Here is a 72089-nt window from a genome sequence, read left to right on the forward strand (position 1 = left end):
GTCAAGGCTTACCAAAATTAAAAAGGCTAATTGCATCGATTCAATCAGCAAGATACAATTAAAACAGCGATTAACAACATAGACTAAAACAACAACGAGAGATCTGTAACCTAATTAGCAATTAGCATTCATTCATCGAATCCCCTAATCCTAGCAGGAAAAATTAGCTAGACATGGTAAAGGGAAGAACAAAAACAAAGGAAAGAGAAATAATAAGCATTAAGTAAAAGGAGAGAAAAAGGAAAGAGAGAATTACAGTAGATCCGGAAAATAGAGAAGACAGAGAACATTAGCAAGGTAACGTAAAGAGTAATGTGTGATAGATGATAGATCAGAGAGAGAAGAGCGTTACAAATGACGTCTCTCTTTCCTATTTATAAGAAAATAGGATTTTATTTAACCTAATGACGAAATAAAACTAAAAAGCCCGAGCCCAATAGCAAACCACTCGATCGAGTGATTTAAAACCACTCGATCGAGCAGAATCAAGCCCAAACCACTCGATCGACCAGAAATTATACACGATCGAGTAAACCTCTAAATGCAACTATTCGATCGACCACAACTTATACTTGATCGAGGTCTTCTACCATATAAAAGCATTCGATCGACCAGAAAACCACTCGATCGAATGACTTTGACTTCAGCAGCTCATAACTTCGTTAGTTTCAGCTTTGACTTGTCTTTTTAGCTCCCGAAGTGGCTTTACGCATCCCAAAACAGCTACATTTCCGCGCCAAATTCACTCTTCCTCTAAATGCATGCAAAACGGACGGTAAAAGGCTTGATTTCACTACTTTCTGGTCCATTCCTGCAAATAAGGCAAAGCAAACCAAAGTAGCATATTCGGGGCATTTCGTAGCATAAAACTACGATAATAGCATAGAAATACGTGCATAAAAAGGCCTAAAAAGACTATATAAAATGCACGTTTCACAGACTTTGCGAGACAACCAGCTGTATGCAAAGTTGTCTAAGTGTGAGTTCTGGTTAGAGGAGGTTGCTTTTCTGGGGCATGTGATTTCAAAGAAGGGTGTTGCTGTGGATTCTGCAAAGATAGAGGCAGTTACTCGGTGGGAAGCACCGAAGAATGTGGCTGAGATCAGGATTTTCTTGGGTTTGGCAGGGTACTATCGACGGTCCGTGAAGGACTTTTCCAAGACAGCCAGATCGATGACAGCTTTGATGAGGAAAGAGAACAGGTTCCATTGGGAGAAAGTTGTAAGACGGCGTTCCAAACATTAAAGGAGCGCTTGACCACAGCTCCAATCTTAGCATTACCTGAAGGGAGTGAGAACTTTGAAGTGTACACAGATGCTTCAAAGAATGGATTGGGATGTGTGTTGATGCAGAACGGGAAAGTGATTGCCTATGCTTCTAGGCAATTGAAGCCTTATGAGGAGAACTTTCCGACACATGATCTAGAGTTGGGTGCGGTTGTGTTTGCTCTCAAGATTTGGAGGCACTATCTTTATGGGGCGACCTTTAAGGTGATTTCAGATCACAAGAGTCTCAAGTACATCTTCACTCAAAAGGAGTTGAACATGAGACAGAGGAGGTGGATGGAGTTGATTGAGGATTATGACACGGATATTATATACCATGAAGGGAAGGCTAATGTGGTTGTAGATGCCTCGAGCAGGAAGAGTGTGCATTCTCTTTGCACAGCCATGTCTTTGATGAGGTTGAGAGATGAGGTGGGGAAGATGGGGATACATATGATACAGAAAGGGGATGCTATAGGGGATTTGACAGTGGAGCCAGATCTTTATGATGATATTCGCAGGAAACAGGCTTTGGATCCTAAGATTGAGGAGTGGAGAGCTGGAGTAGAAAAAAGGACGGTGTCTAGATTCTCTATTCATACAGATGGTAGTGTGAGACTTGATGGGAGATGGTGTGTTCCTAGTGATGAGGAGTTGAAAAAGATAATCATGAAGAGGCTCATTGCACACCATATTCGGTATATCCAGGCGGTGACAAGCTATATAAAGATTTGAAAAAGACTTTTTGGTGGCCTAGGATGAAGAAGGAAATAGCTGAGTTTGTGGCTCGTTGTTTAACATGTCAGAGAGTTAAAGGAGAGCAGCGACGACCACAAGGTAAGATTCAGTCTCTTGAGGTACCTGAGTGGAAGTGGGAGTCCATTTCTATGGATTTTATCGTGGATTTGCCGAGGAGTCAACAGGGTAATAACATGACATGGCTTATAGTTGATCGTCTGACCAAGTCAGCTCATTTTGTGCCGATGAAATATAATTGGACCAAGATACAGTTAGCTTTGGCTTATAGGAAGCATGTGGTTCGTTTGCATGGGGTGTCTAAGGATATAGTGTCCGATAGAGATGCGAGGTTCATATCACGGTTTTGGAAATAGTTGCAGGAGTTGATGGGAACTACTTTGAAGATGAGTACTGCATTTCATCCTGCGACAGATGGCCAAACAAAGAGGACCATCAAGACTTTAGAGGATATGTTGCGAGCTTGTGTTATGGATTTTGGTGGTAGCTAGGAGCAACGTTTGGACCTAATTGAGTTTTCTTATAACAACAGCTATCACATGAGTATAGGCATGGTACCGTTTGAGGCTTTGTATGGGAGGAGATGTAGGAGTCCGATTTGCTGGGATGATAGAGCTGAGGCAGTGGTTTTGGGACCAGAGATGGTACAAGAGATGGTTGAACAGGTTAGGCTGATTAGACAAAAGATGAAAGCGGCCCAGGATCGACAAAAGAGTTATGCAGATTTACATCATCGTGACATAGAGTTTCAGGTTGGGGACAAGGTTCTTTTGAAAGTGTCTCCTATGCGTGGGGTCATGAGATTTGGTAAGAAAGGGAAGCTGAGCCAGAAGTTTATAGGACCATATGAGATTTTGGATCGTGTGGGTGAGGTTGCTTACCGGTTAGCTTTACCAACTACTTTGGATAGGGTGCATAATGTGTTTCATGTGTCTCAGCTGTGGAAGTATGTGAGTGATCCTTCACATGTATTAGATGTAGAGAACATCGAGTTGGATGAGTCTTTGTCTTACCTTGAGATGCCGAAACAGATTCTTGATCGCAAGGTTAGAAAAACTAGACATGGGGAAACAGTATTGCTTAAGGTTCTTTGGTCTAACCATGAGGTTGAGGAGGCTACTTGGGAGGCGGAGGAGGCTATGAGGGAGCGGTATCCGTCTCTTTTTGATCAGATATGTGTGGTTACGGGAACGTAACCATGTTTCTTTTAGAAGGGGTCGGAGATGGTCGCATAGAGTTTTTGTATGTTTTATGTTGGTTTTAGTACAGTTAGTAGTTGCTTTAAGTCGGTTTGGGTATTGGTTAGGAGTTTTGTTTTGAGTTTTGTTTTGAGTTTTGGTGATGTCGGAATGGAGGTAGTATGTTTTGTTTTTGTGTATGGGTTGAACTTCGGGGACAAAGTTCTTTTTAAGGAGGGAAGACTGTAATACTACGGTTTTATGTGTCTATGGGTACTCTATCGAGTGGGGATTACTCTGTCGAGTAAGTAGTTTTTGACGCAAAACAGTAGACTGCCTGTAGGGTACTCGATCGAGTAAGGGCCACTTACGGGCTGAGTTTGACGGGTTTTGTTAATAATGCGAGATTAATATAAAAGGGCTCGTCATTAGTTCTTAAACATATTTTCAACATCCTAAACTTTTCAAGAGACGATTAGAAGTTACGTGCTTTGCTTCTCTCGCATTATTGGCAAATACCTAAGCTAAGTTCGTCGAATCATCTTGTTCTTTACACCGTTGTGATCATCGTGTCGAGGGTAAGTTCCTTGTATAATTTATGTTGGGTTTCGTTGAGTTTCTTTAAAACCCTAATTGGGTATTGTTGGGGGTTTTGGGTGATTTGTATGGTTGTGGTGGTAATTGTATGTGTGCATGTTATAGGAGGAGGATTCGTAGAGGAGACTTTCTGATTAGCTGTTAGATCGTCTGTTGGTGATTGCTATTTCAGGTAGGATTTCCCTACTCAGTATTGGTTATATATTGTTGGTGTTGTTGTTGTTGTATCTCTTATCGATATTGGATTGGTTTTGGTGATTGTTGATAGTATATTGTTGATTGGTTGTATAACTGTCTGTGATCTTCTGGGTGCGTCCCTAGCTGAGTGGAGTCACTTGCGGGAGTGGCTTCATGCCCTTGATTATCCTTTTGTGGAACCCGCCACAGAAGGGATGTGCACATTAATGAACATGGGTTTATCGCTCGGGGGAGATGAGCGGGGCTTAGGTGGGAACGGCTGCGGTCCCCCACTGGCGGCGAGGAGTACCTGTTGCGATGGGTATTCTGGCAGGGCTACACACTTTAGTGTGTAGTCAGGTGTGTGGTGATGTGACGGAGTTTGGGGATTGTTTGATTGTATTATCGTTTTGTTGCAGTTGTGTATTTTATATAATCAGTACTGACCCCGTTTAAATGTTTTAAAAAACTGTGGTGATCCATTCGGGGATGGTGAGCAGTTATGATGGCTTATGCGAGGGATAGCTGGGATGGCGTCATCACATGTCGTAGAGTCTTCCGCTGTGTCTTGAACTAGTTGTTTAGTCGTTTGGATTTTGAGAACCTTGTATTTCTTTTTAGCAGTTTTGGGTTGTGGTTGTATCGCCTAAACTTTATTATTATTTAAGTACGTTTCGCTATTGTCCATTTGATTATCATTGCCTCGGGTAACCGCGATGGTAGCGTTCTCATACCTTAAGTGGTCCTGGTAAGGCACTTAGAGTATGGGGGTGTTACAATACCGTAGCCAATCATATATACAAATGCACAACGAGTAACACATCGTCACCTACAACAACGATAATCAACAATCAACAACATATACGATGACCAAACACCCTAAACCCCCAAATTAACCCAATGTTGGATTTGCATAAACCTATAATAAAAACCATAAACTGATTAAGAAAACGCTAGAGACTTACCAACGAAATCGACACGGAAAACGAGATATAAGAACTCACGTTCGATCAACCCTTACTTGGAGATGGTGAAGATGATTAGAGAATGTGTACCTCGTTTAGGTTTAAGTGAAAAAGTGATTTAGAAAACTGGCGAAAGCCTTTTATACTCTCCAATCATTTTAATCAAAACCGCGGAAAATTAACCCATCAGACCGGGTACTCGGACGAGTACGACCAACTCGACTGAGTTCCTCACAACTCGGCCGAATGCACTCAAAAGAGTAGCCTGTTTAAAAGCACTCGACAACTTACTCGACTGAGTATGCTAGAACCAGAAACTGTAGTATTATAGTGCCTACCCAACATTGTTATCTCATATTTCGCAGTATATTACATTGAAATTGTACCTTTATTATTTTCATTAGTGTAATACCTAGGTATGACTCATAAAGCTACTAATATGTAGACATTATCTGTACAACTTCAAAAGAAAAAAAACACATGGAAAAAAAACAAGTTTAGAAAAGACACCTCAAAGGGATTGTACTTGTTAACCAAACCCACCTCAAGTATAGTCTCTTATCAAGTATCAAGAGAGAGAAAGATGAGAGATAAACTTCTCTCCAAAAATCACAGAAAATAGAATGAGATCCGAAATTCATTTTCTTATCTCATTCCCCAAAGCTCTTTTCCCTTATATTTTCTTCATCATTCATATTCATCAATCATCTTCTCCCTTCTTTCTTTATGATGGAGTAGATGAGTAAGTTTCTAGTCTCTTATCAAGTATTTTAATGGAAAAATTTTCAGCCTTTTTTCTTGATTTTCTCCTTCTTAAGACTAGACTTTAATTTGCTTTCCATTTTAGCCTAGGGGAGCTTTTTTCAGTAGTATGTCGAAGTTAATGAAGGTTTAAATCAAGAATTTAATAGCAATATTTCAACAACTAACTTTAAAATTGACCAAATCATTGTTGAATTCTTCTATTAGAACTGTGGAGTATCTTGAATTCTTGATGGAGTATGTTTATGGAAATTTTTCAATTCAGATCTGAATTTTTTTTCTCGGTTGTTGAGTCCCCTGGTTACCCTTTTAGTGTTTTTTATTACTGAGTTTAGTTTTATTTTGTTTATGGGTTACTAAAGCGTTGTACTTTTTCGAGGAGAGTCTTTCTTTGTACCCTTTTATCTTATGGTTACTTTGTGGTAAATAAAAATTCTCTGAATTTCGTTTACCGTTTTCATCCGCAAGAATGCTATAGGGTGATTTCTAATCATCCTAGTTTCCTTACCTTATAAAAAAAAAACAAAAAAAAGATTGTACTTGAAAGTGTCTTCTCAATAACAACTTCAACCTGATGTGATATATTTACTCTAATAAATACTCTGTTTATTCCAATTATTTGTTTACTTTACTTTTACCCAAAGATTAAAGAAATGGAATAAACACTGGTTGTGGTAGTTGTTATTATATGACAAGTTAATAGTGATAGATATGTAAGATCAAATCACTGCTCTGCCACCTTCGCGGTTATCGTTCCCATCACCTTCTTCCCGCCCTTTCTAATCTATACCTCCCCCAATCAATTAAAACTCTAAGGTTAAGAATTAAGATCCCGACAATCCATGCCGACGGCTCCTCGACAACTTGGTTTGGTATATGATTTTCAAATTTCCAGTTTTTAAGTTCAATACTTGTGTTTTTAAATTAAAAACTTTGAGTTATAAGTTGAAAATTATGGGTTGTGAATCTATGCTTAATTTAGGGAATACATATTTTAATTATCTTATATTTTTAATTTCAAAACTCAGTATTTTAATTTGGAAACTCAGATCAAATCTCAAGGTTTTTAATTGATTGATTTATTTTCTTTATTTACTTAATTACCCCAAATAAGGTTTTAGTTTAATAATAACTACATTTAATTTGAAAGCTTGAAGTTGTACGGATAAAATTATGGCTTTGAATTAAATGTAAAGAGTTTGCGCATCGTCAAGCCGAACTGGAGGTCGTCGTTGGTGGCATGGTGATGGCGGCGGGTAAGGCTGAGCAAAATTATACGATACGGTTTTATTATACATATCTGATACGCTATACGAAATTAATTATACGGATTCCCGGATATCCTATACGGTTCTTCAAAAACTGTATCGGATAAGGATCGTCAAAATATGAAACCGGATATACGGTATCCGATACGGTTGCCTTTTTTCTAGAATAAAATATTAAAATATATACATAAATCACAAAATATCGAATATGTTGGTGATTAAACCTTATTAGTATTAAACATTATAAATTATTACTCTTATAACTTTTTAAAATACTTTTAAGTTACTAAAAAAACTAACAATCAAACATATAAAAGAAAAAAAAATCTATTAAACCACATTGGTGAGGTTGAAAATCGGATACCAGATATACGGTTTCCGTATATACGGAAAAACAGTATCGGATAAGGATACTAAAAAAAGAGATTTGCAAAACCGGATATCCGATACGGTTTCCTAAACCGTATCGGATATCCGGTTTTGCTCACCCCTAATGGCGGGGACTGAATGTTGTTTCCTACGAAGTATTTTTTGGAAGATGACGGTCATCAATCATCATTTAAAGATTAGTGTTAAAGAAATTGATTTATTTTGGGTTTTAATTAATGGGCTGGTCCTATACTATAAGACCGTCTTATTAAACAATTTGTGTTTTTAATATATATATATATATATATATATATATATATATATATAGAGGAAGGATCAACTAAAGCCAAATATATATTTGAGTCCATAAGTTCTATTATGAGCCATTGGATGGAGGGAGATGGAGGGATGAGATGAACCCACCCAAAGTCATTATAGAAGCTAATTAACACACTTTACTAATCCACCCTAATTAACCACTAATTTACTATATATTTGTTTTCTACCCACCCATTTCTCTCTCATCTCACACATTTCATTCTTCTCTTCTCTCAAAACCTCAAAAAAAAAACCCAAAAAATCCAAATAAATAAAAAAAAAACCCAAAAAATCCAAAAAAATAAAAAAATCCAAATAAATCAAAAAACCCAAATAAATCACCCACTCCTCTCATCTTCATTCACCACCACCCACCACCACCCCACCCGACACCAACTAACCACCCACCACCCCCCCCTGCCGCCTCACCCCCGCTGCCTTTTTTTTTTTTTTTTTTTCAACTCGTTTTTTTTTTTTTTTCGTTTTGTGTTAATTTGTGTGTTGAGTTGTTTTTTCCATTCATTATTTTTTTTGTCTTTTATTTTATTTTAGTTGTCTTTTATTTTGTTAGTTCTCATTTTTTATTTATTTTCTTAAATCTCTTCTTGTTATACGTTTTTTTTAAGATTTCGTGTTTTAAATCTCGTTTTTTTTTTTTGTGAGATACTTTTTTTCATCTAAGACAAAAATGGACTAAAGTTATACAAAAATGAACCAAAGTTATACAAAAATAGACCAAAGTTATACAAAAAAAGACTAAAGTTATACAAAAATTGGACTAAAGTTATACAAAAAATTGGACTAAAGTTATACAAAAATGAACCAAAGTTATACAAAAATGAACCAAAGTTATACAAATATGGACTAAAGTTATACAAATATGGATTAAAGTTATACAAATATGGGCTAAAGTTATACAAATAAAGACTAAAGTTATACAAAAATGGACCAAAGTTATACAAAAATGAACCAAATTTATACAAAAATGGACTAAAGTTATACAAACATGAACCAAAGTTATACAAAAATAGACCAAAATTATACAAAAAAAGACTAAAGTTATACAAAAATTGGACTAAAGTTATACAAAAAATTGGACTAAAGTTATACAAAAATGAACCAAAGTTATACAAAAATGAACCAAAGTTATACAAAAATGGACTAAAGTTATACAAAAATGAACCATATTTGTATAACTTTAGTCCATTTTTGTATAACTTTGGTTCATTTTTGTATAACTTTGGTTCATTTTTGTATAACTTTAGTCCATTTTTTGTATAACTTTGGTGCATTTTTGTATAACTCTGGTCGATTTTTGTATAACTTTGGTTCATTTTTGTATAACTTTGGTTCATTTTTGTATAACTTTAGTCCAATTTTTTGTATAACTTTAGTCCATTTTTGTATAACTTTGGTTCATTTTTGTATAACTTTGGTTCATTTTTGTATAACTTTAGTCCATTGTTGTATGACTTTAGTCCAATTTTTGTATAACTTTAGTCTTTTTTTGTATAACTTTGGTCTATTTTTGTATAACTTCAGTCCTTTTTTGTATAACTTTAGTCCATTTTTGTATAACTTTAGTCCTTATTTGTATAACTTCAATCATTTTTTGTATAATTGTAGTCCGAATTTGTATAACTTTAGTCCAAAATTGTATAACTTTAGTCCTTATTTGTATAACTTTAGTCCTTATTTGTATAACTTCAGTCCAAATTTGTGTAATTTTAATCCAAAATTGTATAACTTTATTCCATAAGAGTATAACTTCAGTCATAAAATGTATAACTTTAGTCATAAAATGTATAACTTTAGTCATAAAATGTATAACTTTAGTCGTAAATAGTAAAAAAATCAAACAATAAAAAAAATAAAATCAAAACATAACACAAATCATAAAATCAAACAAATAAAAAAACTTGAATAACAATAATAAAAACCAAATAACAATAATAACAATAACAAATCAAAAAACCAAATAACAATCACAAAAAACCAAATCTAAAATTTAAAAAAAAAACCAAATAACAAAACCAAATTTAAATATCGTGTGTATAACTCTAATGCACGCAGTGTATAACTTTAATAGACAAGATGTATAACTTTAGTCCAAAAAATCAAATAACAATAACAACCAAATAAAAAATAAAAACAAAAAACCAAAACAAAAAACAAAAACAAAACAAAAAACAAAGAACAAAAACAAAAATAAAACAAAAAACAAAGAACAACAAAAAACAAAAACGCAGTACACAAACAAAAAAACAAAGAACAAAACCAAAAAAAAATGGAAGGAGGAGGAAGGAAGGAAGGACGGTGGAGCAGGGGAGGTTTGCGGGTTGGTGGTCGGATCGAAAAAAAAAAAAAAAGAAAGGAGAAAGAGAGGCGGAGAGAAGTGCGGCGGCGTCGGGTTGGCCGAGGGCGGCAAGAAGGCTGGGTTGGGGTAATGGAGAAAGGAAGGAGGGAGGGTGATTTGTGGTGGGTGGCGTCGGTTGTGGGTGGTTGTGTGTGTGGTGGGGGGGGGGGGGGCGCGAGAGAGAGAGGGAGGGAGGGAGGGAGGGAGGTGTTTGAATATGGTGAATGGTGGTGGAGTAAAGGTGGTGGCGTCGGGTTTTGGTTTGTGGAGGGCGAGAGTGAATGAGGCTGGTCGTGGGGTTGTCGGCAGGAGGAAGGACGAAGGATCTGGTGGTGTTGGGTGGTGTTGGTTCTCGGTGGTGGTGGTGGGTCTGGTGAGGTGGAGGTGGCGGCATGGTGGTGTACGGCGGTAGAGAAGGAAGTTGTTCTTGTTTTTCTTTTTTTTTTTTGGTTTTTTTTGTTGTTTTTTTTTTTTTTTTTTTTTTTTTTTTTGAGAGAATGAGAGAAAGATGAGAGAGAATGAGTGTATGAGAGAAGTGTGAATGAATGAATAATGAGGAAGTGAGTTGGGAGATTAGAATGTTGATAGAGTTGTACAAAATTAGGTGGAGTTATACACAATTAGGGAAGGAGATTAGGGAGGGAGAATTGTGACCCTTCAATGAGATGTAATCTCATCCCTCCATCTCTTCCATCCAAGAGCTCTTATAAGGACTTAGGGCCTTATATGGTATGAAGGCCTTATAAGAACCTCTCTCTCTCTCTCTCTCTCTCTCTCTCTCTCTCTCTCTCTCTCTCTCTCTCTCTCTCTCTCTCTCTCTCCCTCTCTATTTATATATATATATATATATATATATATATATATATATATATATATATATATAAACAAATGAATGAAAAACCTAAAATTGAAAGATGAGCAAATCACTGACAATAGGCCTTCCTTAAGGCTGATATATCTGTCTTAAAAATAAAAAGACTCAAATAACACCTCATTTGCATAAATAAGACTAAGCAATGTGCACCGTACAAGATTGGACCGGAATCGAAACGACAAAAATTTTAGACCGGACCAAATAGTTCTGGTCCAAGACTGGAGCGGACCGAAATTTGTCTTACCGTTTTTTCAAAATCCCGTCTAAATTCGGTACGTTGCGTTGAACCGGATTGAATACGGTTACAAGGATACAATGTTTTTTTTTTAACATTTTAAGGAAAAAAAAAAGATATTCTACATGGTACCCCTCAATTTTTTGACTTTCTACATGGTACCCTACATTTTTTAAAACATACATGGTACCCCTAATTGTTGTCATTATCACTAAGTGTACTCCTAAACTTTATTTTCCGTCAATTAAACTCAGTTTTAGGCGTTAAGTTATTTGGACGCGTAACCAAGCTTGTCATTTATCATCTCATGACATAAGGACTTTATTAGGCTCGATATCCATCTTTGGACGTGATAATTTGGCTAGGAATCAATAAATTTTCCGTCGCCTAAAACTGCGTTTAATTGACGGAAAATAAAGTTTAGGGGCACAGTTAGTGATAATGACAACAATTAGGGGTACCATATATGTTTTAAAAAGTGTAGGGGTACCATGTAGAAAGTTGAAAAATTAAGGGGTACCATGTAAAATATCCAAAAAAAAAAAAAAATAATAATCCTAGTCTTTCCGGTCCAGAAGAAACCAGATTCGAACCGGAATTTTTAATCCCGTTTCTAGTTCAGTAGATTCGGTCCGGAGCGGATTTGCACACCAATGGGACAACCCTTTTGCTAATCTCAATACATTCATCGTTTTGTTTATACGTAATAATTGACAAATACAAGTATTAAGGTTAAAAGTTAAAACGGATATGCCTATAATTTATGAGTTATGACCACCTGACGATGTATTTGGGATCCTTCCCAAATTTATTTTATTTTATTTTTTAAAATTTAAAAAGCTCTTAAACAATAGCGTGCGAGGGAGGAGCGGATCTAGATACCAAAATACGGACTAACAATTCAAAAAAAACTCACCATTAATTTCCCCAAACTTAACCCTAATTTTAATTCCAATTCTTCCTTGTAGATTTTCATACAATCATTAGGTACATTGATCCACAACACTTATACCCTACTCTTTCTAATTTCACCAGATCACACTTTTTCTTTCTAATTTTGACACAATTTTCTGTATTTTCCGTTATAATCGATTTTTTGAACTGATTTTCGCTAATAAACCTTGATAATTTCCTAATTTTATCTTAATTTAGTATATCACACTCACATTGAGCTAATTTCCGTTTTCAAATTCAAATAAAGTTGAAATCTTTCTGATTTATCTGTATAATTGCAAATAATGAAGCTCACTGCCATTGATTTCCAGCAATTAAGCTGATTAATCAAACAATCCCCTTTCTAATTATAGCCATTTCATCACCAAACCCTAAAGTAAATCCAAAATCCAATCTTATTTTTCGCTCTAATTGTCCTAATTTAGTGATGGGAGCAGCGGCGTCGACGGTGGCGGCCAAATTTGCGTTTTTTCCGCCGAGTCCAGCGTCGTATAGGGTGGTGGTGGAGGAGGGGACAGGGAAGTTGAGGATGGGTGGCGTGGCGGAGAGAGAAAATGCTGAAGTATTGAAGTTGAATACTAAGAAAGGAAACGAGGTTGTAGCAGTATTTTTTAGGAATCCTTTGGCTAAGCTTACTGTTCTTTATTCTCATGGTAATGCTGCTGATGTGGGTCAGATGTATGAGCTTTTCGGGGAGCTTAGTGCTCGTTTGAAGGTTAATTTGATGGGGTTAGTTTGTTTATTACGTTATTATACTTTTAGTTTTGATTGTTTTTTTTTTTTCGGATTCCTCGAAGATTTTGATGAATTGTTTGATATTGGAGTTGGATATTGTTAGCTTTGATTGTTATATCATTAGTTGTTTCATAGTTGAATTGGAATTCGGACTTTTATTTTTGCTGTGTTGTTAGCTTATAGTGATCTTTGCGGTTGCGATGTTAGGTAGGGGCGAGGCTGAATATATCTTGACCCCATCTCGTGGCGGTGCGAATGGAGGGATTCTATTGTGATGAAAAATATATCTTGACCCCATCTAGTTCCTTTATTGCATTACTAATTTGTCTCCGTAAGATTGTTAATCTATGTTTATTCTATTAACTTCTATCAGGGATCATGCCAATTGTGTAACATGGTGTGTTGTTATTGGTGGTGGCGATGTTGAAAGGGGGTGTCCAATTGTTTAGCTACTGGTTTGGAACTAAGTGTATGCTTGATAAGAACATTGGCAAAAGCATGAAATTGCCTCCCTTCAAATCCAAACATCGCAGGCCCACTTTTTTTTGTGAGGGAGATATTAAATGTGGGGTGTTTGGATTTGTAGAGAGATAATATTTTTCAGTGTGATATATATTGCATATGCAAATACCCTGACTTTTGGGACCGTCATTGATAGGTGATAGCTACTTGGTGGATTTGTTATGAGTTATCATAATTGTTTATGATACATCAGTTTTCAGTGTATTTGGTTAAAGTTGAAACATAGAAAGTGGACACGTTCAGGGAAAAAGACCGCTCTTTTTTGCATTCCGTTGTTTGAGCCACATACTAAGAGTGGGGGGAAAAGATGTTTGGTCCTATAATTCGTTGAATTGCGTGTGTATGATTTCCTTGGTGATATTAATTTGATTTTGACTTGGCCAGATATTAGGTTATCTAATAGTTTTCTAAGCTTAGGTTTCAATTCTCTTTATGTCAGTTTTGGATGGAAAGTCTCTGTATTGAGTTGTGTGTTAACTTGCCATTCTATAGGTATGACTATTCTGGGTATGGGCAGTCTACAGGCAAGGTATGTAGGACAACCATCTGTGTTACAGTTAATGTTTGTTTCCTGCTTAATTTAACATGTAGTGGCTGTAGTCTTATCGATAGTCTTATTTTTTTTTTGTAGCCCAGTGAGCAGAATACTTATGCAGACATAGAGGCAGTGTATAGATGTCTTGTGGAGAAATATGGGGTGAAGGAGGAAGATGTTATTTTATATGGGCAATCTGTTGGAAGTGGACCTACTTTAGATTTAGCTATACGGCTACCAAAATTGAGAGCGGTAGTTCTTCATAGTCCAATTATGTCTGGCTTACGTGTCATTTATTCGGTGAAGAAGACATATTGGTTCGACATATATAAGGTTAGTGTGAACATTGTTGATGAATATTTGTATAAAGTTTGAATGTTTGTTGTTTATGGATGCTTTGAAGTACATCTCCAATTAAACTCATTTCTATCTCATGCAGAATATTGACAAAATACCATCAGTCAGTTGCCCTGTTCTAGTGATACATGTAAGCATTCTCCTACGTATATGATTTTAACATTATAAATCATAATGTTGATTTGGTATCTATTTTGAGTTACGTTCTACATCTCTAGAAGCCTTGAATGATCCCCCTTTTGAGCTTTTGTAATATGTGTGTAGTGAATTCATAACCTTCCTTTGACATGTAATATGTGTAAATAGTAATTTATTTAGATGGTCTCGTGTGGAATAAAAGATTCTTGATTAGAACTCTACTTCAGTTGATAACATCCCTTGGTGTATGATGTTTGATGATGATATTATGTTGATCCATGAGACAAAGGAAGGAGTTGAAAGGAAGTTGGCTCAGTGGAGGCATACTTTGGAGGTTGTGAGCTTAGGCTGAGTAGGAGTAAAACCGAGTATTTGGGGTGTAAGTTCAGTGAAGTGGGAACAAGAGAACTTGAGACGGCGAATTAGACGGGGATGTGACTGAGAGACTTATAGAGGGTTGGTTGAAATGCACAAGTGGCACGGAGGTTTTATGTGATGACAACATGCCTCATAGACTAAAGGGTTAATCCTATCTCAAAACAATTAAACATGCACTATTATACATGGAATGTGGCAGAGATGCAGATGCCCTTATCACCACCACCACCATCATCATCATCATTATTATTACGGAGCTATGGTGCTCGGACTCGGGTACGGCGTACGGATACGGATACGAATCCTTGTGTCGGACACTTGATATCATAAAATCACGGATACGAGGACACGGTTAATTAGCGGGTACGGCAACTTTTGGACACGGTCAACGTATCCGATTTTCATATTTGGACACGGTCAACATACTGAAATTTTATACTTGTCGACACTTTAATTAAAATTTTTTAACATCCCAAACAATAAATTTTGAATATGTATCTTCCTCCTCTTAAAATAATAAAATGATAAAAACCTCACCAACCCACTTACTCTCTCTCATCAGTCTCTATTAAATGCCTTGTGAGTCCCACCCAAATAAAAAATAGTTTCTTCCCCTTTCCCATAAAACATTTCGTTTCCCCCAAAATAAAAAAAGATTTCCCTTCCCCATAGAACCAAACCACCCACTGTATCATCTTCTCCACTCGCACTTCTGAAAAACACAACACAAAACTTCATCTTCTATAGTCATCTACCATTGTTTTTGCAGTCGAAGTGTCCAATTTTCATGTTGCCGACCAGACACGAATTTCGTGTCCGTATCCGTGTCGGGTCGTACGGACCCGGGTACTCCGGGCAAAAGGGCGAGTCCGAGTACCATAGTTACGGAGTATTTGATACGAATTCTACTCAAAGAATAGAACTCGTGAGTTTGCAGCGGAATTAACGAAACTGGACAGTGCTGAAGACTGTCTGATTGTCGAATTTAATCTGATTTGAACAGTTTTGAGAACTGTCTGATTAAGAATTCGGAAATCTGGTAATTTTTATGTGTTTTTATAATTTAAACGAGACAATAAAATAAAAGGATATTTGTTTCGAAATATGTGAATAAATCGAACCAATGGGATATTTGCTTGAGCTAGACCTATAACTCAACCAATGGTGAACTATAATCAAGACCTATTGATTATAACTCGGGTTAATGCTTGAAAACGCGTCAAACAATAACAATTTGGAACGAAACGCGTCGAACCTAGGGTTTACAAAACTTGCAAACACAATAAAGCAACAGCTTCAATTTTCTTAATTCAATATATCATATCATGCTGAAAATAAGAATACAATGACTCCTATTTATACTAACTAAAATGACTCCTAAACCGATTAAGGAAACAAGCTTCCTTAAATCGATCTCCTAGATCTACTCGTGTAGATTAAGACTTCTATGGCAATTCTAATTGCCTTATTACACACTCCTTCAAGATATAAAAATACTTCTCTAAAACATAATAGGAAAACTGAATTTAGGAAACTAGTAAACTTTCCTAAAACCGAATAAGCTACTAATTAGGAAAGTAGAACTTCTAACACAACTAGTAAATAAATAACTTATTCTTCTAGGAAATAATAAAACTAATTCAATTAGGATATGACTTCTTTTAGGAAAGAAGTCTCGACACCTCTTCCTTGGGCGTCAAGTAACCGAGTAAACAGCTACAAAGATTGCTTCTTCTGCGCATATAATCTGAACGATCACGGAGACTGTTCATTTCGATTTCGATTCGGCATCATTTTCGTATCATCCCCTCCCCCTTCGAAAGGAATTGTCCTCAATTCATGATGCTTCAATCCTCCGGGATCAAATATGAACCTCACCAATCCGGATGAATAGTTGATAAGTAATAGCAATGAACTTGAATCATCCTTGAGTTCATCATCTACAATATAAACTTTAAGCTCGTTCATCTTTTTTGTTTCCAAGCTCTCATTCTTCTTGTGCTCTTCATGTTCGTGCCATCCATGTTCACACTTTTGACCTTCCAATCTTCTTTTCTCGTGCTTTCCTCCCCACCACCCTCCATGCGCAAGATTATTAAACACAAATTTCATTCTGCACACTTTATTGTTGTCTTCAAATTTCCCCATTAATACCCAAGTAAAGAAAGTAGCATCATTAAGAACATCACCGTATAAGAACTTATCTATATAGGAATCCAATGGAGATTTGTAAGCACTTGTAAATTTATTGTTGGCAAACTTATGTTCATGGAAATAATCAGGATTTTGGTTCGCCTCTTCTCTTGATGGAATTGCCCTACCCTCCACAACATCTTCATTCTCTTCTTGTTGATAATCATCCTCATTAACAGAGTTTGTAACTTCACCATCAAGAGCATCAATCGTTTCCTCATCATCATAATCATCGAAGATAGGCGGCTGACTGAAATCTACAGAAGAGTTGATGTCGAGAATTATAAACTCCCTCCCTAGCTCCTGTTCAAACTTGTCAAATATAGGTGGTGAATCAAAAGTTAAGGCAGAATCGATCTCCACCAAATTTTCTTCAGAAGAGCAAGAATTCTCCTCCACAAATTTCACATCCTTCTCCGGCTTAGACTGTAAGGATTTTTCATATAGAGTGCGCAAAGCCTCACGGAGGCTATTCAGAAAAATTGGATCGTCAAACCAATCCATATCAAACAAGGATCTCAAACCTGGCTCTGATACCAAATGATACGAATTCTACTCAAAGAATAGAACTCGTGAGTTTGCAAATGAATTAACTAAATCGGACATCTTCAAGATGTCGATTGTCGAATTTCTCGATTTGAACAGTTTTGAGAACTGTCTGATTAAGAATTCGGAAATCTGGTAATTTTTATGTGTTTTTATAATTTAAACGAGACAATAAAATAAAAGGATATTTGTTTCGAAATATGTGAATAAATCGAACCAATGGGATATTTGCTTGAGCTAGACCTATAACTCAACCAATGGTGAACTATAATCAAGACCTATTGATTATAACTCGGGTTAATGCTTGAAAACGCGTCAAACAATAACAATTTGGAACGAAACGCGTCGAACCTAGGGTTTACAAAACTTGCAAACACAATAAAGCAACAGCTTCAATTTTCTTAATTCAATATATCATATCATGCTGAAAATAAGAATACAATGACTCCTATTTATACTAACTAAAATGACTCCTAAACCGATTAAGGAAACAAGCTTCCTTAAATCGATCTCCTAGATCTACTCGTGTAGATTAAGACTTCTATGGCAATTCTAATTGCCTTATTACACACTCCTTCAAGATATAAAAATACTTCTCTAAAACATAATAGGAAAACTGAATTTAGGAAACTAGTAAACTTTCCTAAAACCGAATAAGCTACTAATTAGGAAAGTAGAACTTCTAACACAACTAGTAAATAAATAACTTATTCTTCTAGGAAATAATAAAACTAATTCAATTAGGATATGACTTCTTTTAGGAAAGAAGTCTCGACACCTCTTCCTTGGGCGTCAAGTAACCGAGTAAACAGCTACAAAGATTGCTTCTTCTGCGCATATAACTGAACAGTCACGGAGACTGTTCATTTCGACCAGTTCTGGCATCATTTTCGTATCAGTATTATTATTATTATTATTATTATCATCCTCATCATCATAAATTCATAATCACCAAAACCCCAAAACAAAAAAAAACAAAAAAAACAAAAAAAAAAAAAAATTGAGGCAGTGATGATATTTCATGTAAAGTAGTCAATATCAGTTTGGTTATGGGGACAGTGTTTTGTGTGGAGGTTGCTAATTTTGTCTCATAGGCTTGGCAGTAAATGATGATGGCCATTTTATTATGAGTTATGACTAAGTCCTTGTTCTTTTGGACTTAATTTCAGTTCCGTTCAGTTCCATTCAGTTCAGCTCCACACATTTTTGGGTTGTTGTATCAGATTTGCCATCATCACTTTGCTATGCCGCCATGGTCAATTCTTGCTTTCCTCCCTTAGATGTTGTCCCCCTGCCAAATTTGGTGGGTTGATGAATTGTAAATCTGAGCCTCTAACTCCATCAATTGTTTTGCGAAAATTAGATTTTATAATTTTGTGAAATCATTTATTTTTGCAGTTTTAAGTTTATTTATATATGTATAATTTTTTTGATTAATTTGGATTCATTTATCGTGACAATAGGTCACGAGTTCGAATCCCTTTCCCCCTTATAAGCGTAGGAACACCGAAAACAACTTGGATAAAGGTGATTGAAAATGCTATGAGGTTCCTTGATATTGAAGAATGTATTGTGATGGAGAGAGAGAGAGTACTATGGAGGGAAATGATATGTGTGGATGATGGACTTGATTCTTTACTTGTTTTCTGGTGTTTTCAAACTACTTACTTATTTTTAAGTATTACTCGTATTTGTTTACATTTGAAATTTTTCACACATTTTTATTTAAAACTCCTTGTATCATCATGCTTGTAAGATTTTTCAAACATTAATTTTTAGATTTTTATCTTCAAAGTTATTGTTATTGATGTTTATATTGTGTCCAATTTTTTATAAAAGAAAACCGACCTATTGATTTTTATACCTATAGGTTCAGATTGACTTTTTTTTTTAATCATGTTTCCCTTCCCATTCCCTTTTTCCTTTTAACTATTTTCTTTTAGTTTTATACCATTGCATTTCGGCGTGTTTGATCATTCAAGGACGGTTCTTAATGATGATTCATGTCACACTACTCAAGTCATTTGGAATTAAGACTGATTTTGTTGTTGTATTGTATTTGGATGAAATATTTTTGATAGGGTTTTTTTGGAGTTAGTCATCTTCGTATGAAATCGGAAATTTAGGCTAGTTCATGTATATCTGACCCTAGTACCCTCCATAGACGAGAAACTTTGAGGCACCGCCTCAGCGAGAAATGTTATTGTAAATTGATATCTCACCACACTTATTTGGCTGCTTATTACCGTGATTAAAAATAGCTTTACTATTGTGCCCATGGTATAAAATCTTGTTTTGAGACTTGATCTTAAAATCGATCACTGCGGCTCGATCTTGGCCGTTGCACCGTAATTGATGCTGGTATCACCTCATGGCGTTGTTGCTATAAGTCAATAACCTTCAAACCAGTTATAATCTGGTCATTGTTTGATCTTTCAGCCCTCATTTAATCCCCATGAGTTTGTGCCATTTTTCGCTGTAGTTGACAAAATTGGGAGGTAGTCTTAATCATGGAACACGTGTAAGCTTATATTATTTGGTTACCATCTTCCTTAAAAAAAATATATATTTGTTCGTTAGTGAAGATAATGTTTTTCTTTTGTTTGGTTCTGCAGGGTACAGCTGATGAAGTCGTTCATTGGTCTCACAGTAAGCAACTTTGGGAGCATTGCAAAGAAAAATATGAACCACTTTGGATTAAAGATGGAAATCACTGTGATTTAGAGCTATTTCCAGAGTATATTACCCATCTCAAAAAGTTCATTTTTGTCATAGAGAGCTCACCCCATTTAAGAAGTGGGTCCGGATTAGGTTCAGACCGTTCAGAGAATCCGAGGAGTAGTACAGATTGCCGGGACAAATCCCGACCAAGCTCCGATCAAAGGGAAATGCCTAGACCAAGTATGGACGACCATGAAATCAAGAAAGAAAAACCCAGAAAAAGTTCTGATGTTAGAGATAAGTCAAGAACTAGTATTGACAAGAGAGAGAAATCGAGAAAGAGTGTAGATAGCAATGACAAGGAAAATAACAGTATTGAACGGCCTGAGAGAGCAAGGAACAGTGTTGACAGGTTCGTCAAAAGTCAAACCACCACTACTTAACAACAATTAATCCTTAATCCAATATGTTTTGGGTCGGCTTACACATTGGCATTTTTTTACCTTCTAGTAAAAATTATTTTGCTAATTTTTCAAAAATAAACTTTACAATTCAGGTCTTTCCAAGGATTGTATTCTTATCTTATCTGAATGTTGTTTCGTAATTGGCAGGTTTGGAGGAATAATTAGATCAGTGGGATTGTGCAATATCGATTGTTTCAGACCCTCTACCACGGGTTAATGGTGAAGATGAGGTCAAACCACTAACCGTGAATTTATTTCCATTCTTTTTATTATTCTTATACGTTGTGTATTTTCATTGGGGAGCTGTGTTTTTGGGGAGATTCAGAAATCCTGTTGGATATGTAAATATAACCATTATTGTACAATGGTTGAGAAGCTTCAGTTTCAGTGATTGTTTCACACTTTTGCCTCACTTGTTTCAGATTGTTTGTGAGTGAACCCTGTTTCCTTTTCTCCAGAAGGGAGTACTTAGTTAACGATGATTGCTACTCGTAGTTTCTATGGTTGGTATTTGAAGTATGATGATGTGTTATCTCGGATAAGGAATTCATTGGATGTTGTTCAGTTGTTTAGTGGTCTCCTCGTATGAATATATATTGCTCTGCTTGAAAGTTGTAATGCATGATGAAGTCAGGTTATGAAGATGACACAGAAATTGGAAATCTATCGCCTCAATATTTTCTCTTTCTTTTCTTATATATGTGGCGCTCGCGCGCGCGCACACAAAAGTTGCTTTAGGTGCTCGTACTGGCTGACTCTCAACACATACTCCGTATATTGATAATCTGCGTATATGATAATCTGCTAATCTGCAAACGAGTAGATCATATTCCCCCTTTTCTTCGAGTCGTGTTTTATTGACTTGAAAATGTACCAAGTTACTCAATCTAATATGTAGAACCATAAGAACAAGTCTAGTTTTCCATCAAATTATAATTTTTTAGGTGATGAACGCGGTCTTGTATAGCTGTTTTTGCAAGAGTTTGGTCCGAAGTCTGAAGACGAGGATGAATTCTCTCTATTACTTTTTTCTTCGGTTACCTTCCATTTCATCTCTAATACAACAATATAAAATTATTACTCTTTCGACCTCATCAAAACACCTAACGGTTAGCTATCAATTAGTCAATCACAAGTTGATACATCATACAATTAACCGAGTCACTAATCAAGATACAAAGTATAAATAAGCGGGTACGTAGAGTTATTCATGGGTCGTCTCGTCCATTGAACCCGGTCCATCCCGCCCGCTAAATAAGCGGATACGGACAAGACATTTTAAGAAAAATACAAAGGCCCGGCCCACTAACCCGTCCCAAACCCGCTTGTCCACGGGCCAAAAATTACACGTGAACCTCAGCCCATGTCCGGCCCAAACCCGCATTTAAACACCTCTAATTTCAAGTAAAAACATGAAAACTAATCTCTATTTCAAATGTCATCTCATATAGAGAAACGTTGTTTTCATATCAAAAGTGATTTAACAATTAGCATGCAACATGATGTCAGCTAATTAATCATGACTTAGTTTGTCCTACTCAGTCGTCTAGGATTAGCATTTAGCAATACACTAATATTCAATAATTAGGAGCCGCTAATTAATCACAATTTGTTTACTACTTTTCATGACAAATAGACGAGATTATGCGATAAGCATTATCAATTTAAATAATATATATACTTGGTAATTAAGCCACCCTTCCTTATATGGTCATCAAGAGAGCACCTTACGTGGTCACTGGTCACCTAGTACCAACATTGATTGGCCCTTTATGTGGGATGATTTTGTAAATGAAAAAATATTTCGTAGATCTCATAATTCATAAGATACATCCGTTTTAATGGAAATTTGCTGGAAAAAATTAGCTTGTATTATATATTTTGTACTATTATGAATACTATCTTTTCTAATCGATTCAATCAAATGGTAATAGTACACCACTCATAATTCTAAGATATCCTAACCTTTTCAGCGGTTTTTTAGATAAATAAGTAAAAAAAGATTATGGGATACATATAAAGTAACTATTGAACGCAAACCTAACCTATTTAAAATGTCGTAAGTACCCTTATCTTGTACAATTAACTACCATATGAAAAGAACATAGGAGTACATGAAAGATAAGTAATGAAGGTTAATAATTGTGACAGGATAAATGTGTACTTTTCCCTTTAAAAGATTTTGGTGTTATGTAGGTGATGCCGTGAAATATAAATCTTATGCTTGTTTATAATTGGTACAAGAGACGTATTGTAATTCTTGTACATCCACGATTTGCTCGTTTGTTAGGTACATTCACTTTTCTTTTGTGTTTTTGTTTGTTTTTGTTTGTTTTTACACCATCTCCCTCATCTCCCTCTACTACATGTAGTAGTTGTACATTAGGTTGCCAAAGTAAAAAAAATATTTAACCCTAATCTATTGGATTACGCATAAATTCAGTTTATTACACGAATTACAATCTTATCTTAAAATATTCATGGACAAAATGGACTAAAATCAAAATAAATAATACAATTACGCGTATCTCCATATATATTGCATAAGAGAACCACTAAAATTAATTAGTTTGTCGATCACCCGCCATATTCTTTCTAAGTATAAAAAAAAAGTATAACATGTATCAAGGTATTTACTTGTATTTTTTACTACAGTATAATTTACAAGGTAAAGTAAGTACGTCTTTTTTTATAAGGGTCTTACGATACAACATAGTAAAATCATAAAACAACCAAGATCTTAATGCCTATCATGGAAAGACAATGATTAATGAAAAGTTAATGAAAATTGTTTTAGTTGAGTTATATAGCTAAAATATCACTAAGTTTTACAATATTAATTTCAATTGAATACATATTCTATATATCCTTTAATTTATAATCTCCTATAAATATGTTTTACGGTTCGAGTGTTCGACTAGTACTAATTAGTCCGTCACTAATTTCCATTTCAGACAGCCTTAAATGACCATTTTATGGTAAAATATGACCAACGACAAAATGTTTGTTTGTAGTTTTGTACGGAGTAACACAAGGTTTTCATGCGCTTCATTTATTAGTGTTTATTACTCAGGTAACTTTGATGCATTTGGTTGTAAATAAATCAGCTCGTTTGAATCCATACACGCGCATGAAGAACTTGTGTTACTCCGTACAAACAAATAACAATTGATGACCATTTGGTGATTTTAATTTTGACTGCCAATAATTCCATAATTAAACAAAAAAACCTGCAACTTTTTGGTGATCACTGTTGATTAATGTGAAATTCAATCAAAACCCCCCCGATTATTTTATAGATTGCGTATCCAATTTCATTGCTTACTGTACTTTACTCCTTTCATTCTTATCTTCTATAAAATCATCTCTACCCCTAATAATTCTCTCTTACAATCCAATTCAATCATTCTCAACCCAATTTTCTTACTTTAATCATTTATTTTACACTTAATTTCATCTGGGTCTAACTCAAATTTTCTTAAACTTGAATTATTTTGGGTAAAGATTATTTATTGTTGCCCCAGAATCTACCTTTCTATATCTGTAATTAAGCTTTTTGGGTGGATTTACTGAATTTGCATAATTTAGAAGAAAATCCCATAAAAAAAGAAGATAATTATCCATTTTATCCCTTCAAAATCATAAAGTTTGAAACTTTAATCAAAAATTTGATCAAAAAATGACAGTAGTTGGTAAAATGGAGTCTAGAAGGGAGAAAAAATCAAAGAAAGTGAAACAAATACCTGATGAAAATGCACCATTGTTACCAACAAAAAGACAAGAAGAAGGAGGGTTTGATGAATTTGATGGAGCTTCATTTTCTGGGGCTGTGTTTAATTTGTCAACAACAATTGTTGGTGCTGGAATTATGGCATTACCAGCAACAATGAAGGTTTTAGGTCTTGGACTTGGGATTTTTATGATTGTGTTTATGGCTTTGTTATCTGAGAGAACAATTGATATGTTGCTCAAGTTTAGTAGAGCTGGAAAGTCTACTTCTTATGGTGGTGCCATGGAGAATGCTTTTGGGAAACCTGGAAGGGTTGTGCTGCAACTTAGTGTTTTGGTTAATAATATTGGTGTGCTCATTGTCTATATGATTATTATAGGTATGTTTATGGGTTTTAATTGTGTGTTTTTATATGCTTATCTATATGCTTATATATTGGTTTATGTGCTTTGAAATGTTCTTGATGTTTTGTTGTTTATGGTTGTGGGTTGGTGTTGGTTTGAAATGTTCTTCTGTAGGATTTAGTGATGGGGTTTTACTTGGTCTGCTTAGTTGTGTGTTTCGGATTTAAATGTTCGATTTCGAGGGATTTAAAGATGGTTTGTAGGATTATAAGACTGAATTATTCAATGGTGAGCTATGTTTCTCAGACCAGTCTTGGCTGTCTACAAGTACTGGTATATGTCCAAATGTATGACTCGACTATTGGAAACAAAAGGCTCAAATTTTTGGCCTAATTGAAGTGTCAAGTGTCTGTACCGCATTGGGTTGTCGAGTATGAGGTTTTGACATGGGTATATGTCCAAGTGTCATGTGTCAAATTGAAGTGTTGTGTGTCTGAACAGCATTCGATTTGTTGAGTCGAGTGTTGTACATAGGTTGTTGAGGGTAAATGAAGAGCATGAATAACATAGTTTGTAAGTGTGATACTTTAAAAGAATTGTGTTAAGTCTAAAGAATTCGTTTTGATTTGTGAGTACAAAATTCTAAGAATGGTAGCTTATATGGTTCTTTTTTGAAGGTGATGTGCTGTCAGGCACGTCTTCCAGTGGAATGCATCATGCCGGTGTGTTGGAAGGTTGGTTTGGAAGTCAGTGGTGGAACGGGAGATTAATTGTTCTTCTGATCACAACACTATGTGTTTTTGCTCCATTAGCTTGTTTCAAGCGTATTGGTAAGTTCTCACTTTCGTGAGTGTATTGAAATATGAAAGGTTAACTTGTTCTCTGTGGATGACCTATATAGTTATATTTCACTGCATCTGCTATAATTGATTGTGTCATTTGTTATCTGCATTACGCATAGATGAAAAAATGCTTGTTTTGCTCAATACAGTTGCCAATCATTTATACTGATATTAGAGTACAGCACTACAGCACATGTTGAAATTCTATGTTCGATACTTGGATAGGATTTTGCAGGAAACTCTAATAGAAAAGGGATGTATCGAGTTTCTTTAATGGCTCTCATGAGCTATGTTGGTTGGACTCGGTTAGAGGTATCCGGTACGTGTCCAAGTGTCGGATTCGTCTGTTTTATGAAAAAAATACATGTTTTTGGTCTAAAATGAAGTGTCCAAGTGTCCCACCCATGTCCGAGTGTCGAGTATCCGACACGGGTACGTGAGGTAAAATGAAGAGTCCGAGCAACATAGCTCATGAGTGCCATTGGAAAGAACCCCTTTCCAAGTTATCAGCCCCATCCACTTTAATTGTCCTTATTTGACTTTGTTGGTTTATTGATATCAACTTTGTCCTAATTTCTCCATCCCATTTGTCATATTTGATTGATCAATACAAATATATTTATATTCATCCCTTTTGACTCATGAATTAAAGAAAAAGTTGCGGTTACCTAATTCAATATGATTACACCACATCTGACACGTGAATGTCTAACATATAGAGAAAATTACGGTTACCTAATTCAACATATTGGCGATTTGGTTAGAGTAGCGAATCTGGATCCTGTGATAAAATATTAGGCGTATGCTTGTTGACACAAATTTGTAGAGGAGAGTTGTAAAAATAAGTGGAATGTCTTGTAAAATAGTGATGATGGATACATAAGTGAGCACGTATAAGTAGCTTTTCTTGTAAATATTATGTACTCGTGCGTTTATTAGGACAAGTTGTCCAAATATTAACCTGAAAAGGGAATAGAAAATTTTGAGCCTTATTGTGAATTGGCTTAAAAGAAAAGTGTGAACCTTATTCTAAAATAGAAGAGGTGATATTTGTAAAACAGTTTTGGGTTTTTCTACATGGTACCCTCATGTTTTTTCGAGTTCTACGTGGTATCACCCGTTTTTCCAAAACATCACTTATACCCCTAAACTTAATGAAAACCTTTCAAAATACCCAAAATGCACTGATTCGCCTCTTTTAAAAGTTCATTTAGGCAGTTTTTCTTGATCTTTTGACAATAATTTGTCATACCATTAACGTAAATATCGTTTAACATTACAACAACAACATCAGAGCCTTAATCCCAAAATGATTTGGGGTCGGCTGACATGAATCATCCTTTAGAACCGTCCAAGGGTGAACGCACGCCTCAAAATGCAAATAGAAAAGGGAAAATGAAAAACAAAAAGGGAGAACGAAAATGTAATGGAAAGTCAAGGTAAACTTAGAGGTTTTAAAATCGAATTCCGGATTTCTTTTATAAAAACTTAAAAATTTAAATCGAAAGAAAAGATTAAAACGATTTTGACAAACGAAATAGACTTAAGGATCCGGAATGCCTTAAAAGTAAACCAAGTAAAATATATAAGAAAGTGGTTGGTAAAAAGTGTAATAAAGGAGAGAAGAACAAATAATTTAATTTCTTTAAATTAAATACACACACTAAATATGTCAGAAAAACATCAAATACTAAAAATCCACATGTATCCTTTCCCTCCATTGTGCCCTCTCCGTCACCATACTCTCCTCAAGCCCCAGAAATCTCATATCGTGCTCTATCACTCTCAACCATGTCTGTCTCGGTCTTCCTCTACCTCTAGGGACCTTTTCTGTTCTCCAAGTCTCCAGCCTTCTAACTGGTGCGTCCATAGGTCTCCTTCTCACATGGCCAAACCATCTTAGTCGGTTTTCCATCATCTTGTCCTCTATTGGCGCCACTTTTACCTTTTCCCTAATCACCTCATTCCTTAAACGATCTTTCCTTGTATGTCCGCACATCCACCTCAACATACGCATCTCCGCCACACTCATCTTTAGAATGTGACAGTGTTTCACGACCCAACACTCGAAACCGTAAAGTAAGGCAGGCCTAATTGCCGTGCGATAAAATTTTCCCTTTAATCTTTGGGGCATATCTTTATCGCATAAAAACCCTTTATCACTCTTCCATTTCAAACATCCCGCTTTAATTCTGTGAGCCACATCTCCGTCTAACTCCCCATCTTTTTTAATAATAGATCCTAGATATCTGAAGAAATCTGTCCCCTCAACACCATTCCCATCGAAAATAATACTCCCCGCCTCTGTCGATCTCAACCCCGCCATTTTAGTGAACTGACACCTCAAATACTCAGTCTTACTCCTGCTCAGCCTAAACCCACGAGTCTCTAAATATCGTTTAATCATTCCCAAACATATTTTCTTTACAAAATTTAAATGTTTGAAAATTCGATTTTTAGTAGTTTGGGTATTTTAAGAACTATTTACTAAGTTAAGGGGTACCGGTAGTATTTAAAAAAACGAGGGGTACCACGTAGGAAGACCCAAAAGTTTTTATTAATTTATATTGTGAGAATAAATTAGTCGAAGTTGACTAACAAATTGAATTGGGTACCATGTGTACCATAATTGGGAATTCTGGGGTGGAGTGAGTAGAAGAGGGAAGTTGCCTTCAGTTTTAGCTTGTTGAACTTAGGGCTAGCAGTTTTATTTCTTTCTTATGTTGTGTTAGAGTAGTATGACGGGCGCATGTCAATTAAATGATTGTCTGTGTTGCAGATTCGCTGAGTTACACATCCGCACTATCAGTTGGACTTGCTGTTGTGTTCCTTGTAATTATGGTGGGAATTGCTGTAATTAAGCTGATAAGTGGAACTGTGATGATGCCTAGATTTCTTCCTAACATAACGGATATGACTTCTTTCTGGAACCTCTTCACTGTTGTACCTGTTCTTGTCACAGCATACATTTGTCACTACAATGGTATGTCCAATGCTAGTCTTAATGCTTTTGAACTTATGTGAAAAGTGAGATATATTCAAGTTGTTAAGGTTTGTTGCTCAATGATGGTTCGCATGACTGTTCAACTTTACATTTTGCAGTTCACTCCATAGACAATGAACTTGAGGACTCTACTCAAATCAAAGGAGTCGTTAGAACTGCACTAGCTCTCTGTTCATCGGTGTACGTAATGACAAGCATTTTTGGGTTCCTTCTGTTCGGAGATGGAACCTTAGATGATGTTCTTGCGAACTTCGACACGGACCTTGGAATACCATATGGTAGTGTACTGAATGACGCTGTTCGCGTGAGCTACGCTGCACACTTGATGCTTGTTTTCCCCATTGTCTTCTATCCACTAAGGCTCAACATCGATGGCCTTTGCTTCCCCTCAGCGGGTCCCCTGGTTTCCGACAACAAGAGATTTGCTCTAGTCACTACTGTGCTTATTTGTCTCATATTTCTTGGAGCAAGTTTCATACCTAGCATCTGGGATGCTTTCCAGTTCACTGGAGCGACAGCTGCCGTTTGTCTTGGATTTATCTTTCCTGCTTCTATTACCTTAAGGTACCTGTTTTAGTCTTCCCTTTTATAGAATACTAGAATATATGTAAATATCATGATTCCACCACCCCCTCTCCCCTAACTATATTGTTGTTCATTGTGTTTCTGCAATTTTGATGATCCTGTATGTGTGAAGTTTGACTTGCTGAAAAACAGTCTTCCGTAGTAGTGAGTAATATCAGCAGCACCCTTTTCCTTGAAATGTTATTCTGTTGGTGCTTTGTGAGAATTTTTTTCTTTTAAGATAAGAAGGTTGTACTGGGTTCAGACCATTTAAGGTCTACCAACTAGCCAACTTGACAAAATGAACCAAGTCCTCGGAAGAGATGGGGGTAAGGGAGGATAACCCCCTTATATTGAATTTATATTCTCCTTGTCACAATTTCAAATCTGTACCAATTGACTACATTGTTGGGTTCCTCTCTTGATTTGATGATGCTTTAAGCATGAAGTCCGACGTGGTTAAACACAAATGAATGGCTGCTTTGCACTATTCTCTTGTCTGCGTGGGCACGCCAATTATTTTTGTGCATGATATTGTTTTTATATTTCTTGGGACTAATATTTGTTTCAGGGACCGTTATTATATACTTAATTGAGTTGAATATTAATTTGGGTTTTGATGTTTCAGGGACCGTTATGGCATCGCCACGACAAAAGAGAAAATGTTAGCCATTATGATGATCGTCCTCGCAGTGTTCTCGAATGTAGTGGCAATATACAGCGATGCGTACGCGTTGTTCAAGAAGAATGGTGTACCCAGTGATATATAATTGATAAAGGACTTTTTCATGCTTCATTATTATTTGTCCAAGACTGTTGTTTCCATGAGAGGTGAAACTGTGAAAGGCGCAATAAGACAATTGTCAGTTGCAAATATGTAAAAAGAAAGAGTTGCTTTTTTTGCAACTTTTGGTCTGCATTTTGCAAATGCAGGTAAAGACTTGTAAAATATTTATTTAAAATGTTTCTTGAAAGATTTCGAATATGTATACATATATATGTACCTTTTAATGCTGGATGCTGCGACTTCCAATGTCGGTGTTTGTAGATTGATTTGCAAAAAGGGATCGTAGAATGATTTAGATGTCGTAAATTTGAGTTTATTGCTACAGTTCTGTTAGTTATTGGACTATCTGGATAATTTCGAGTGTTTTAGGTGCTGTGTTTGGCAATTTGCTGACCTTGGGCCTATAACTGCTCTCGAAAAAAAGATCCAGCGCAACCTATGGAACATGTATCTAATGAGGCATTTACAGTCAGTGATAAGACCATCTGTGCTCTGCTCTGTCAAGTGTTTTGGGATTCATTTTCGGGAAAGTAAATCAAAACCAGAGAAAGCATGATCGAAATTTGTCATGCCTCAGTTTCCCTTATAAAGTCTGAACAAGACAATTTTCCATATTTAAGCATTAGGTTCCCTTTGAAGCCTGACCTGTTAAACGAGTTCCAACTTCCAAGACGGAAATCATACTACTACAGTAATTCATCTTTGAGTTAAAAGGTTGCCATAACAGAAATTTTACATTTTTCCAGGAGGATGAAGGAAATTGATTCAATACAAATATTGACAAAAAAACAATGTACAGAGAATTCCTTATATTTTAACTGTGGAAGTACAAATAAGACAATCCTCAAGAGATGAACTCAAAATTAGATTGCTGAGTAATCCATTCTAAAAATGGAAAATCTCGAGAACTCATCTGTATAATTCCTAGCGAAGGTAAAATGTGCAAATAGAACCCCAAAAAATTTAACAGTTCACCTGGCTGTACAATATCTCAAAATTTTAGACAGGTTTATCGCGCTTGGGAATTGCAAGTAGCGTTCAAACCGGGCCCTGCATTCTCATCCTGGTTCTGATCATCTTTACTGCTTTCTTCCGACTGCCTTCTAGGATCCAAATTTTCTGGCATAACGGGAGACCCGTTTTCAGAATAAGAAAGTTCATCAGATGACTTGGGAGGAGAAGAATTACTCTCATTGGGATCCCATGTATTCTGAGAATTATCATCTACTGTTTGCTCTGTAGATTGAACTTCAGTGTTTAGAGTTCCTCTCAGAGCAGAGGAAGTTTCCCCACTACTTCGACTGCTCGAGGGTATACTTGTAACAACCCACCTGAACCGTAAATTGTGTCCATGCCATGTTTTACCGTCCAAGAACGCCCTTTCGGCTGCATGGCAAGTTGCAAAGCTTACCTGAGCAAAGCAGTTTGTCATCACTTCGGAATCTGTAAAATCATTACCACTTTGTTGATCACCCAAGCATTCGATCTTGACATCAGAAATTTCTCCGAATGACGAGAAGTGATCCTTCAAGGCATTAGCCTGCAAGGCATAAAATAAGAAAATGTTGAGACTTGTTTCCTACAGGAAAGTACCTCAGAAAAATGGTGAAACCCATTGCAGTGTCTTTTGAAGCGTCAGATTTAGTGTATCGATAATCAAACAAGAGATCAAACTCATTCTAAACATTAAGTTTCCTATATTAGCTATATATAACATTCATGTTAGTATGATGATGATGGACAAGTAACTACTTTGAGCACAGCCCTAGAAGAAAGGTTGCTATCTAACTCGAGGAAACACAGAACGTCTCAAAAATCCAGAAGATATCTCAAAACCATGTGTTCTTTTCTATTCAGGGACTACGTTCGAGGTTACGTAAACACTACTTGATTCAAATACGGCGAACGCTGGAAACATTTTTCGATTGTTCCAAGATTCAAGTATTGGTCGATCCAAGTCATCCAACCTTCGAACCATGCATCAGTGGCTCAGACCCAGGGCCTCAACCAGGATATTCAAGGACTGGGATATCTTATATGCAATTATGCAGTAATATAGCACACTCAATCAATGTAACATTGAACAACGGAAGATTGACATGGCAATCCTGCATCAGTGCATCGTCATCGCTTATACTGAATCTCATGTTACTCAGGCTGGGCTACAAAAATCAAACAAGAGGGTTCAGTGTCGGACTAGGCTAATCAGGACGATTTAAATTTAATACATGCTCAAACCGCTTCCCAGCACCCAGCATTTTAATCGTCTGAAAAGTGTTGTGGAACATCTTAAGGGTAGCCGGGTGCACAACGATTGTGTGATTGCAATTAATCCAATCCGATACCAAGCAATCTAGTGGTCCATGAAGTCAATAAACCAGACACTAACATGTGGCACAAAAGGAGTCATAGGGTGTCTATGAGTTGGCGGTGACAACCTCAGTTGTGTCACATTCGTGATTCGTCCGAGATGATCCTGAAAGACCAATTTGAAGATTTAACACACACTCGGGATGACTTCAGGAAACATCCTATATTAGCACAATGGTTGTAGCATAGTTATACATCCGACATGAAACAATATACTTCTTCATCTGAGTCATCTTTTGCAATATCTAGTAATCTAGCACACTGCACACTCGATCAAAATACAACCAATATATGAATAAACCAGGCACCAATGTGGCACAAAGATTCCCACGTTGTCTATTAGTTATGGGGAGTTTGGTTTGGGAAAGGGAATGGAATCAAGAAAGGAAAAGAGGAAAGGAATAACATTACCCCAAATTTACATCCTTGTTTAGTTGTTTGGTTACTCAAAGATACGGACTACAATAACCACCCAATTTCACTACACCATCAACCACCACCACTTTCACACCCACTCTCACCCTATAGATCGCCGGTTACGGCTACACTACACCTGATACCAGCCCCCTCACAGCCTCACCCTTGCTCCACAGGACAGCCGCCCTAACAAAGTCAAAACCCCACCACAAACCACCCCAAAACCTTGAAAAACAACAGTGGTGAGGAAGGGATTGTTGTAGTGGTTATTTTAGTGGTAGTAGGGTGAACAAGGAAATGAGTTACCCTAGAGGGGTGGGGGGAATGGGTGTAGAGGGATTTGGGGAGAAAGGAAAGGGATAAGGAAATCATTGTTTGACTCGAACAAACACTAACAAAGGGAAAGAGGGTGTTTCATTCCCTTTCCCTTTCCCTTTCCCAACACCCCCATACCAAACGCCCCCTTAGTAGGGCCTGGTGGTCAAAGCTTAGTCTCCTGAGATACTTTCATTTTAAGGTTATATGTGCTCGAAACAGCCTCACAAGACAATGTTATTATTGATTGAATATCAACGTTAAACATGTTATGGCTGCACATTGTTCATGGTGATAACAATTAATTCAACATCTAATGATATATTTGAGCATCAAATCATCTTCGACATTACCCATGTTTGAGGCAATGGACAGAGGATCGGCATACCAATATACGGTTAAATCGCACACTCGTGTGGCAAAAAAATCATCACATGGTGTCTATGAGTTCACTGCCACACGCTTAACTCATTCTAGCACAATCGTCGAGCTGATCCTGAGAAGACCGATTTTGAAGGTTACAATATACAATCGTGTAAGAATCCATTGAAAATTAATGAGAAGCATCCTACAAGGCTACAAGTGCATATTGGTTATGGTGGTAGCATTACTTGGATACAAATGATGCTGCGGCAGAGTAAGTCATCTTTTAACATTCCTATTACACTTGGGATTGAATATATCGTTTACCAAAGCCTTGGCATTGTGGATCGAAGTACTGTTCCACGTTTATAGCGGGCACTAATGTGGCATCGAAGTATTCCTTGATTGTCTATGAGGTGATGGACCCCTATTTTATGAAAAAATTATGTTTGTGACTTAATATGTACTGTCAACGTGCCATACTGTTTTGGCAGCTATAAGGACGCAGCATAAAACGAAAAGAGATTGCATTTATCAAGCTTAAGCACATCTATAAGTATATTCACAATAAAATCCTTCTTTCTGTCAAGTTGTGTTCTTTTACTTCTATCTAGTATCAACATTTTTTCTGAAAACATTTACTATGAATATTTTTAACAAGGGTCATGAAGGAGAACTTACATTAGTTAATCTTCTTGGTAAAGGTGCCTTGATTATAAAAGTTGTCGGCCGATTGTCCAATGTATATCTGTTTGAATGAGATGGTGCCCCTGAAGTGGCCATGACATGAACAGACTGCTTCGAAATTGAAGGGTCATGAAGTGCCCCAACTGTTTCAGTAGCTATTCGAGAAGCAAGGTTTTCTATTACCTTATTATTTACTGACACTTTAGTCTCTAATGATGGCATAGAGATACCTGCATCTGCAGCCTGTCTGTTCCCAACTTTCAATGCATTGCTCGAAGTTTCTGATATTTGTCTCTTCTCAGCAGGCATAGCCGGTACTTCACTATTGATTGATGCCTGAAAAAATGACTTATGTTATGTTCCACATCTAAGACAGTTCCATGCCTGACTTCACCACTTTCAAGTTTCAACCCCCGCTTCCCCATCCACCTTATAAGAAAAACCCAAGTTATAGTACCTTCTGCCTTTTACGATCAGCAAGCAATATGAAGAAGAGAAAGTACCTCCAGCATCTCAAGTGATAGTTGAATAAATAACAATATGAGGGAAATCTAAACTTACTTGTTTCGTGAGTTTATCCAGCTGTTGACGAAATTCGTTCCGCTTCCGCTCCAGCATCTCCTGCTTTATACGAAGCTCTTTCAAAAGCTCCAAACTCTCAATCTTCTTTTGCGCTGGGAGAGCTGGCTTGGGGCTGCTCACAACAACAGGTTTAAAGTCTTTGCTAGCTGTCACGTTGCTATCGGAAGGTTTAGGTACAACCACTTTTGGAGCGACATGCTGCGTATTAACTTTTCCTTTATTGACAATAGCCATGTCATGTGATCCTGAAGCAGCTGCCATGTCATGAGGAGTAATAGGTGCATTTCTGACTGCATTATCAGCGATGCTATCTCTATTTGCCCACCATAACTTGATGAAACGACTACCCATTACAGCATCAGGTGCCTTCAGAGCTTTTTCTGCCTCTTCCCTTTTGGAGAACTGTACAAAAGCACGTTCACTATTGGCCGGGATGTATATATCAGTTACTTCTCCAAACTTTCTAAAATGAGAGAGAAGGTTCTCTCTCTTGTTATCTTTCAGTGGAATGCAATTCACAAATAATGTGCGCTGTGCCTTCTGAGATGGTTTTCGAACAACACCTCCTACGGTATTTTGTAGATTAGAAGTTGAACCTGCTGTTTTGGGGGCAGAAGGAGCTCCAATAGTTTGCTTTCCTACATTGGACTTCCCTTGAATACCATTCGATGGTTCATGAATGTCTTTTGCAGAAAACTTTGATGCCTTTGTCATAACATTGAAGTTCTCCTTCACCTCTGGTTTATTCTTTGAATTTTTAAGTCTTCCCCACACAGATGAACTTGTGCTATGGGGGCCAACCACATCCCCATTGCTTTGAACTAAACGATCTGAAAGGTCAGCGGTTACAAAGGAAACAGTTTCATCAAAATTTGATGGCTGCAATCTGAGCAATGGGCTAGACGTTTCACGAGCATCATTACTCCATAGGGGCTGATCAGGGTCATACACATCACTAGCATTAACAGCACCAGCTAAAGCCTCCTCATCCACAGAAGACATATTCGTTCGACTATGTGGACCTCTGCTGTTAATCGCTGTACTTGAAACACCTGTTGACGAAACAAATCCACTTCCAGCCGATGGACCCAGCATTTGAGCACTTGGGAGAGACACGGGGAGATTAAAGTGTGACAAGCTCTGCACTCAAAGAGGAACAGTAAACATGAATGTTGTAAAGCTACAATTTTTTTAAGAGAGAAATGCAAAACAACAGTATCCTATGCTTTAAAAGTTTAAAGGAGGTTGCTTCTTAGTGTACACTGAAGAAGCTAGTTCACATGCCTAAAGATTAGGAATCTAGAAATTATTTAATGCATGAGGAGAAAGTTCCAGTGCTAAACAATAATTAGCCTCTGGATATGTGAGAATTTTGTATAATCTGCACTCCATCCCAAAAGATTAATTGCCTTTCCATTTTGGTTTGTCCCAGAATCAATGATAACTTTTTATACTTGGTACACATAAATGGTAATATTCTCATTTTCCCTCAAGGCCCAATAAATAAACTGAAAAGGGTTAAATATGAGGGCAAAGTTTATATCAAGTGTGGAGGACCACAACCGCACAAGGGATTCTTCCCCTTCATATCCTTCAAATGAGCTCAAATTAATCAGGGGCAATTTTACATAGGCTGATGGAGTATTGAATTTAACTCCGCCGTCATTACGACATTCATCGCTGGTCTCAAACCAAGATGAAGGAAGAGAGTTGGGGTAGGTTTGTGGTCGCCAGCGTAAAACTAGTCACACTTCATAGAGATGAATCAAAATTTGAAAATCGTTGTTGATGATGGACTATTAGATTTAGTGAGTCCAGACACAAAAAAAAAAAAAAAAAAAAAAAACCAACCTAAACACGTAAAATGTGTAGGAAATTTGAAAAAAATGTGAAAAAGACACTGGGAATCTTTATGGTCAAAAGCAAACAGAAAGTGAAATCATTCCCTCCTCCTAACGTGTTCTCCTTTTCATACCCACGCCACACAAGAACTTACAGAAGTTAGCAGAGTGTTAAGCCATTTTGACTAATTCACGCAAGAGTAAACACAGTCATTAGTAGCAAAGAGCCCACATTAACGAACATGCTGCAATATGAAGTAGGTACTGTAGAACATCTTGAACGTATACTGCCAAAGTTTCTGTGAAAAAGTTACGTTGGTGGTTTCCACGATTCATATTGTTACCAATTGTATGAGTATCAACAAGATACCCATGTTGAAATTCCTCCAAAATAGCAGCAGCGAATGTAAAAGTGAAATACCATATTAAAATTTTGACATGCAAGTAAGGTAGCTAGTGAACCTACACATACCTGTACATCTTCCACAACAATACGATTGACACCATGCTCCATTGGGCACATATCACCTCTTAAACAAAATCCACGCTCCTCAAAATCTCTACATCGTTGACGCTGGATACCCATGTTAATTGAAGGATTCATATGTGGTCCAAGAAGCCCTGGCAGCCCAAGAGGATTGATCGCATCAATTGTACCATTTGGTATGGTTGGAATTAACCCAAAACCACTCCAAGATGCACCTTGTACATTTGAAAGAGGCAGCCCACGCCCAGAAAACATGGCTGGTGGGATAGAGCCTGGGTGGGCTATTTGAGAAGCGCCATCAATAGAGCCAAACCGAGAATCCCACTGGAGATCCCTACCTCTTCCTCTCCCATATCCATGCTGACCAGAGAAACGGGAGGCGTTAGTAGAACCAATAAACCGCCTCTTAGAAAAGTCCCTATTTGAATTGTGGTTGAACTGAGGGTCACTCTGCCCATTTTGGATTGTTCTATTGCGTTTCCGGAAAGGCTGTGTCAAAGTTTGTTCAAGTGGATCTCTCTCTAGTGACTGAGATCCTGCTTCCCGCTTCCGGTGCTTATGATTGCGGTCATCGTCATCATCACTTATTTCCTTCTCGTCTGGATCACTTGCACTATCAGGAGAAAGACCAATGGACTTGGGAGATGAAGGGGTCAGCTCCATGCTCATCCCAAATTGTAAAAAGACACAGCTACCCCAAATTTACTGCATCTGAAAAATCTGAGCTAGCTGTTGGATTATAAAAGTAAGTCACTCCAAACACCAACAACATACTGAATTCTATAGAGCTTAAAAAAAATATAGCAATTACTGAAAACATGTGGACAAGTATACATCCAGTAATTCAACAATACACAAAAAGATATTGCAGTAAATGCCGAAGATTGATATTTGCCAGCATCTGACAAGGGAGTAAACGATGGTTCGTTCCACCTCCAAATTTTTAAGTAAAAAAAAAAATCTTACTTTTTTTCAGTACACAAAAATTATCTAGCTAGACATCAGAGTGTTTAGTTGCATGCCTGAATATCGTAGACCTGTTCACTTCAACAGTTCAACATAAAGCTCAACCTTACTATCTCAAATGCTTACATTCTTCAACCAATTTCATTTTGAGCAAAAACCAGGACCTCTGTTTGAACAGATTTAATAGATTGTATCTAGTGAGAGATCAGAAAAGAATCTAATGGTAGTTGACTAGTATGGACTATGGAATGTCATAATTGGTCATAAGATCCTCCAGAGATAATTAAGGCAGGCATTAAGCAAAAAGCGCAAATGAGGACAACTATTCACAAAAAGCGCAAATGAGGACATTAAGATAACTGACAATTCTATGTCCTGACAATCCCAGACGTCATGGTCCAGTCTGGCTGGCATCCTTTTTCAGATTAAAGTAAAAGCTTCAACTCTTAAATGAGTCTGTACAACAATGCCAGCAACTAAATCAACTCGAAAAGTTAATATACCACGTGTATCATGAAGAACACGAAACCAAATGAAAGAACCTCCCGGCAAAAAAAGCCAGTATTCACACATTGACTAAAACATACAGATTAAATCAAAGCGATCCCTCAACAATCAACTGTGAAAGCCAACATCTACCCAATGCCTCCCAAGAGGGTCTCGCTACAAATATGTTATAGGATGGACTTTCGCAGCATTCATCGTGTATAATAGTGTGATTGATTCAAGTTGACCTCTAAACAAAAGGGTCAATCATATGAAACTTCCTGAAAAAAAAGCAGCACAATGACCAAGCCACATTCAGCTCCACATAATATGCAGCATCTAACTATCTATCGTATAATGCCCTTGGTAAAAAAACATGCAAGCTTTTTCTCAGTGACAACCCTAACAGAAGACACGTCATTACTTCTCCACTAAACTAGAAGCAATGTACTGCCCTCCACAAGTCCGAGAGGTTAAGACGAAAGTATAACATACCTAGTCGTAGGTTCGAGTCCCCCGTCCCCCTATATTCTACTAGCCTTGTGCCTCATTTGAGACCCCATACATTTCACTTATCGACAAACGCCACTTAAAGTGTGCCGCTTCACCGAATTGAGTCATAGAAGTTCCCCCAAACAAATTACTCATGAGGCAAGGAGTAACATGACAGTAGGCTACAACTCTAATTAGGCAACCATAACAACAATGCATATTCATCAACAAATTACATCTTACCTATAATTGAAACTACAATAACTGCAAAATGGGGGGCCAAAAACTACAAATTCATGTAATCACTTGCAATTCAAATTGAATCGCGCAAGGTAACACTTAAGAAGCTGACCTAATTGCAATTAAATTAAATCAAACGAACTAAGTGATCATTAAAAAAATCCGGCGCAATGAATTTATGAAATTAGAGAGGTAGAGAGATGTACCGAGGAATTATGGGGGGAAGAGTGGAATAGGAGTGACGAATTGAATGTGAGGCGGCGGCAAAGACGGTGGAGAGAGAACAAATAGTGAAAATGTTTCGCCGGAGGTGGTGGTTGACGACGGAGCTAGGGTTTGCCGACGGCGAAATTTATCAGTGTGAGGGTGGAGATGACGCAGCCCAAAATCGAGAAACTTCGTATTTTTAGAAAAAAATAAAATAATAATAATAATGAGTTTATTGGTTTATGGGATTGCTGTAAAATTATTGGGTTTTTCTATATAGTACTCCTTTGTTTTTGCGTTTTTTTTAGCATGCACTACGGTTTTGGCGTGTGTACAGACTTCTAACTTTTATTAAGAACTAATAAGCGTAACCTTAAGCTTCTAATCCGTCAAATTGGTCCGTTAATTTCTGGTGTGGCTGCATATTTGGCGCTTTTATCTGACATGGCAATGACTAGACGATGACATGGATCTCATTAATCTTATTAACCATCTCTAACTCTCATGTAAACCTTAACCCTTCACTTTCACCATTGACAACCAGTCAATCATCCACCCTCAACCTCATTGCACCACCATAAAGGAGAACCGGTGAACCACGACCTATGTTTGCCTCACTTTGCGGCACCACCAAAATGACCCCATAATCACTCGCATCCCCTCACTCCGTCGCACCGCCTCACAAATCACACCACTCCCACCATCGTTTCAACTCCTTTGTGTCACCCACATCAAACCACAAGAGAAACCCCATTATTCAATTATAAGTAGAGCATCATACAAGATAAACCCCATTATTCAATTACCCAATTCAATTCAACATTCACCACTTTCCTTCATGTATGTATCATTGTTCTATTTCTCATCCCCTTTATTTTTCTGTCGTTTTACTTCTTATGTACCAACTTGCGCAATATTTTATGCTCTTTCACCCCAAATCTAAATCTAATTGTAGTACTGATAGGCTACAATAACGCATTGGAGAAAGAGAGATAAATTGGTTGTATAACAAAGGTGCGGAAAAGAGAGAGAGAGAGAGAGAGAGAGAGAGAGAGAGAGAGAGAGATTTAGTGGTATAACAAAGTTGTGCAAAGGAGAAAGACCATCTTGTGGTCGGGTTGGCTTATGGTCACATGGACCTCTATTTTGAGCTGTCTATGGTGGGAGATAGGGTATTGGTGGCCTGATGGGTTAGGGACCTTAGGGTGGTTGTGGGCTCGATGGGGGTTGAGAATAAGGATGGGTTATTGTATGTTTGGTATGATTAGTAGTTAATCTTGTGTTTAAAGTCTTTTATTAAACTAAAAGTTATGTTAAGCACATAGCCACGTTAGCAAATAACAGACAAACTTGACGAAATAGAGGGTTAAGGTTACGCTTTGTTGTTATTACTAAAAGTTAGGGGTATCATAGAGGTTTTAAAAACTGAAGGGGTACCACGTAGAAAACGGAAAAACATAGGGGTACTACGTAGAAAAACCCAAAATTATTTGATGCGTCGTTCGCCTCTATCTTTTTTTATTTTTTTTTGGTGCATGGGGCAAACCTGAATATTAATTACTCCCTCACATTCCCGACCATAACTCTCTTATTATTAAAATGGCACAAGAATTAAGTAGGTGAGTGAATAAACGTAAATAGACAATGAAAAGTACTAAGAGCACCCACAACGGGTCTTCGTCCATTCTCACACAAATGCTGAAAATTGCTTTTTGAATAAAAAACAATAAAAGAGGGGAGAGAGGGTGTGAAAATTTTCGCCTGTCCGAAAATTTGTGAAGAGCAAATATGGGGCCTGGTTGTCAGTACATGTGGTCTCATTGCTTTGTTTTTTGCTTTTCTCATTTCAAAACGACAAGTACCAGTACACATACACCAAAAGCACATCGTATAACTTTGTCAAAGAAGTAAAATAAGTGGGTCGAGTGAAATGGTGATATGGATATGTGGGTATAATCTATATATATATATATATATATATATATATATATATATATATATATATATATATAAAAGAGAGTTTTTTCGAGCGATTCTAGAGCGTCCACATCATCAAAAATTTATTTAGGAAAGTTTTATAAATAATATTTTCCACATAAAAAATAAAGTGGAGAATCTTTTAATTATTATAATATCTATATTTCCTATTTTATATTCATGAGAAGTTTCTAATTTTTATATAAAAACTTTGACATTTCATTTGACAAAAAAATGTTGTTATAAAAATTATGAAGATAACATAATTAGATTCGTGGTAAAAAATGCTTTCATTAGAATATAGATTTCATATGATTTGCACATACGAGTATTAAAGATGGTGTACTTCTTTTAATATGTCATATGTCCCACATTGAAAAACAATGTTAGTGTAGTGATTATAATACGTATAAATTATAGAATTGTCCCACATCAAAAGATTAACATAAGGTGGGTGATCCTATAATTATAAATAGGAGTCATTATTGGAATCTATATACCAACCAAAAACTTATTGAGTCTCTTAAGTATTGTTTTGGAGAGATCTTATAAGAGTTTATATCATTATCTTCAGAGCATGATATATACATATTTTTTTATATTATGTATTATATTCAAGTGATGTTTATAATCTTTATATAAAAACTTATACATCTTATTTGCCAAAAAAGTATTAGAAAAAAAAACGTACGAATATTAATAAATAGTACTCCCTCCATTCAAGACCAAATACAACATTGTCATTTATACACTTGCCAAGACACAAATTACAACGTAAATATCTTTAAGTTTACATTATAAAAAATTTAAAAATTTGATATTTTCATTGTACTTTATAGGTGAATCAAATAAGATCCCAAATGACCATATTTTTGTCCTACGTATTGCAAGGAATCATAAAGATTCTATTCGTTCATAAATAGTGTAAAAAAAAGGAATGTTGTATTAGGTCTTGAATCGAGGGAGTATAGTATTTGCTCATTATTATTAACCCGGGTTAGATGTCGAATTATGTGCGAAAAAGATGGTGTATTTCTAAGTATGTTATTTGTCCCACATTGAAAAATATGTTAGTGTGGTGAATATATTACATATAAATAATAGAATTGTCCCACATCGAAAGTTTAGCATAAGATGGGTGATCATATGATTATAAATAGAAGACATCCTTAGAACCTAAAAATAAACCCATAACCTTCTGAGTATCTTAAGCATTATCTTGGAGAACTCTTAAGAGTTTATATCATTATCTCCACGATATGATATATATATTTTTTTATATTATGTCCAAGTGATGTTTATAATTTTTATATAAAAACTTATACATCTCATTTAGCAAATTAAAGTAACATATTTTTTTTTTTGAAAAATTATATAATTAGATTCGTGGTAAATAAATGCTAGCATTAGAAAATAGTATCATATTATTTGCACGTATTTTAATTACGATAAGAAGTTAAAAAAAATGTACTATACGAATATTAATAAATAGTATAGTATTTGCTTATTATTATTAAACTGGGTTAGATGTCGAATTAGGTGCGAAAAAGATGATGTATTTTCTAAGTACATTGTTTATCCCACATTGAAAAATAATGTAGGTGTGGTAAATATATTATATATAAATAGTTGAATTATCCCACATTCGAAGATTATCATGAGGTGAGGTATCACAAGATTATAAATATGAGTTATATTTGAAACTTAGGGGTATCGACCCAAAATCTTTTGAATCGCTTAAAAATTATCTTAGAGAGTTCTTATAAGAGTTTGTATTAGCGGCAAATTAAACCTTAGTTACAACAATACTATACAAATATTAACCACGTAGATATTTATAAAAGCGATTATATATTACTATATTAGTGATATTATAATGTTTATTTTAAGACAATCGATAGTATAATAACTTTATTTAAGACAAAATCATAATTAAAAAATAAAATGGTGCTAAATATACATAAATTGGTTATTAATGTGTCGTATAATGATAATCTCGGCAATAAAATAGAAAATTTATGAATTATAATACAATCAGGTGTTGCATAAAAAGATCTTGAATCCACAAACAAATCAATAATAAACTTTTTTACTTTGATAAATAGTAGAATTAAATCTTTTTAACTTTCAAATATAGGTAATTATTATGCCTTATTACATTTGAGTAACTAAAACACATCATAATTTTTAACTATTAATCAAAATCGCACCAGAAAAAGAAAATATTTTGTATTTGTTTATACATTTGATTGCTCCCTCAATTACATCTTAAAAGTCGTGTGATACCCGTCGTTGTGAGTACCAAAAATAAGATTTATAATTCATATTAAAACTAACCTAGGCTAGTGGTAACAGGGTCGAACCACAGAGAGGCGGGGGAGTTATAGTTGCTTTTATTTTAGTCTATCGGTAACAATTGTGGGGGTTTTGATATGGAAAGAATCTAAGTCTAAATGTGAAAATAAAAGAGCAAATAACAAAAATATATGTAAACTAATGATAAAAAGGAGCTAGGATGATCGGGTCACTACAGCTACGATGGCACACAAGTCTAGGTAAGTCTCGAAATACAGTCGCGAAGGATGGGGAAAACAAGTCCTCTCGGTCCATGTTAATTAGTAACTACCTCTCGGCCTATGCTACTAATCCCTAAGTCTCATTAATACTAACTCTCGTTCTTGACTAATGATTCTTAATGCAAACTAAATTACATTATCTTTCGATCTAGCAATCTAGCCGTCTTAAATCGTTAATCTAAGTCCTTCCCTATCTTTCGATCTACGGGCTGGTCAAAACTAAGCATCTAACAAGTCTCCGCTAGGTCTCATTGATAGATATTGCACTTAATGATTCAAACGAAGCAAATAAAACACGAAGTCAGTCGATCGACCAGATACCCCAGTCGATCGACCAACCGACTCAATCGATCGACCAGCTACTCCAGTCGATCGACCAAGCCCTAATGCGAGGTCGCCTATTCTAATGCCATCTACGCCATAGATCCCCTACATCCTAGCAAGGGTGATTTAGCTACACATACTAACAGCGATAACAACAATATAATTCGGAACTAAAGCATAAGAATACATAATTGAAATAATTAGACAAGTAATTAACATGAATCAATAATACGGCTTTGGGAATCCTCACTAGCAATTCTACACTACGAATTAAAGTAATAAATGAAATAAAAAAGAAAGATACCGATAGGAAGCAAGAATAGAGATCAAAACCGGATGCGAAAGTAACTTTATTGATTGATTATGTATCCTAATGCAAAACTTAATATCGAACCCTAAGTATTTCTCTAAAAACTGAATGTATAAAACTTGATGTCAGGTTACGTTATATAGCAATCTCACGTAACATTATTCCTAAACCTAATATATATTGGGCTTCCTTATTCTCGATCTTTTATTTTGCGTCAGACCCGTTGTTCAGTCGATCGACCATAAGCATCAGTCAATCGACTAAGTAGCAGCGAACAGTAGCTACTGGAACCTGTGGGGTGGTCGATCGACCACTTGGACCAGTCGATCGACCAAGAGTGCTGTACAGAATAGCATTCTGACGATTCCTACAGCGCGCACCGATCTTAAAACAGCTGCCATTTCTTCGTTACTTGGTCAAATCAGGCGTTCTACGTGGCGTTGGAAAGCTAAGAGGATAAGCTTCCACCTCCAATTGGAATCACTTGATTATCTGCTATAGAACTCGAGATATGACCATCTGAATGGGGCTGCAATATCGTGAAATGCTTCTTTGCTCGTTAAACTCGTACGCACCCTTTCTTTTGCTATCTTTAGGCCTTGAAACGCGCACCAAGCTCATTCCTCGAGTCAATACTTCATGTCAAATGCAATGTTAATTACTTAGGGACGGATTCGGCTCGATTTCCGCTCAATTCTTCATATTTCTGCAATAATGGACAAAAACACGAAAGTAGAGGAAAATAGGGAAATAATGGCATATATTGCACATTTGAGCTCTGAAATGCGTGTAGAATAAAGTGTGAAACATCATATTTTAGACACGCATCAAATCTCCCCAAACCAAACCTTGCTTGTCCCCAAGCAAGAACTAGACTCGATCCTAAAACCTAATGGAACGAGATCAATCTCAGAGCGAAATGCAAACCGTCAAGCCTAAACCAATTTAATGCAATAACCAACAATCAATTAGCAATGCGAATCATGCAAACGAGTTATAAAGTCGTTAAAAACTGCTGAACCGTCAACTGTAGAGACTTATCAATTCGGACTCTCACGGGTCGCTCAAATCACTCAAATAAGCACAGGTGAATATATGTAAAGATAGAAAGAAGTAATTTTGTGAAGACTCTCACCTAACTACGACCTATAAGAACATGCCTGCAGTCTAATATGAAACTAATCTCTACAACCGTACATATGCATTCCAACCAAACCAATGACCATGACACATGCCGAGGTAAATATGGATATGTGAGGTAATGGGTAAGAAGGGGCTAAAAAAAGAATTTGGATATGAGGAGTAATAAGCCAAGCTAGTAACTTCAATCCAAACTATAAGCGAATCCCAACTTCAAACTCAATGTAAATGATACAAGACGGTGCCAATTCAAGGCACAAAGCTCACAACCTCCATAAAAGTTAACTCCCCAAAGAATATAAATGATAAAATGGGAGTAGAAATCACCAACTCGTAACAAATGAAGCATGTGATTTTTCGAACTTTCTTTTTCTCGGGCTGCAGTCGATCGACCAATATGGTCAGTCGATCGACCAGCTTCTACAGCACTCGTTTCTTTTTTCTTTTCTTTCGTTTTCGAATCATTTTTCTCCTCTCTTTTTTTTTCTTTTCTATTTTTTTCTTTCATTTCTTTCCTTTTTCTTTCATCTTCCCAACATCATCTCAAAATGAGCATATAACCAAATTTGCAATAAAACATTCCCACAAATACAAGTACTAGCTCGGATAAGGTAGGCTAATTTTAGACTGTAGTTTATGGGACAAAAGAGGCTAAATTTGGTTATGAGGGGTTCATGGGCAAAATAAGAAAAGGGAAACCTCTACCACATGTGTCAACAAACCACAAACCGAATGCATACAGGTATTAAGCAGAATAAGTTCATATTTATGCAAATTAATGTGACATGTCTCATAAGGAGTAACTACTCACATTCTAAATAAACTGGTCATGAATGTCACCAGTTATAAGGCTCTAAATCTCAGAATATGATGTAGTTTGCCAAAAATCAAAGTCAAGTTATCAAGTTCAGCAAATAAATTAACGAAAACTCGTAGATATGCATATGTGATTCTACTAATAACATGTCAATCAAGCAAGGCTCAGGCAAAACAGCTGCAATTGCAATGTCGTCATTGAAATACTACCGTTCCGACTCGACCTATATGCTAAAATAAACGTGCATTGTATGGAAATTTTTGAAATTTTTGAAGTTTTTTCAATTTTTTTTTGAATTTTATATATATAAGGGAAATGAAATAAACAAATGCAAACTGAAATGTAAACGTGAATGCAAGCAAATGAAATGCAACGCAAAACCCTTCCCCAAACCAAATCGCACAATGTCCCCATTGTGCAAAATCATGTAATGAAGAAATGAGAAATGGGAATTTGCGTTAAATTAAACAAACAAGACATGAAGTGGAAATCGGGAACTCACAAGACTTTAAGCGCAGCAAAAGGAAACCTCCCCAAATCAGCGTGAGCTAGGAGGTTTCGTGAGCAAAGATCTTGCTACCAAATAATAAGTACCTGAAAAGACAAACAAAAGATACCGCGTGTAAAACGAGAAAACAATTATGAACGGTACAATTATGTGCAAAAACGAAAAGCAGAAGAAATCAGAAATAAGACGGAAAATAAAGTGGAGGGAAGACTCCCTCAATTCCGCAAAACGATCAAACACAGCAGGGGAATGATCAAAAATAGGTACAAAGAAAGCGAACTTGGTCGATCGACCACATCACGATCGATCGACCAGGTGAACGAGAATGAAGCTCCTGGAGATCGCGGCTCAGTCGATCGACCATACTAGCCAGTCGATCGACTGCAATAACTGCTGTAACTTTCTGATTTCGTCTAATTAGCTCAATAAAGAGAGCTAATATGGTCTTCAACCTGCAAAAGCACATAATAACGCGCCCAAAATTGCGCAAACCCAAAGTAATAGTCTAAAGTATTAAAATCCTAAGCAAACCAATCAAAATGCGAAGTCTCGCGCACACGAAAGCAATAAAAAGTCTAAAAGCAGTAAATAGTCTTTAAAAAGGTCTAAGAAACGCATAGATCAACGGAAACTGCGGAAAATCTCCGACCAAGGCTTCTGTCTACATGAAGTACCTTCCGCAGTGCTCATCTCAGAAGCTGGGCTCCACTCTACTCCAACTGGGATGCTCAATGGATCATCTCTAGCATCTTCCCAAGTGTGGCCATCATCTCCTAGCTCCTCACACTCGAGATCCGACTCCGAAATTTTGACTGGCTCCTTCTTCTTGGGCTCCTCATCTGGCTCCTCGTCCGTGCCATAACTCAGACATCCCAAACCGCCCCTCTGAACAATGGGCTCCTTCACAGCAGGAGCAATGAGCGGTTCTTCCTTCCCCAAACCGGTTCCTGCAACATTCAAAATAGAAGAATCTTCCTCCATATTGCTCCCAATCTGGGGCGGAGGTGTCATAACAGGAATAGGTACAGGTAAGGAAGTGGGAATGTCAGAAAGCACAAAATAAGATTTCTTTTCAGAAATCATATTACAGGTCATGGGCCACATGGGGTCTTTCTTCCTAGGGGACTGGGCAAACATAATAGAGTGTTTCCCTACCTTAAATTTCAAAGTTCTTTCCCCTACATCAATTATTGCACCAGCAGTGTGCAAAAACGGTCTTCCCAAAATAATTGGGGTGTTGACATCTTCAGGAATATCCAAAACAACAAAGTCAACAGGAAAAAAGAACTTTTCAATTTGAACAGGCACATTCTCTAAGACCCCTCTTGGCCGAATCGCTAGAACGGTCACCATTTGTACGATCATGTCGTAATGGCAAATCTAGTCGGTCCCAACTTCTTAGCCGGACTCAAAGGCATAACACCGACACTAGCCCCTAAATCACATAATCCCTTCTCGATTGAGAAGGTACCAATATTGCGAGGGACGGAGAAACTACCGGGTCGACGGTTTATGAGTAGCAAAGTGTGAGTTAAGTACGAACTAGACTCTTGATTAAATGCACTGACTCCACAACATTCAAAGACCTCTTCTTAGCTAGCAATTGCTTCATAAACTTCATATATGCAGGTATTTGATTAACTAGCTCTAAGAAAGGTATTTGCACATTAAGACTACGCACGACATCTTTAAATTTATCAAATGTTACCTCATCTTTGGTCGGCACTAGTCTCTCTGGATAAGGGGCTGTCAGAAGTAGCTTTGCCCTCTCCTCTAGGTCTCTCGCACCGGCATCAGTGGACTTAGGCTGAAAATCCACTACTTTGTCTTTGTTGTAACTTGACCCTTCCTCAGACCGTCTCAGAAATGACCCATTAATCGTCGTAGGGTCATACCTTGGAACCGGAACTGACCCATCAGCACTCGGGTCTTGCCTCAAAAATTTCGGAGTCATCTCATCTCGAAACAAGAAATCCCTCAAGTTATCTGGCATTGGAGGACGAATTGGCTCATCAGCAGCATCATCAGTCGATCGACCAGTGTGGTCGGTCGATCGACTGATTTCTTCTTTTCCAGAATGAACAGAGAGATCAGAAGGTATCACTGAGGATCGCGGAGTGGTCGATCGACTAGGTGATGCAGTCGATCGACCGGAATCGCTGCTGTCCGTCTTCTTCTCGCCCTTTTTCTTCTTTCCTTTTCCAGCAGCTTTCTTAGGTCCATCAAGAGCGGACCCGCTCCTCAGCGTCATTGCATGTACGGTCTCAATACGCTGATTCAGAGAGTGAAATCGACTCGGTATCTCAGCTGCATTCTTGTCTAATGTAGCAATTTGAGATATCAGCTTCGTGATTAAGGCCTGGTTTGCCGCATTACTCTTCTGTACCTCCACCATAAGCAGCTGCACTAGACTCGTCAACTCAACAACTTCGTTTTTCAACTCTTGCTGTGACGAAGTGGATGGTAATGGGGCTTCATAAGGAGGCTCATATGGTTGCTGCGGTGAAGTAAGAGCGTAATTATACGAATTGTCGAGCTGAAGTTGATGGAAAGCAAACATCTTCTCCTTAGGGTGCCTGCATGCCTCGGATGTGTGTCCAACTCCGCCGCATCTCTCACAAAAAAAGACTCGATGCTCATGAGAACGGAACATGAGTGGACTCTCTGCAAGATCGCAAAAAGACAACACTAAAGAAGAAGGTAAGAAGCGCCTCAAGGTACTCGGTCTTTCCTTCGAGGCGAAAAAAGACTAAAATGAAAAACAACTAAAACTAGCGCGCCTCCCAAGAACGGCGCCAAAATTTGATACCGTCGTTGTGAGTACCAAAAATAAGATTTATAATTCCTATTAAAACTAACCTAGGCTAGTGGTAACAGGGTCGAACCACAGAGAGGCGGGGGAGTTATAGTTGCTTTTATTTTAGTCTATCGGTAACAATTGTGGGGGTTTTGATATGGAAAGAATCTAAGTCTAAATGCGAAAATAAAAGAGCAAATAACAAAAATATATGTAAACTAATGATAAAAAGGAGCTAGGATGATCGGGTCACTACAGCTACGATGGCACACAAGTCTAGGTAAGTCTCGAAATACAGTCGCGAAGGATGGGGAAAACAAGTCCTCTCGGTCCATGTTAATTAGTAACTACCTCTCGGCCTATGCTACTAATCCCTAAGTCTCATTAATACTAACTCTCGTTCTTGACTAATGATTCTTAATGCAAACTAAATTACATTATCTTTCGATCTAGCAATCTAGCCGTCTTAAATCGTTAATCTAAGTCCTTCCCTATCTTTCGATCTACTAAATTTGGTCAAAACTAAGCATCTAACAAGTCTCCGCTAGGTCTCATTGATAGATATTGCACTTAACGATTCAAACGAAGCAAATAAAACACGAAGTCAGTCGATCGACCAGATACCCCAGTCGATCGACCAACCGACTCAATCGATCGACCAGCTACTCCAGTCGATCGACCAAGCCCTAATGCGAGGTCGCCTATTCTAATGCCATCTACGCCATAGATCCCCTACATCCTAGCAAGGGTGATTTAGCTACACATACTAACAGCGATAACAACAATATAATTCGGAACTAAAGCATAAGAATACATAATTGAAATAATTAGACAAGTAATTAACATGAATCAATAATACGGCTTTGGGAATCCTCACTAGCAATTCTACACTACGAATTAAAGTAATAAACTGAAATAAAGAACAGAAAGATACCGATAGGAAGCAAGAATAGAGATCAAAACCGGATGCGAAAGTAACTTTATTGATTGATTATGTATCCTAATGCAAAACTTAATATCGAACCCTAAGTATTTCTCTAAAAACTGAATGTATAAAACTTGATGTCAGGTTACGTTATATAGCAATCTCACGTAACATTATTCCTAAACCTAATATATATTGGGCTTCCTTATTCTCGATCTTTTATTTTGCGTCGAGACCGTTGTTGATCGATCGACCATAAGCATCAGTCAATCGACTAAGTAGCAGCGAACAGTAGCTCGGAACCCGTGGGGTGGTCGATCGACCACTTGGACCGATCGATCGACCAAGAGTCTTTGTCTGAGAATAGCATTCGACGATTCTGCAGCGCGCACCGATCTTAAAACAGCTGCCATTTCTTCGTTACTTGGTCAAATCAGGCGTTCTACGTGGCGTTGGAAAGCTAAGAGGATAAGCTTCCACCTCCAATTAGAATCACTTGATTATCTGCTATAGAACTCGAGATATGACCATATGAATGGGGCTGCAATATCGTGAAATGCTTCTTTGCTCGTTAAACTCGTACGCACCCTTTCTTTTGCTATCTTTAGGCCTTGAAACGCGCACCAAGCTCATTCCTCGAGTCAATACTTCATGTCAAATGCAATGTTAATTACTTAGGGACGGATTCGGCTCGATTTCCGCTCAATTCTTCATATTTCTGCAATAATGGACAAAAACACGAAAGTAGAGGAAAATAGGGAAATAATGGCATATATTGCACATTTGAGCTCTGAAATGCGTGTAGAATAAAGTGTGAAACATCATATTTTAGACACGCATCATCGTGTTAGGAAAAAAAATGTAATTTAAATCATATCATTTGTACATATTTTAATTATGGAAAAAAACATACGAATATAAATAGATAGTATAATATTTCTCATTATTAAATCGGGTTGGATATCGAAATAGGTGCAAAAAAGATGGTGTACTTTTTCGTGTGTTATTTGTCCCACATTGAAAAATAATGGAGGTGTGTAAATATACTACATATAAATAGTTGAATTGTCCCACATCAGAAAATTATCATAAGGTGGGTGATCTTAAAAATTAATTTAAGAAAATATCATAAATAATATTTTTTGATGTAAACTAAAGTGGAGAATCTTTTAATTATTATAATATTTATTTTCTATATTATATTCAAGTGATGTTTCTAATTTTTATATAAAAATTTTTACATTTCATTTGGCAAAAAAATATCGTTAAGCAAATTATGAAAATAACATAATTTGATTCGTGGTAAAAATGATATCATTAGCGTATAGATTTCATATAATTTGTACATATATAAAATTGTGTATGTAGCGGTCTTATGATTATAAATATGAGGCATCCTTGGAACTTAGGTATCAACCTAACATCTTTTGCGTCACTTAAATAAGATGTTTTGACTTTTGATCATATCTAAATAAATGATTAGACATAATGTAACACCCGCGAATTTTCCACTTTGACATTTATAATTTAATTAACCGTTCTATTGTCTTATTTATATTTTTAATTATTTAATTTAATTAATTACATTATTAAACATGATTTTTATAAATATTATATTTTTAAAGCTTAAGTTATACAAAATAAATATTTTGGTCGGATAATAATGATAATAATAATAATATTTCCCGTCTTGAGTTGTAGTGGGCTTGAGACGTAATTTCTAGTGCATATCGACTCAATCTTGCATGTTGGGCCTAGTATGACTAATGGGCTCACATACTACTCTTTCCTCCTCATAAATATCATGAAGGAAACCCTAGAACACACCTCCCTCCTCAATTTTTCAGCATTCATCTTCACCATCCATCACCATTTTTATACATTTCTCTTACAAATCTTCAAAACTCCATAACTTGCTCAATTCTTGTCCAAATCAAGTGATTTTCGCGCCTATCTCTCTCTCCAATCGCCCTCCATCTTTCTAGGTAAGAAAGAGTCCGACTTTCCTCCTTATAAAGAGCTGTCGAACCATTTTACACTTGGTAACCTTTTTCTAGTTTCGATTCTTAGTCTTATTTTGTGTTTTCTTATGTTTAGGAGAAAGTTTAGTTGACCCGGAAGTGGATTCTTGAAAGGTAGACGATTCTATTGTGGATTAAAGAGCTAAAAGGTAACGGTGATGGGTTACTCGACATTATGTCAATTTAATGTGTTTATATGTTGTGGTTTATTCTTGTGTTTGTTAAAGTATGAATCTTTACATGTTTCACATATTCATTGTTAGATAAATTGGTTTGTGAAACCGTCTTATGGTTGTTTGAGGAATTTCTAGTCTTTTGTCACATGTTTGTTCAATTGGATTAAATGGGTTGTTTACATATGTTAATTAGAGAAAAATCCGTCTTAATCATGCTTAGTTGACATGTTTAATTGTGTCATGAGATTATTTATTGGATTAATATTGTAAATGATGAAGTTGGTAGTATGGTTGTTTTGAAATATGTCTTAAATGGTGAATTAGTATGTGGGTATGTTGAGATCTAAGCTTTTGAGTGAAAAATATGGAATCTTTATGTTGAGTTTACCTTATTAAGTCTTATTCATGAACATGGAGTAATTTATGAATGTTGTATGTTGTGGATTCTTGTTTTTAATTGTATAATTGTTACTTGGAGGTTGATTATGTGTCCAACAATGATGTTGAAGCAACTTTGGGTAAAATTGGTGGTGTGTTGGTTGAATTCCTTCATTATAATGGTGTTATTTAAATTCTGGTGCAAATGAGCCGAAGCTCATCCTTGATGAATTTCGGAAAGTGACATTTTAAATGTGTAAAGTTTGAGCTTGACTCATTGTGGACAACATTCATTTTAAGGTTGTTTTTTCTTATCAAGTGACCATCTACTTGGTTAAGTTAAGTGTTTTTATACGTTATGTTGCACGATTTACTTCATATGCTTCTTACTCTTTGTTCCAATGCTCATAAATGGCGCGGGTTTGGTCCCCCCCTACTGGGAGTTCTCTTATGGTTTCTCTTCACTTATAACTTCTATTAATCATTTATTTAATTACGCATCCTTTTTATGATTGGTAAATGGTCAATTTAGGATTTGTTTATGTTATGATAATGCGAATTATTGTTGTTACTCGTATTTGTGACCGGAGTGTGACGATTTACATTGTGTGACTACTCGACATTCCTTATTTGTTTGCCCTCGGACATTGGGTCACGATTAGGTGCCATTGTTTCCGAGTTGGGCTATCTTCCTTCCGCCTCTTCGGACTTTGGGGTACGGCTAGGTACCATTGTTCCGATTTGGGGTTACTCGACCTTGGGGCACGGCTAGGTGTCATGGATCGAGTCTTGGATACGATTTGGGATTGTATGTCGAATCGGGTGTCGTCCATCCCGAGAGTCCGCCGATTTAGACTAGGACCGTATTATGATCGTCGTCCTACCAGGAGGTTGGAGTCTAGGGGTTTGTCTTGTTTTGAGTCAATCCTTTGTAAATGTCTTGCTTGTTACGGTCATTGGCGTGTTCTTATATACGAGAGTGCACGTCTTCTATGATTGTTTGTGAGAGTCTTGGTCCTATCGGATACTAGTGGTGAGATGCAAGCCCCTAGTTGCGATATGATCGCCGGGATCGATGTTCCCATCCGTTCTTATGGTGAGATGTAAGCCATAAGTATGAATGTGACATTAGTAGCCACGTCTCGTGCTATGGTTGTTAAGAGGTTTTCAAGTAATGGCTATTGGTTTCCATCCATGTATTTTCTATTCAATTGATCCGTTGTTTACCTTCTTCATATGATTCGATGCCTAATCTCATATCCATGTTTTGGTTACCTTGAATGCATGTTTAATATAATGTACCATGCCTATCTCATTAAGAATGCAATGTGCCTATCTCATTAAGAATGCAATGTGCCTATCCCATTATGATTATCGTTTATATTCCCTTGTTCATATTATTCAAGTATGATGCATGATCAATATGTTTAATTAAGTTCTTGCTTATGTGCATTTTGACATATTGTGGCTGGGAGAACCCTGAGTTACTCCCCACCGATCGTGGCGTTCATGTTTACATGAATGACAGGTTTGTGATGCATATTATGGGGAAGACGTGTGAGCTAGCGAGAACGTTGAACCTTGGACCTTAGTTATAGTTTGCTTAGACTCACCTATCGTTAGACTTGTGTTTATTCGTGGGATATCTTTTCCCCAACGCACTTCGTTTTTAATTGTAAAACTTATTCATTTTACTTTTCATTTTCGTTTGATCACTTATGGTGAATTTCACACTTTAAACTTTAAAGGTTTTAAAAATCCCTTATTTTCCGCTTAGATTTAATAGTTCTTTTGATGCCTCATCGAGGGGTGTCACAGATTGGTATCGAGCATATGTTGCTCCCGACGCACACACGTGTACCCCGAATTTAAATTGAACTTGACCTCAAATACTAAATGAGAGATGGGTAGAATTAAGGACCTAAGTTGGTAGTCTCTTTGTGCATGCTATTTGTTAGGTGCTAACATGGTTGACTCTTTTGGTGTCTTGCGAAGATGGTACGACCAACCAAGGTGGAGAATACTATCATGGAAGCTCTTACTCTAATTCTTCGGAATCAACGAAATGCTAATGCTCAAGTTAATCATCGCTCTAACCGTCGTGGCAAGAGGCCATTTGTGCCCTCATCCTCGTCGTCTTCTAGCAAGGAGAGGTTGGCGCCGAGAGTCCAAGGACAAAGAGTACTGACCATGGAGGACAAGAGCCAATAGTGCAAGAGCCAAAAGGACAAGTCCCTACATCTACTAATAGGCTTAGGGAGAACCGCAAGTGCTTCAAGTGTGGGCAAGCTTATCACCCCGGGATTGGATGCTATGATATGCCCTTGAAGTGTTACCATTGCAAGAAGCCCAGACATCTCTTCAAGAATTGCCCCGAGAAGAAGACTACCCCTCCTCCTCTCCCTCATGCTCCGGAAGCCGAGCCAAGAAGAGTCATTCTTGTCGAGAATCAAGTCGGAACCGCCGTTCCTCCCGACACCGTTATGGGTGTGTTTTCTATCCTTGATCCACCTTTCCTTACTTTTATCCCGCGATGCTCATCCTCCCTTTCTAAACTCCCTTTTGCTTTACCTTGGAAGCTAGTTTGGTACCCACCCGACCTATCCTTCGTTTTTGTTTCTTCTTCCATCACATCTTGCTTGTGGATTTCTTTCTCTTGAAGGTTGTCTTTACCGTCTTGAAGATACCTCCCTCTCTTCGAATGCCTTGTCATATTCCCTTGTCTTTGTGCTTCTATACCTTTCGCAACTCTTATCCCATATCTTGGGAGTTGTCTTTGTACCTTTTCTTCTCATAAGACCCCTCATGTACACCTTCATCTTGGCTTTATGGAATGTTAACTTTGGTCGAATAATTTAACTTTTGTGGAGTTTGTTTGTGTTTGACCCTTGACCCTAGTTTTGAGAGATTGTGACGTTAGAAAGGCTTAGGTAGTGTGATGAGACGTGCTTAGTGATTCTTATACCTAGGTCCTTGATAAAGTGAGTATATTTGATTGGTGGAATTCCTTGTGTAAGTGTGAGTTGTATATGTTACTTAGGCTATGGAACTTGGCTTTGTTGTCTACGCTTGGGATTTGAAAGCTTAGTAGGTTGAGCGTTGTTACCTTAGGAGTAATCATGGAGTAAGGCTCATGATATGAGCTTGGAAGAAAACCCATTTTTTAGATGTTAATGATCCCGTATAGATTGGGGATGTGATTCGATATTAGTTGTCCCTTGAGAATTTTGTGGAGGAGTCTTTGTTAATTCGTTCTTTGGTTTTTAAAAAACATCGAGGTTGTGTCGAGAACTTGAGATAAAGAGATGTTGTTATACTTGAGTGGTAGACTTACTTTAGGGAGATCCTAATATGTGATAGGATAGGTGAACAATGAATCTAACCAATTTATCAACCCTTAAGCGAGCGTTTATTTTTACCTTGATCAGTCATAGAGGTGTAATCCTTTAAGAGAGACTTGCATATACGGAATGAGATGAATTGCCTTGACCCTCATTTTGGAATTTGGTCGTTTTGCTATGATGGTACAATATCCTAATAGGCGTGACCTTGTTAGAGAGAACCTTAAGTCTTAGAAAGCGTATGGTTTAAGCCTTCAAAATCCCCCTTCGTACCTTTAATCATCTTCCTTCCCTTCGTTCATACCTTGATTAGATTTAATTCTTAAGTATAAAAGTTTACTTGTATTTTCCTTGCCTTGAATACCACCCTAATTCTAATATCTCTTACTGGTGTTAACTAGTTACCTTTATTATTGACTCCTTTGATCTCACACCTTGTCATGTTCTTGTATCCCTTTAAAATTTCCTATCATTTCTTGACCTAGTTATTGCTCTTGTTTCTTTAGTGGAGTGATGGCATTGTTGGCTACGTTGTAGAGTGAGGGAGATGCTCTTTGAGGATTCTTTGTGAACCTTGATTTCGTCAAAATTGGATTAATGTAACTCGAGTTGAGTTGGGTAGGAAAAATTGTATGACAAACCTATTTAATTTTGGTTGGTGGTCTTTATGATTTGGGGAATGTGATCATCTATGCTTGTGAATTCGGGTGTGAATAAGATTTTGGTTTGGAGTGTTAGAAAGTATAAAGACCTTGAGATTTTGACCTTTGATTAAGGATTTTACCATAGTGAGAACTCCTAGTAGTCGATAGTTGGTTATGTGTGTAACTCTGTTAGTAGTTTTGATCTTTTGTGGAAATCGTTTATAGATGACTTATATTTGAGGGTTATGGAATCACAATTGTGGTGGAGTGACTTGACCCACGGGATAGCATAGGAGTAAAGTGTGCAAGTATCTTGAGGAAATTCTTGGGAGTTATGTGGTCATGAGTTACCGTTCAGGATGACTTTGTTGTTTGAGATTTGACTTTCTGGCGTTTCCTTGTTGTTTAAATTCCTTCCCCCCTTAAGCATGAGCATTTCCGTTCATACCTCTCTTCTTCGCTTCATCATGCTCCTCCTTTAAATTTGATACTCGTAACTTGTGAAATTCAATCTTTGATATCCTCGTAGACTCGATTTCAACACTTCTCCTAGGAAGTTCATCATAGCCCTTTTGTTGGTTAAGTCCGAACCTCTTAGCGTACCTTGTTTTCATGATATCTAAGTTCTCTTCATTTCGTACTATTTCTAAACATTTCAAGCTACCACTTTTGATCCATTGTTAAAAGTTTATGTTACTCTTACAAAACTATACCTATTTTAAAGGTTTAAAAATGGAAATTTGATTTAGTTCTCCTTTTGTTCTATGAGTAGGACTTCTTTTTATTGTTTTTTTTTAATTGCTAAACCCGAGCTACTTTTAACTTTGCTCAATTTCTAACTAGCTTTGATCTACTTATGATTTCGTTGTCAAGAATTTAATATTATATTTTCAGGAATTTGACTTCCTTTTGAATTTAGAAATGAAACCTCTATTTCTATTTTGACCTCTGCAAAAGAAAATTTGAGTGAATTGCCTTTTCTTTTGATTTTGACGTCGATCGGATGTTAGAACTCGTTATTTGAAACGTTTAATAACTTGTTCTACGCTTGTCGACGAGTTACTTTTGTCTTAGATTTGTCTTTGACTTGGAAAGTTAGCGTTCTTGTGTGCACGACAAGAACAATTTCGTTCCATGAATGAGACTTATACTTTTGAAAACTCTTCATTAATGTTTTTGAAAGTATTTTGATTTTCGATTTATACAAATGTTTTGCTTTTGACCATATCTTTGATTTGGAATGTGATATTCTTGAATACGTAACAAGAACACTTCCGTTCCTTTGATGAGAAGTTGGTCCTGTTGGAAAATTTTATTTGGAACTTCTAAAAGAATTTTAATTCTTACAAGCAAGTAACCTTTTAATGTTTTGGTTACCGATTTTAAAAGTTCAGTTTTACTTTTTATAACCTTCTTTTCTACCTTCAAGTTTCGAGGGCGAAACTTTTTAAAAGATGGGATGATTTGTAACACCGCGAATTTTCCACTTTGACATTTATAATTTAATTAACCGTTCTATTGTCTTATTTATATTTTTAATTATTTAATTTAATTAATTACATTATTAAACATGATTTTTATAAATATTATATTTTTAAAGCTTAAGTTATACAAAATAAATATTTTGGTCGGATAATAATGATAATAATAATAATATTTCCCGTCTTGAGTTGTAGTGGGCTTGAGACGTAATTTCTAGTGCATATCGACTCAATCTTGCATGTTGGGCCTAGTATGACTAATGGGCTCACATACTACTCTTTCCTCCTCATAAATATCATGAAGGAAACCCTAGAACACACCTCCCTCCTCAATTTTTCAGCATTCATCTTCACCAACCACCACCATTTTTATACATTTCTCTTACAAATCTTCAAAACTCCATAACTTGCTCAATTCTTGTCCAAATCAAGTGATTTTCGCGCCTATCTCTTCCTCTAATCGCCCTCCATCTTTCTAGGTAAGAAAGAGTCCGACTTTCCTCCTTATAAAGAGCTGTCGAACCATTTTACACTTGGTAACCTTTTTCTAGTTTCGATTCTTAGTCTTATTTTGTGTTTTCTTATGTTTAGGAGAAAGTTTAGTTGACCCGGAAGTGGATTCTTGAAAGGTAGACGATTCTATTGTGGATTAAAGAGCTAAAAGGTAACGGTGATGGGTTACTCGACATTATGTCAATTTAATGTGTTTATATGTTCTGGTTTATTCTTGTGTTTGTTAAAGTATGAATCTTTACATGTTTCACATGTTCATTGTTAGATAAATTGGTTTGTGAAACCGTCTTATGGTTGTTTGAGGAATTTCTAGTCTTTTGTCACATGTTTGTTCAATTGGATTAAATGGGTTGTTTACATATGCTAATTAGAGAAAAATCCGTCTTAATCATGCTTAGTTGACATGTTTAATTGTGTCATGAGATTATTTATTGGATTAATATTGTAAATGATGAAGTTGGTAGTATGGTTGTTTTGAAATATGTCTTAAATGGTGAATTAGTATGTGGGTATGTTGAGATCTAAGCTTTTGAGTGAAAAATATGGAATCTTTATGTTGAGTTTACCTTATTAAGTCTTATTCATGAACATGGAGTAATTTATGAATGTTGTATGTTGTGGATTCTTGTTTTTAATTGTATAATTGTTACTTGGAGGTTGATTATGTGTCCAACAATGATGTTGAAGCAACTTTGGGTAAAATTGGTGGTGTGTTGGTTGAATTCCTTCATTATAATGGTGTTATTTAAATTCCGGTGCAAATGAGCCGAAGCTCATCCTTGACAATTTTCGGAAAGTGACATTTTAAATGTTTGTAAAGTTTGAGCTTGACTCATTGTGGACAACATTCATTTTAAGGTTGTTTTCTTATCAAGTGACCATCTACTTGGTTAAGTTAAGTGTTTTTATACGTTATGTTGCACGATTTACTTCATATGCTTCTTACTCTTTGTTCCAATGCTCATAAATGGCGCGGGTTTGGTCCCCACCCTACTGGGAGTTCTCTTATGGTTTCTCTTCACTTATAACTTCTATTAATCATTTATTTAATTACGCATCCTTCTTATGATTGGTAAATGGTCAATTTAGGATTTGTTTATGTTATGATAATGCGAATTATTGTTGTTACTCGTATTTGTGACCGGAGTGTGACGATTTACATTGTGTGACTACTCGACATTCCTTATTTGTTTGCCCTCGGACATTGGGTCACGATTAGGTGCCATTGTTTCCGAGTTGGGCTATCTTCCTTCCGCCTCTTCGGACTTTGGGGTACGGCTAGGTACCATTGTTCCGATTTGGGGTTACTCGACCTTGGGGCACGGCTAGGTGTCATGGATCGAGTCTTGGATACGATTTGGGATTGTATGTCGAATCGGGTGTCGTCCATCCCGAGAGTCCGCCGATTTAGACTAGGACCGTATTATGATCGTCGTCCTACCAGGAGGTTGGAGTCTAGGGGTTTGTCTTGTTTTGAGTCAATCCTTTGTAAATGTCTTGCTTGTTACGGTCATTGGCGTGTTCTTATATACGAGAGTGCACGTCTTCTATGATTGTTTGTGAGAGTCTTGGTCCTATCGGATACTAGTGGTGAGATGCAAGCCCCTAGTTGCGATATGATCGCCGGGATCGATGTTCCCATCCGTTCTTATGGTGAGATGCAAGCCATAAGTATGAATGTGACATTAGTAGCCACGTCCTGTGCTATGGTTGTTAAGAGGTTTTCAAGTAATGGCTATTGGTTTCCATCCATGTATTTTCTATTCAATTGATCCGTTGTTTACCTTCTTCATATGATTCGATGCCTAATCTCATATCCATGTTTTGGTTACCTTGAATGCATGTTTAATATAATGTACCATGCCTATCTCATTAAGAATGCAATGTGCCTATCTCATTAAGAATGCAATGTGCCTATCCCATTATGATTATCGTTTATATTCCCTTGTTCATATTATTCAAGTATGATGCATGATCAATATGTTTAATTAAGTTCTTGCTTATGTGCATTTTGACATATTGTGGCTGGGAGAACCCTGAGTTACTCCCCACTGACTGTGGCGTTCATGTTTACATGAATGACAGGTTTGTGATGCATATTATGGGGAAGACGTGTGAGCTAGCGAGAACGTTGAACCTTGGACCTTAGTTATAGTTTGCTTAGACTCACCTATCGTTAGACTTGTGTTTATTCGTGGGATATCTTTTCCCCAACGCACTTCGTTTTTAATTGTAAAACTTATTCATTTTACTTTTCATTTTCGTTTGATCACTTATGGTGAATTTCACACTTTAAACTTTAAAGGTTTTAAAAATCCCTTATTTTCCGCTTAGATTTAATAGTTCTTTTGATGCCTCATCGAGGGGTGTCACACATAAAATGTAAATATCAAGACCTTATAACCAATTTTTTTTGCTAAGTTAATTACCCCGTTGCAACGCACGGGCATACAAACTAGTAAAGTATGAAAGACAAGAAAAATTGAGTATTTGTTAATGTAGTGTTTTTTTGATGTTTTTTGATAAATTTTGGTGGTGAGTGGAAAGCTGAGGTGGCGGGTGAAAAGTATAGAGTAAAAATTGGTGAAAATTTCATCATTGCGGATGGTCTTAAAGGTGGGTTGAGTTGTAAATAATGAAAAGTAACAAGGGTAGTATAGTCATTATGTAAGAAAAAAAATTACAAAAAAGGGACAATGTGACAGTTATCGGGAATAGGAGGGAGTAGTTGTTATACGGGGAATAGCTAGTTGCTACCCTAAGAATGTCTTCACGCAAAATCGATCTTAGCTTTATTGGAGGATGGTCAAGTATAGTAGAATTTAAATCGGAATTTACTCCTCTATTGGCGAGTCAATCTGCAGCACAGTTTGATTCTCGACAACTGTGTTCTAGCTTGGCCGAGTTGTTCAACTCCTTAATGAGGTATTTGCATCTCTTCACGACCGATTTAAGGTTATTGTTGACCAATTGCTCGCCCCCGCTGGCGGATGGAAATCGCAAAAAAATTAGTTCAAATTTCCGAAAAAATTCCGAGTTCCCCTTATACCATTATCTGTTTGCCTCCGCTGAAAATTTTCACCCCTATTAGATTCATTTCCTGGCTCTGTCACTGTCCCCTTCATTTTCATTTTAATACAACAGGTTGTTCAAATATTAGGCATTATAATCTTTGAAACAATTCATGCATGTTGTGCTCAAATCATATGATAGACATTCTTATTAAACCACTTGAATAACATAACATTACTTTTACTATTTGAATACTCTTTTGAGTTCTTACTAGTATTGGTACCCGGCTTCGCCCGGGCTACCTCTACTTACCATTAATTTTTTTCATTAAATAATATTACTTAAAGTTCCATAATCATAAATTTATCATCAATATATTTTTCTATGGCATATTCTAAAATTACGATGAAATAAATTTTGAGACATATTCATTACTCCTGCTATTAATATTTTACTCTTATTAATGAAATAATAGTAATAACATTTCACTACTTGCCCGTAATCATTGTTACTTTCACTACTCCCGCCGTAATTATTGTTATTGTCACTACTGCCGCATTAATATTGATAATTTTACTACTCCCGCCGTAATTATTGTTACTTTCACTATTGCCGCATTAATATTGATTATTTCACTACTCCCGTTGTTTCTGCCACTTTCACTAATCTCCCTGATAATATTGTTACTTTTACTATTCAAATGAGTGTTTATTATCATATTACTATATCCAATGTTATTGCAATTCTTTTCTTTACTGACGAAATTACTTTTACTACTTAGGCATGCAATTTTAAGAAATTACTTTTATAACCTACTTATTATATTTTTGTATGTTAAATAATTAACATATATATACATCTAATAAACTATAAAGTTTAATAAAATTGCATAGATTTTAAATTTAATATATAATTTTATGATGATAATAATTAACATCATAAGTGTACATGTTTATACTAATTAATTATTTTATTTTAAGGAAATTGACCATCTTCTAGTCTTCTATAAATATTTAGGAAAATTACCATGCATCTTCTTTCTTTTAGTCTCCTTGAAATTGACCATCTTAATTAATTATTTTATTTTAAGGAAATTGATCTTCTTAATTAATTATTTTATTTCAAGAAAATTGACCTTGTTTTAGTCTTTTACAAATGTTTAGGAAAATTATCAACCTTCTATATAATTTAATTTTAACCTAAACTATATAATATTTGCATTGAAATCCCTTAATCGGGTCCATCACACGGTCCTAGTGATTTAAAACTATATAGTATAATTAATTTGTATAACTTTCTTCTACCTCTACTTATTATTAAATTTTTTTTTATTAAATAAAATTATTTAAAGTTACATAACCCATAAATTTATCATTAATATATTTTTCTACGACATATCCTAAAATTACGATTAAATAAATTTTGAGACAAATTCACTACTCCCACTATTAATATTTTACTCTTATTAATGAAATAATAGTAATATCATTTCACTACTTGCCCGTAATCATTGTTACTTTCACTACTCCCGCCGTAGTTATTGTTACTATCACTACTGTCGCGTTAATATTGATAATTTCACTACTCTTGCATTAATTATTTTTACTTTCGCTATTGCCGCATTAATATTGATTATTTCACTACTCCCGTTGCTGTTTCCACCACTTTCACTAATCTCGCTGATAATATTGTTACTTTTACTATTCAAATGAGTGATTACTATCATATAACTATATCCAATGTTACTACAATTCTTTTCTTTACTGACGAAATTACTTTTATTACTTAGGCATGCAATTTTAAGAGGATTATATATTTATAAATATATTACATATATGCATTAAATCAAATCGAAAGAATTATACAATATTATATATTACGGAACCTAAATTAAAATATTTATAACCTACTTATATTATATTTTTGTATGTTAAATAATTAACATATCTATACATCTAATAAACTATAAAGTTTAATAAAATTTTCACCCCTATTAGATTCATTTCCTGGCTCTGTCACTGTCCCCTTCATTTTCATTTTAATACAACAGGTTGTTCAAATATTAGGCATTATAATCTTTGAAACAATTCATGCATGTTGTGCTCAAATCATATGATAGACATTCTTATTAAACCACTTGAATAACATAACATTACTTTTACTATTTGAATACTCTTTTGAGTTCTTATGAAACTAAACAATGTAGTATACTATCTATCTTCAATATCTCATCTCATTTCACACCAATTCCCCAATGGCTTCCCTCAATGGCGAGATGAGAGGGGTTCAACATGGTTTTTGTTGGTCTGTTTTTAGCATTACGTTAAGAAGTTGAGACCAAATAAAAGTGGTTAATTCAACAAGATAATCTCAAATTTAAATTACTTTCCAAATTGTTACAGAACGAGGAACAATTATTTCATGATCTAGCAGTGAAATATAATACGAGTACATGTATATCTAATTATCTATGACTAATAATATTGCCATGTCAAAATAGGATTACTGAAAATCCTAGGGGGAAACGAAAAATTGATTCAACTAAATCGAGAAACAAACAAGAAGTTACATTTCATAGCAAGAGACCCAGAAGAACCAGTAATGTGTTTTCCTCCACAAATCACAAAGCGCCTTTTCAACCTACCATCTATAACCTTATTCCTCCCTCTCAAGCTTTGTTCTAAGCAACGGCGATCCAAGGAGTATTTACATAGAAGCCAAATCATATATCATGTGCGTCACAGAGAACCAACATCTATAAAACTATATTAAAAGGGTAACCTTAAAAGGCCACGTAGACAAAGCCACATAGGCGAAGAAAAACCATGCGTGCATTACGAATGTCACATCTATAAATCTATATAATCTATACTATATAGTTAAAAGACAGCTTAATACATTTAAATTTTTGCCATGTAAGATTATCATAATTAAATTCTATTAATTTATATTGTTAATATTAAGGCTACTTTAATAAATTTATTAAAATTCATTATAAGTTTTAGTAATATTTTTTTTGTGTGGAAACCATAAGATCATGATTTAAATTATAAAAATAAATTAAGAATTTAGTCTCATCATTTAAATCATTCAATTTTTTCATCTAACTCCTCCTTAACCATAAATATAGTAGCTAAAAGGTCTTATATAGTAAATAAAAAATCTAATAATTTGGATTATAAAGCTACTAATATCTACAAATTTATAAATATAATTAAAAGGAAAACCAAAATATCTATCATCATCAATATGTCATATTTTAATTATATAGTTAAAAGGCAACTTAATACATTTAATTTTTTGCCATGTAGGATTATCATAATTAAATTCTATTAATTTATATTGTTAATATTAAGGCTACTTTAATAATTTTATTAAAACTCATTATAAGGTTTAGTAATATTTATTTTTGTGTGGAAACCATAAGATCATGATTTAAATTATAAAAATAAATTAAAAATTTACTCTCATCATTTAAATCATTCAATTTGTTCATCTAACTGCTTCTTAACCATAAAGATAGTAGTTAAAAGGTCTGATATGTAGTAAATAAAAAATCTAATAATTTGGATTATAAAGCTACTAATATCTACACATTTATAAATATAATTAAAAGGAAAACCAAAATATCTATCATCATCAATATGTCATATTTTAATTACATATACAAGATAACTTTTTAAACGACTTTCATGCAAAGTTGGAGTTTGTAAGAAAAAAAAAATTAATAATAATAATAATAATAATGCAAACCTTTTACATACCATTTCTCATTTTCTCATATTTATGTTTATATTAAACTTCATAATAATGAAAAATGGATGCTCAAAAGTCATGAACTTGATCTTTATTTATACCTATATTAAATTTGATAATAATGAAAAAATAATATTTAATAGCCATAAAACGCATCCTCAATTGTTTATATATTTTTTATGGAAGGCAAAATTTGTAAGGAAAAAAAATTCTTATCTCTATCGTTAGTAGAATGGTATGTGTCACCGATATTATTAACTAGTTTTTTTGTTTTTTTATTGGAAGTTTCATTGGGCTATGAAGTGTTCATCACATTTTCAATTTCGTGTATGTGTTTGTTTTGTTCTCATTTAGGTGCTATCAAGATTATTTATTGTGTTAAGCTCTTCCAAGGTAAATATACTTACATCTCTACGATTTGATTATCATTCCCTCTTTTTTCCATTACTTAAGGTGAAACTAAGTTAATAACGATAATATTGCATAAAACAAATTCCACTATTATTGTGTTACTTTTTTTAATATGTATGATTTATTGAAGAAAGAAGATTATAAAGAGAAGTGAAATACTAAGATTGCTTAAACAACTATATTTTACATACTAACTAAAGATTGGTGACATCAACGTGGAATCGTGGATGATTAATAATTTTTTGAGTATTTATTATATATATTTTGAAATATATGGCTAAAAGGTGGAAAATTTGAGGGGATGACATAACATTTTTTGTATAATATTGTTTAATAGGTGAAGTATTCGGCAATAATGATCCAATTGTTGTTCAAGTTGTTGCTGCTTTAAAAATTTTAGTTCCCCAATTTATTGTTGTATTAGCTTCAATTTTATAGGGGTATGAAATGTTAGTTTTGTCATAACATTTCTAATTGTGTGTTTTATGTTATTTTCAGAATTGTTGATGAAATTTTGATATCTAATTTGTGAGGGTGCTCTATCTTTGGGAATCTTTGTTTGATAATATAGTTTTGTTTAATTTGATTATATGAATACTTATATTATTAATTCATTTTAGCTTGCATTGAGTTACTTTAGTTTTGATAGGGGTATCTTAGTATATTTAATGTATGAAATTTTAATTTCTGATAAACTGTTGTATAAAAGACTAATTGAATTTATACAACCCTTAAAACATGAAAACCGTAAATTGAATTTATCGTAGTATGTTATTGTATTAAATCACTAAAGTATTACACTAGAAACAGAACAACCCGTGAATTTCACGGGTCACAAAACTAGTTAGTACTCCGTATGTTTTAAAACGCCATAATCAAGCCAATTTCCAGAAAATTCAATAAATGCACAAATTGAGGTCTCGAGAAAAGAGAAAAAAGAAAAAGGAATAAAAGAAGGGAAAGATTACAATTAAGACGGTGGATTTTGGTACGCTGATTGCACCTTTTTCTCTAACACAGACACATATTTATCAAGCATTGAGATTACAGCTTCAAATTCCGTCACTTGCTGATCTATCGCATCAATCTGGTGAACATACTCATCAAACCCACCACTCTTCTGTTTCAGTTGCTCCACAAAGACTCTCAAGCCTGAAGCAACATCACCATAACTATTGTACTCTTCTGCCACTCTAAGATTCATTTTTTCCAATAGTTCGAGGAGATTGTTCGTCCCCTGAAACATGTGGCACATTGCAAGTTAGATTTGAGTGTTTTACATCACAACACAAAATATGCAGAACCAGCATCACCAATACCTTTCACCGTGTACGCAAACCAACACGCATGTGCATGTGCACACTGCACGCACACAATGTTCATTTCAATCCTATACTCAATAACCCTTTGTTTGTTTGTCAATTACCATTACAGCAACCACTTAAAAAGAGTAATCAATAAACTGTTGAATATCTCCAAAATTAGCTCCATGATCGAAAACACATTCTCAATCACTTTGTCCAACAATTTTTTTTTTTAAAAAAAATGACATTCTAATTGTTTGGTTGAAGCAGGGAGTTTTATTAGTTCTTACTATATCCCAAGGCCCAAGGAAGTTTCCATGCTTCAAAATTGTAGAGAGAAAAATTCCTAAAAAACGAACAAACTAGGAAAAAGCTAGCAAAAGTAAAGAACAAAAAAAAAATCAAAGAAAAAGAGTCAAATAGTGTATGTTTTAGCAAAAGTAACATTTATAATATATTCCTCATGAACTTATTGCAAATTCTATTCAACTCACTAACGCAGGTAAGGAACTTATATTTTTGGCAATCATGGTTATGGAAGAGAAGTCCATATTTCCAATGGAGCCAAAGATTCATTACTCTTTGGTTCTGGATTATGATGGAATAAAGCAAAATGACTCACTAAAGTGGCTGCGCTTCTTTCTCTTGTGAAGTAGCGGTCCTTCGATGGAGTTCTCGACGCAATTTTCATCTTGGGTCATTCGGAAACAACCTCTTTGTGTTGCTAACACAAGGGTAAGGCTGCGTACATCCGACCCCCCTTACCCCGCAATTTGCGGGAGCCATTGAGGCACTGGGGTAATGTTGTTGTTGTTGTATGGTTATGGAAGAGAAAACATGACATCAATTAGTTGATACATTTTGGCAGAGTAGTTAAAGAAGCTCCCCGCTATCAATAGTGAAACTTTCAATAAATTGACACGTCTTTTGTGATTGGCAATCATACCATCAACGCCCTTTTAATTTCTAGACCTTTTAGCGATTTATTGAGCCGACAACTAAATACTGTTTTAGTAGCGATCTCATGAATGGAAAGAAAGTATGACATCATAGGACACCCAAATTCCAAAGAGAATTATTTCCTAGTTCCGTCAAAGCGAAACTTCTTGAGACTCTTGAGACTGCGATTGTTTCATTTGAATCCATCACACTTGAATTATTCCAGATAACTGATTTGCCCCCACTAATGCAACGCGCCACGATACAACTCAATGTCACCCTTGCCTAAATTTGCACACTATGCTATCCTTTCTCGTCAGAAAAATTTGCCAACTATGGTTGACAAACTCTTCAATATTCGTCTAATTAGGTTTACGTCAGTGATCACTAATCAACCAGCAAAAGTAGGTTTACATATAAATCATACAAACAAACTTAATTAACATCAACAATCCTAGCAAATTATAATAATTCCATTAAAACCTAGTGGCTCATGAATGATAATGGAAATTAGGTCTAGAGACTCTAAACTAGTGAAAAAAAACAAAGATACATTGATAATTAAGATTTTGATGAAACCTAATTCACAAAAATAAATTACTCCAGATTTACGATTGAAACAGGGAAAGCAGGAAAAACCTTAAGCTCAGACGTAATCATTGAGGAAACGCCATTGAAAAGATGATTGAGTGCATCTGCTAGTTCGTCAGTATGATGCTGGTTTTGTTTCCCGATTTGATCTTCAGTTTCCGCCATTGTTGTTAGGTTGATCGACAGGTCGTTGTTAGGTTGATCGGCAGGTCATTAATTTGCTGTTGTTGATTATCACGACTATGTTAGTTTGGAACAACTCATAATACTTGACTTCTGTGCTTCGTGTATATCATGTGTTCAGTCAAGCCTCAATCCTTGTTTTGGTTTTTTCTAGTTTGTATCATGTATATAAAGTCTGGAAACTTCATGGGGCTTTGGGATATTGTAAGAGCTAATAAAACACCCTACTTGGACCAAACAACCACTATCTCTAATACTTTTTTTTTAGATGTCAACAAATACGAAGTATTTTTTTTAGAATGGAAGAAAGACATGAATCTGTATAGGAGACGCAATGCTGCGTGAAATAATTTTACAGTCACATTATTTTTTTAAAACAAAGATTTTCGATTATGGGCTGCATCCCCTATTCCCCTCCACCCCCACATCCATCTACCCTACCATTTTGCTGAGGCCTGCCAACAATACTTCTCTGATGGATAATACCCTTTGATGCAAATAAATCATTACAGTGGGTTTGAAAGAATTCAGTTCCATTATCTGATCTTATAATTTTAACCTTGGTATTAAATTGAGTTTCAACCAAACTAAGAAAATTGCTTATCAATTGAGGCACTTGTGTTTTCTGCTGAATCAAAAAAGTCCAGGTGCTTCTGGAATAGTCATCTAGTATGGTTAAGAATGACTGGGCACCAGTCCTATCAGACTGTTTATATGGTCCCCATAAATCCATATGAACAAGATCAAAACATTTAACAGCATGGGAAATACTTCTATTAAAAGGCAAAGAGTGATGCTTAGCCAAAATACATGTTTCACAGAACATTTTATTAACATTGTGCATAGTAACAGGATCAAATTTTGCTCAAAAAACGAAGTTTGCCAATTACTCTTTTTTCTTTAAGAGAGTAAAAAATTCTTCTTTTTTTCTTCAGTACACAAAAATTATCTAACTAGACATCAGAGTGTTTAACTACATGCCTGCATATCGTAAGACATCCTCACTTCAACATAAAGCTCAACCGTACTGTCACGAATGCTTATATTCTCCAAACAATTTCAATCCTGATTGATCAGGTTCAATAGACTGTATCTTGTGAGACACCAGAAAAGAATCTAATCGTAGTTGACCAATATTGAACGTCATAATTGGTCATAAGATCATCCAGAGATAATTGAGGCAGGCAATAAGCAAAAAGCGCAAATAAGGACAACTTCTCACTTTCCGAATACATGACTGAGAAACCCCTATAACACCTAGTTTTATGTCATGACAATCCTGACAGTCCCCCATCCCCTTATATTCCACTCCCTCCGTTCCAATCAATAGTTATCATTGTTTATTTCAAACAATGATAACTATTGACTGGAACGGAGGGAGTACTACCATTTCATTGGACGATAAACGGACGCCACTTAAAGTTATCCGCTTAAAAAGCTGACCTAATTGCAATTAAGTTAAATCAAAAGAAGTAAGTGACAATTAAGAGGAATCTCAGGCACAATGAATTTATGAAATTAGAGAGGTAAAGAATTGTACCGAATAATGATGGGCGGAAGAGTGGAATAGGAGTGATGAATTAACAATTGACGCCCTATTACAATCCTGCAATTAACATTTAACACGCTAAAAATTGATCATCTTAAACATCCTAACAATTAATTGAAACAAAACCTTAACAATTATAATTATACTTACAATCGAATAGCATGGTGGTGGTCGGTGGGTGCTGGAAATGCCGCCTGTGAGAAGCTGCTGTGAGTGATACGGCGGTGAGCCGGCTAGGGTGTGATTGTGGGAGTCGAATTTGGTGAGGAATTTGTTGAGATCCTGTGAATGGTAGCGACAAGCCGGGAAGTATAGGTGAGGAATTTCATTTTTTTATTATTTTACGTGTTACCCTCCTTCTTTCACTTTTCCCAAGTGTATCCCTAAGTAAGGTATAATACTAACACAAATTCTTACTATAGACGGACATTATCCGTCTATACGTATAGACGGATATCATTTCACCTCACAAAATACCCATTTGCCATAAAGTGGGGGAGCACATGGGGGTGCCCCACCTTGTCCCCCCTACCCATTTTATTAGAGGTCTTTACCCGTCTGTTCGCCCCACCCGTCTATACCAAGACCTATTGTAATACTAATTGTACCTCAAGTGCTTAAGTTCAATTAGTTATTCTCATTTGTAATTTAACTAGCCTAAATCGTTAATCTTGTTGGGGTATGTGTCCTCAACAATTGTGCGATCACATGTTTAAATCTCAAATTAAGAATACGTAAGGGATGATTCATTTGTATAGTCAACTGATCAACATTAATCAGTAATGATTGGCTAACTAGAGTTTGACATTACTGTCGTTCGACGATGCTGATCAGTTGATCCCTTAAGGTCACACCTAAAGGACAATTCCCTTAATAGACAAGTTGATTAATTGTATGACGATACAAGTTAATCAATTCCTTAAAATTGAACTATTCAATTGTGAGATAGAATATTTATATCTTATTATAATTGGATTAAATAAGATTTATTTTTAGCAATTGAAATATTTTATTACTAAAATTGATTATTGTTTGTGAAACAATTGAGATAAGAATAAATGGTTAATTATAATTACAATATGTTGTGAA

At 35.9% G+C, this 72089-nt stretch overlaps 4 protein-coding genes across 11 annotated transcripts; 2 read left to right on the top strand and 2 right to left on the bottom strand.

The window, feature by feature from the left end:
* Positions 1-11990: 11990 nt before the first annotated feature.
* On the top strand, positions 11991-21022 carry LOC141643219 (uncharacterized). Of its 2 annotated transcripts, XM_074452268.1 has the most exons (6): positions 11991-12803; positions 13824-13860; positions 13963-14199; positions 14306-14353; positions 20094-20551; positions 20751-21022. In XM_074452268.1, exons 1-6 carry the CDS (start codon positions 12502-12504, stop codon positions 20818-20820), a joined length of 1152 nt encoding a protein of 383 aa, XP_074308369.1. In that variant the 5' UTR covers positions 11991-12501; the 3' UTR covers positions 20821-21022. The 2 variants fall into 2 exon arrangements, with proteins under 2 accessions (XP_074308369.1, XP_074308370.1); XM_074452269.1 differs by lacking the exon at positions 20751-21022 and having other exon boundaries at positions 11997-12803; positions 20101-20494.
* Positions 21023-23733: 2711 nt separating this feature from the next.
* On the top strand, positions 23734-30180 carry LOC141643221 (amino acid transporter AVT6A-like). The gene is made up of 5 exons (XM_074452276.1): positions 23734-24712; positions 25355-25507; positions 28299-28502; positions 28622-29087; positions 29716-30180. Exons 1-5 carry the CDS (start codon positions 24283-24285, stop codon positions 29855-29857), a joined length of 1395 nt encoding a protein of 464 aa, XP_074308377.1. The 5' UTR covers positions 23734-24282; the 3' UTR covers positions 29858-30180.
* A 409-nt stretch (positions 30181-30589) lies between these two features.
* On the bottom strand, positions 30590-39591 carry LOC141643220 (zinc finger CCCH domain-containing protein 41-like). Of its 7 annotated transcripts, none has more exons than XM_074452275.1 (6): positions 39327-39580; positions 36922-37647; positions 34588-35748; positions 34210-34362; positions 34021-34134; positions 30590-31414 (listed from the first exon to the last, which is right to left on the bottom strand). In XM_074452275.1, exons 2-6 carry the CDS (start codon positions 37603-37605, stop codon positions 30884-30886), a joined length of 2643 nt encoding a protein of 880 aa, XP_074308376.1. In that variant the 5' UTR covers positions 37606-37647; positions 39327-39580; the 3' UTR covers positions 30590-30883. The 7 variants fall into 7 exon arrangements, 6 of the variants coding, with proteins under 6 accessions (XP_074308376.1, XP_074308374.1, XP_074308375.1 ...); XM_074452273.1 differs by having other exon boundaries at positions 36922-37656; positions 39327-39564; XM_074452274.1 differs by having other exon boundaries at positions 36922-37665; positions 39327-39564.
* A 27651-nt stretch (positions 39592-67242) lies between these two features.
* On the bottom strand, positions 67243-71360 carry LOC141643222 (biogenesis of lysosome-related organelles complex 1 subunit 2). The gene is made up of 4 exons (XM_074452277.1): positions 71151-71360; positions 70992-71057; positions 69317-69489; positions 67243-67671 (listed from the first exon to the last, which is right to left on the bottom strand). Exons 3-4 carry the CDS (start codon positions 69431-69433, stop codon positions 67405-67407), a joined length of 384 nt encoding a protein of 127 aa, XP_074308378.1. The 5' UTR covers positions 69434-69489; positions 70992-71057; positions 71151-71360; the 3' UTR covers positions 67243-67404.
* Between the last annotated feature and the right edge of the window lie 729 nt (positions 71361-72089).

This window comes from Silene latifolia, chromosome 2 (assembly GCF_048544455.1).
Source record: "Silene latifolia isolate original U9 population chromosome 2, ASM4854445v1, whole genome shotgun sequence".
NCBI classification, from domain to species: Eukaryota; Viridiplantae; Streptophyta; class Magnoliopsida; order Caryophyllales; family Caryophyllaceae; genus Silene; species Silene latifolia.

What these genes read in the sequence shown, in the direction of transcription:
- LOC141643219 (XM_074452268.1), top strand. Translation starts at nt 12,502, where the DNA reads ATGGGAGCAGCGGCGTCGACGGTGGCGGCCAAATTTGCGTTTTTTCCG. An exon ending in TTGAAGGTTAATTTGATGGG is followed by an intron (nt 12,804 to 13,823) that starts GTTAGTTTGTTT and finishes GCCATTCTATAG; the next exon opens with GTATGACTATTCTGGGTATG. An exon ending in GCCCTGTTCTAGTGATACAT is followed by an intron (nt 14,354 to 20,093) that starts GTAAGCATTCTC and finishes TTGGTTCTGCAG; the next exon opens with GGTACAGCTGATGAAGTCGT.
- LOC141643221 (XM_074452276.1), top strand. Translation starts at nt 24,283, where the DNA reads ATGACAGTAGTTGGTAAAATGGAGTCTAGAAGGGAGAAAAAATCAAAG. An exon ending in AGCTTGTTTCAAGCGTATTG is followed by an intron (nt 25,508 to 28,298) that starts GTAAGTTCTCAC and finishes TCTGTGTTGCAG; the next exon opens with ATTCGCTGAGTTACACATCC. An exon ending in ATACATTTGTCACTACAATG is followed by an intron (nt 28,503 to 28,621) that starts GTATGTCCAATG and finishes TACATTTTGCAG; the next exon opens with TTCACTCCATAGACAATGAA.
- LOC141643220 (XM_074452271.1), bottom strand. Translation starts at nt 37,605, where the DNA reads ATGAGCATGGAGCTGACCCCTTCATCTCCCAAGTCCATTGGTCTTTCT. An exon ending in TGGATAAACTCACGAAACAA is followed by an intron (nt 34,363 to 34,587) that starts GTAAGTTTAGAT and finishes TCATTTTTTCAG; the next exon opens with GCATCAATCAATAGTGAAGT. An exon ending in TACCAAGAAGATTAACTAAT is followed by an intron (nt 31,415 to 34,020) that starts GTAAGTTCTCCT and finishes TATGCCTTGCAG; the next exon opens with GCTAATGCCTTGAAGGATCA.
- LOC141643222 (XM_074452277.1), bottom strand. Translation starts at nt 69,433, where the DNA reads ATGGCGGAAACTGAAGATCAAATCGGGAAACAAAACCAGCATCATACT. An exon ending in TGATTACGTCTGAGCTTAAG is followed by an intron (nt 67,672 to 69,316) that starts GTTTTTCCTGCT and finishes CACATGTTTCAG; the next exon opens with GGGACGAACAATCTCCTCGA.